The 66,459-nt window shown below is 46.2% G+C and overlaps 7 protein-coding genes and 1 non-coding gene across 13 annotated transcripts; 5 read left to right on the top strand and 3 right to left on the bottom strand.

Moving 5' to 3' along the window:
- The first annotated feature begins 13,823 nt into the window (after nt 1-13,823).
- On the top strand, nt 13,824-13,895 carry trnaq-uug (transfer RNA glutamine (anticodon UUG)). Its single transcript has one exon. It is a non-coding gene; the product is annotated as a tRNA-Gln (tRNA).
- A 2,575-nt stretch (nt 13,896-16,470) lies between these two features.
- mpg (N-methylpurine DNA glycosylase) lies at nt 16,471-23,167 on the top strand. Of its 4 annotated transcripts, none has more exons than XM_088936263.1 (4): nt 16,471-17,135; nt 17,471-17,735; nt 19,931-20,135; nt 22,483-23,167. In XM_088936263.1, exons 2-4 carry the CDS (start codon nt 17,484-17,486, stop codon nt 22,863-22,865), a joined length of 840 nt encoding a protein of 279 aa, XP_088792389.1. In that variant the 5' UTR covers nt 16,471-17,135; nt 17,471-17,483; the 3' UTR covers nt 22,866-23,167. The 4 variants fall into 4 exon arrangements, with proteins under 4 accessions (XP_088792389.1, XP_088792387.1, XP_088792388.1 ...); XM_088936261.1 differs by having other exon boundaries at nt 16,471-17,209; XM_088936262.1 differs by having other exon boundaries at nt 16,577-16,642.
- A 964-nt stretch (nt 23,168-24,131) lies between these two features.
- nprl3 (NPR3-like, GATOR1 complex subunit) lies at nt 24,132-43,495 on the bottom strand. Of its 3 annotated transcripts, XM_088936260.1 has the most exons (15): nt 42,934-43,468; nt 42,361-42,430; nt 39,915-39,953; nt 38,396-38,528; nt 37,416-37,490; nt 34,964-35,117; nt 34,666-34,747; nt 34,262-34,399; nt 33,477-33,633; nt 31,763-31,869; nt 29,564-29,693; nt 28,339-28,342; nt 27,608-27,853; nt 26,558-26,750; nt 24,139-25,826 (listed from the first exon to the last, which is right to left on the bottom strand). In XM_088936260.1, the coding sequence occupies exons 1-15, from the start codon at nt 43,082-43,084 to the stop codon at nt 25,661-25,663; spliced, it is 1,845 nt and encodes a 614-aa protein (XP_088792386.1). In that variant the 5' UTR covers nt 43,085-43,468; the 3' UTR covers nt 24,139-25,660. The 3 variants fall into 3 exon arrangements, with proteins under 3 accessions (XP_088792384.1, XP_088792385.1, XP_088792386.1); XM_088936258.1 differs by lacking the exon at nt 28,339-28,342 and having other exon boundaries at nt 24,132-25,826; nt 27,608-27,797; XM_088936259.1 differs by lacking the exons at nt 28,339-28,342; nt 39,915-39,953 and having other exon boundaries at nt 24,132-25,826; nt 27,608-27,797; nt 42,934-43,495.
- Nucleotides 43,496-45,517: 2,022 nt separating this feature from the next.
- Nucleotides 45,518-46,666, top strand: LOC148818342 (hemoglobin subunit alpha-like). The gene is made up of 3 exons (XM_088936257.1): nt 45,518-45,609; nt 45,942-46,146; nt 46,538-46,666. Exons 1-3 carry the CDS (start codon nt 45,518-45,520, stop codon nt 46,664-46,666), a joined length of 426 nt encoding a protein of 141 aa, XP_088792383.1.
- A 4,969-nt stretch (nt 46,667-51,635) lies between these two features.
- Nucleotides 51,636-52,570, top strand: LOC148818341 (hemoglobin embryonic subunit alpha-like). The gene is made up of 3 exons (XM_088936575.1): nt 51,636-51,730; nt 51,891-52,098; nt 52,442-52,570. Exons 1-3 carry the CDS (start codon nt 51,636-51,638, stop codon nt 52,568-52,570), a joined length of 432 nt encoding a protein of 143 aa, XP_088792701.1.
- Nucleotides 52,571-54,230: 1,660 nt separating this feature from the next.
- On the top strand, nt 54,231-56,234 carry hbae4 (hemoglobin alpha embryonic-4). Its single transcript, XM_088936256.1, has 3 exons — nt 54,231-54,449; nt 55,191-55,395; nt 56,009-56,234. The coding sequence occupies exons 1-3, from the start codon at nt 54,358-54,360 to the stop codon at nt 56,135-56,137; spliced, it is 426 nt and encodes a 141-aa protein (XP_088792382.1). The 5' UTR covers nt 54,231-54,357; the 3' UTR covers nt 56,138-56,234.
- A 4,089-nt stretch (nt 56,235-60,323) lies between these two features.
- LOC148818339 (hemoglobin cathodic subunit beta-like) lies at nt 60,324-61,306 on the bottom strand. Its single transcript, XM_088936255.1, has 3 exons — nt 61,170-61,306; nt 60,694-60,916; nt 60,324-60,600 (listed from the first exon to the last, which is right to left on the bottom strand). The coding sequence occupies exons 1-3, from the start codon at nt 61,259-61,261 to the stop codon at nt 60,472-60,474; spliced, it is 444 nt and encodes a 147-aa protein (XP_088792381.1). The 5' UTR covers nt 61,262-61,306; the 3' UTR covers nt 60,324-60,471.
- Nucleotides 61,307-63,870: 2,564 nt separating this feature from the next.
- On the bottom strand, nt 63,871-64,898 carry LOC148818338 (hemoglobin subunit alpha-2-like). Its single transcript, XM_088936254.1, has 3 exons — nt 64,688-64,898; nt 64,388-64,595; nt 63,871-64,100 (listed from the first exon to the last, which is right to left on the bottom strand). Exons 1-3 carry the CDS (start codon nt 64,780-64,782, stop codon nt 63,972-63,974), a joined length of 432 nt encoding a protein of 143 aa, XP_088792380.1. The 5' UTR covers nt 64,783-64,898; the 3' UTR covers nt 63,871-63,971.
- Between the last annotated feature and the right edge of the window lie 1,561 nt (nt 64,899-66,459).

Here is a 66,459-nt window from a genome sequence, read left to right as displayed (position 1 = left end):
ACACCAAAAGCACCTTTCCAAAACATGCCCCCGGGAACTGAAGACAGTGTTAAAGATGAGCACGGATAACAGTGGACAACATTAACTCCCTGACTCAGTCCGCGCACCACAAGGCTGGCAATAGGAGCAAAGAGTGTGTCTGGGTGTCTCCGTCCAGGCACACTGATTAGTACAGAAAGGTCAGCTGCCACCAGTGTGTGGCCTACAGGCCTGGCATTGTCTGAGTGTGCTGTCACAGAGCAAAAGAGGAAGTGAAGCACAATGGGAATCCATCACCAGATCATGCACAGGAAACAGGAAGTTATTTAAAAACGCAGGAAAAAGAAGGATTTAGTGACAAAACAGGAAGATAACCTAATGTATTTTATTATTAGAGTCCTCTACTAGTTTAAGCACAGGTATTGTTCTCTGCTGAGTGAGATACCTGCTTATTTATTGTAAAGTAATACTGCCACTTGCTTTCTAACCAAGGAGAATATTTAAAATATGCGGAAGGAATCCTAACAAAAATAAATATATAAGGAATAAAGTGTCTGAGGATAGAAGGCCTTTTTCTGAAAATAAAAGTCACATTTTTCTTAATTGTGCCTCATGAGCTTTAAATTTTCATGGCAGATCGGGTTCCTACTGTCCAATAGACAGAGCAAGAAATGAAGGTCTGGCTGCATCTCACACCCCAGACAAGACCCTGTCAGCCTCTATCCTGCCCCCATTCAATTTCACAGAGTGCTGCTCTCTCAGCTGTGGCTGCGCAGACATCCAGTGGGCAGGTCTGCCAGGACTGCCAGCTGCAGGCCCGGTGCAGTTCTGCAGCTGGCTGCCCAGCGCGCTGCAGGCAGGCACAGAGCCCCCTCCGGATTCTGCACAGCTCGAGCTTCTTGCACCCTGGGTGGCTGCCTTGCATTAACACCCTTCAGACAGAGCCCTACTGATGGAAAACTTGCTGAATCGGCGCGCCTCCAGCATTTCAAGAAGTGACTCTCGACCTTCCAGGCTCTCTCTCACACACACACAATGAGGAAAACATGAGAGCTGGCTAGCAGCCGCAGGGAAAGGCGAGGCGCCTGCACAAAGTAGCGGAAAGCTTGGAGCCAGCCAGCCCATCCAAACCCTTTCTTTACCTGTCTCTGGCTCAAGTCCTTCAGTTACTGCTTTCTTTTGCCCAGTCAGCCCCCTCAATTGTTAACCATTTTCTGAACTGCAGTAAAACTCCGGGGGCGGTGTTTCAGCTCAAGGGGTCTTGCCAGGGGACTAGTAACAGGCCAGCTGAGGGGAGAGACCTGCTCACTTCAGCAAGAGGCCAGCAACAGTGGCCTGGCAGACACCAGGGTGTGGAGCACAAACCCTAAACCACCAGCATCCTGCCTCATCGCCACCTCTGTCCCTGACGAGCTTAACCTGGCGGATTCTAAGCTCCTCTCCTTGTCTTCCAGATCTCATCACCTTCCACCTCACGTCGCTGTGCCGTTCAGTTGCCTTTTTAAAAATAACCCTTCCATGAGAGCCTCGTTTCCTGTCCTCCACGGCTCATGCATGCTACATACACGGTGCATCCCTACAGAGCAAACACCAACTGCAATCCAATTATGGGATACAGCTGGCTCTACTACTAGTGCAGTGATAACAATTATAATCTCTTTCTGCAGACCACTGCTATTATTGTGATGCAACGCAGCTACAAATTCCGGATGTGAAATACAGTCCCAAGCAGGACTAAGGGCACTGTGTATCAATCATCACCTCCGCCTGGCCTGATGCAGTTGATACGGTCAGGACTGTTAGCGCCACACATCCAGAGCTCCAGGAGGGCGCCTTTCATCTTGCAACTCATGCTAAGACGGCCTTGTAAGTGAGATCCCTGCTATTTCAGGCTCACTGGGCTCCGTATCGCACTTCAAAGAGACTCTGCGGGTCTCACCCACATGGACCAGAAAAGCTCTCTGGTGTGGAGGTGGGGGGGGACTGAGGGGTTTAAGCAGGGAGAGAGACTCCAGTTGCAGTCCAGGCAAAGCTGCTGCCCAAGACAAAGCCGAGACAAGTCACGGTGAGTTGCCACATGTATTCTGGCTGGGCTTGAGGGATCCCTGCCCCAAAGCCTCTCTCGTCTCCCATTACCGACAGCAATGCCCCCTACTACTGCCAACCCCCACTTCTGAGCTCAACTCACCCCCCTCTTCTCCACGAAACACATGTACCAGGGATTCCCGAGCACACACAAACAGGGCTCAGAACAGATACTTTTTGCAAAGACAGTGTAATCTATTTTTAATTTAAATAATTGCTGAGGGACAATGTTTCCTGCTTTAGTTACCCAGTTTTGTTCAGAACCCATATCTGAGTCGGAGGGCTTTGCTTTCCGAAGTTTGGTTAGCCAGCATCTGAGCCAGTGGTGCAAGAGTTCAAGGCCTGTCTTAGCCCTGCAAATGGGCTGAAATGCATCAGCATGCGTATGCTGCAAAGGAACAAGTCCCATTTTTATTCCATGCTGAAAAGAGAAGAGAAGAAACACTTTTGTGGAGTACCTGGACATTGGAGAATACAATAATTACCAAGTGGCCAGACGCAGTAAAAGTTGTGCAAAGTGGCTGCTGCACAGGAAAGACAGTCACAGTGCCAAGTCTGGGGACTTCAAGTGCGGCGCTGTGCCAAACAGGCCACCAGAAAAAATGTCACTTTCAACCACAGACCCTCATTAATTCTTTGTGCAAAACCAGCATTTCACAAACTCTGCATGTAATGGAAAGGCCAGTAATTGGATGCAAATGGTTTTCCAGCCTGCTAAACTGCAGGGTTTAACAGCTCCGAAAGGGAGCGGGGTTCTAAGCGAGTTCTAATGGCAAGGTCAAACCGATCTGTGCAGAAGACACAGGGTGAAAGGGTGACGGCAATGAGATCAGCAACGCTTCCGCTGACAGCTGCCCATACAAATAGAATTACCTCTCAGAAGATCCATGTGCATATCGGGCACAGATCCCAATGAAAACGATGTAAACCCTCAGGTCTCAGACTGCGGGGTTGATTGATCCCATGCTTGAGACTCCTTTACAATATCCTATTTGTCAGGATTATTATCACTTGCATGCACGGTTCTGCAGATGTGATGTCATGTTTACCATCTGCCTACATGACATCCGAGCCGCTGCTATGACATCACGAAGAGGAGCGATGCAAACACGAGAGCTTGGAATGCCCCCTTCAACCTGTCGTGGGCTTTTTTCTCTCCTTTTTTTAACCAGACATATCAGTTTACCTCTTAGCTGTTTCCCATGTGTCCCTCGCCTATTTCTGCCGCAATTACACATCGGGGCAGCATCCCCGAACAAGCTGCTGTCTCTGGACACCTTCCAGTTCTCTTGCATTCTGCACTTCCCACAGACGGCGCAGTGTGGCCCCTGGGGAGCCCGGAGCCCGGAGCCCGGAGAGAGAGATACGGAGCAGCAGGATCTCCAGCAGCCTCACATCTTCCACGCCAAGCACTGCTCTCCCCCACCCCTCCACCCCCTTCCTTAGAGCCACAAATTAAAGAGTGCAGAGAGATTTAGGGGCTGAGAGGAAGCTGAACATATGTACCGTGTCAGAAAGCGATACACAGACAGACCAGAATGGATCTGGCTGGAGTTGGGGTGGCCAGAGCAGGACCAAACAGGAGGAAAGAAAATACGCAGACGGTTCCCAGTTTTAAATCTGATTAACGGCGCAGTATCTGGCCTGCAGAAAACCGAAGAATAAAAACTGGGGTCAAATAATGTGTCATCCACCTGATCCCAGCTGGGCTAGAGGCTTTGTGCTTCCTGTTTTCTTCCACTGCATTGTGGGATGGAAAGGGCTCTTGCCTTAGCAGCCCTCATGAAAAGTGACAAGCAGATATGTAATAACCCTTCTTCAGGTGAGCCCTGCGGAAAGCAGAACCGTGCCTCTCTCCCCGGCGGGCAGTTAAAGTGTCAGTGCCTTGAGGCTGCACGTTAGAGGGCAGGATGCAGGGCAGGTAATTGATGTCTGCTCTGTTCCACTTCCCCTCCTTGGCTCTCAGCTGCCTGTGGCTCAGTAACACACTGTAACCACATTAAAGCCGCATCTCTCAGGACAGCCCAGCAGGAAGCTGGGTTGGCGGAGCATCAGACAGCCAGGTCAGCGAGCTGGGGGCTCAAGCCTGCCATGTGTCTTTATCGGGGTTCGTTTCTGTGGGGTAGCTGTTTTAGTCATCAGAGACGGGGGAGTGTCAGGCCGCTGGGGCGGTGAAGGCACAGCAAGGGGGTGTCGGGGCACGGTTAGGTGGGAACAGTTCTGGACCAGGCTGGAGAGGAACGGCGGTGTGCAGGTGGTGCTGGGAAAGCAGCAATGATTCTTTTGCTCAGGTCCTGTTCTCTCAGCTGCTGCTCTTCAACACAGGTCAAAGCGAAAGGTGAGGTTGCTCCTGGCGCCAAGCAGGAACACAGGATAAATTCAACGTTTCTTTGACATTCCCCCAGAGAATGAAGGGCAGAAGAATGAATGAAAACGCACTTAATACATTGTGTGGGACAGGCGAGAAGAAGGAAGAGGCAGCGAAGGACATCGTCATAGTTGAGCTTGAAATTCCCAGTGCATCCTGAATCCCACATGATAGTGACGCTCCACGCGGACAAGAAGATTAGTCTTATTTCCAAGCTTCCCCACGCCAGCTGCACCAAAGTCCACAAAAAGGCACAATGTCTCTAGGAAAATAATTCAGAAAGGTTTTCCACGCAAGATCAAACTTACTTTCAGACGAAAAGCACAGAATCAGCTCTGGCTCATGAATCACATCCATGACAATGCGCTGACATCCTACTAAAGAGCAATAGAAAATATGAAATATGAGACTGCAGCGTTCCTGAGAGATGGAGAGGAAAAGATCAGAAGATAAAATATATATGCATTAATATCTAAACTGCAGAATGCGCATTAAATCTAAAGACTTCATGAAGCCTGTCCAAAAAAATCATTGTTGTTTTATACCCAAAGACATCTGCTGAGGTTGATGGAAAGTCTGTCCGCTGTTCTTGTTTCCCAGGGCTTCCAGACCTAAAGAATGGCCACACTGAACTTTCAAGCAGCTGTGAGGTTGCAGATTATAAAGGTAAACAGAACCCCCTCCGTAAATGTGCACGCAATAATGAGGGTGAGGCAAAGGGACGACTTAACCTCATACCTGCATGAAATGTCTCCCGATCTTGGTATTCCTCCATTCCAGGTTATTCACCATGCTGTTAATTTTGAGTTTGATGGAAGAAGATTCATGCGAGATTAAAGGAGCCTCTGTTTCCTTTAACATCCACAAGGAGAACAGAAAATTAATGAAGAGGTTTCCTAAATACACAATATGTAGGCTTATATTGAGAATATTTAAACTCCACAGCCATAGTTGCCGAATGTGAGCATTTCTGTTCAAACACACACAGCTACAGCCTGACTAAACCAGTCACACCATGACATCTTTTCACTGGTGAAGGTGGGTTCGTCTACTTTAAAGGGTCCAGATCTCTCGGACTGAGGGAAGCATTTTGCTTTTTTTTCCGACACTGGCTTATCATGTACTACATTAATAGTTTGAGGTTTTTTTGTCCTGTACTCTCTCACAACCCCTCTCCCCAAGTGCAGGACTGTCCCAGAAAGGTCATCACTCTCCCACCGGCTGTGAGCTGCTCTGCTCTCAGTGCTGCTCCGAGCCGAGATTTGGAGTTAAAAGCAATAACAGGCTCTGTTTGGGGAAAGCATTTTGACTAGAAGCTTCAAAGCACTTCTCCAACTTTGAAAAACAAACACAAAACAAAACAAAGGAAAAAAGAGTCTGACTCAAGTTGGACAGTAAGGAAATGATAAAAGGTTTCACCTGAGGAAATTTGTAGACGATTTACTCATTTTTCTTACCATAGTAGCACCATAAATGCATGTGCTTTAAAGATATGGAGATGGAAAGCTTAAGGTTCAATGGGCAGGGCAAAAGCTGTATTGTTCAGAGATATATTTCATGCTGTTATCACTGCTCATCCAACCATTTTCCATTTTCAGAACAGTCCTGCTCAGGCACCCCTGCCCACACTCACACCCGAGACCACAAACTGCCACGCTGACTGGTGGCAGACAAGGTTTCTGTTTTGACTGCCAGGTGCGTTTGGTCGTTTTGCACTTTCTGAATCATTGCTTTTGTTAACGTATACAAATGGCACGCTTCTGCAGAAACATTCAGAACTGGCTGGACAGAATGTACAAAGGGACGAGTGGAATGTTTTGATATGTAAAGACGATAAAGTTAGGCACATAATTTACAGGGAACAGTGGAACTTTGCTGAGTCAGAGATCTCAATGAAATGACTGAGACATCCAGAATCACTGCTACTGGCAGAACTATCCAGTGAATGCACAGCATTAGCGTAGTGCTACAAGCAACTACTGTGCCATCATGCTGCCCTAACCCTATAACAGAAAACTAGATTTGCATTTTACGGCTTCCAACCGACATCCTGCTCCTTATCAGTTTACGATTTTACTATGAAATCAGCCTCTGCTGGTTTACTGATACTGTAGGTATCCAGTTTCTTAAAGGCAAAGCAAAAGCAGCTTTTTTTGGGGAAGTTCTGCTACTGGGAGGCTTTCTGGAAAAGCCTTGTGTTTCTCCCCCCAGACACTGACTTTCTGTTTCCATTTCTTGCAAATGATGGAAATTAGTTCCTGGTGTGGAGCTCCAGTTCTCTCTGAACAAGGGAACATTCCAAACGCTGTGCAAATCCCAAAGGGAAATGGTGGGAATCTGTTTCAACAAGAGGAGATGCGCTCGGGGATGAAATAATGGAGATAATGTTTAGGGACGTCAACCCAGATTTCAGATCATAAAACTGACATTCTCCTGATACCCTCTGTCCCCCGCACTCCACCCACACCATCCCAAGACTAACCAGTCCTCAGAGACGTCAGCACTGAGCAGGTTTTCCATGGCAGAACAGAAAAGTGGCAAACCTGAAGCTCTCACTCAAAGCTTTGTTTTTTTTGCGTTCGCTGTAATGGCAGAGAACTCGTACGAGGCCGTGACAGATCACACAAGCAAAGAATGTGGACAGCTGAGCTGCTGGAGTTATGAAGCAGGCAAGAATGAATCCCACGCCCCCACACACACACAAAACACTTCAGGACTGTGTCAGGAGCTCCACATGGATCTCCTACTCCTCGCTACTGCAAAGTGCTGCTCTCGTGCACTTCCAGGTGGGAGGAAAATAAGATACTGCTTTAAAAATAACTTAAAAAAACATGTATGAGGCCTTTCATCTTTGCATCCTTCTGCCGAGAAAACACATCTTCCTGAATTGAAACATTTCTTTTTCCTCTGCCCACTGTGCAGTGGGTGGCCACCCCCGTTCCAGAGGCTGCAGTCTTATATAGCCTCAGAAGTGAGTTAAAGCAGCGCTGAACTCCAGTTCCTCCTATTCCTGAAGCTGCGGGTCAGTGGGTTCAGCCTTTGAATGCCAGAAGTGCTCTGTGTGCACAGCGCCCCAGTCTGCAGGTCCAGAGGAATTTCTTACACACCCAGCGCCCACGTCTGTCTGACAATCCCACCCCAAATGTCAAGTGCAAAACAAAGGTCACCCCTCTGCAAACTGGGACCACAGGGCCACTGCAGAACCCCTCCTTCCTGCTTCGTTTTATGTCTCCGTAATGCTGTGCAGATGCTCTGCAGCATCAGGGGGCTCTTCTACAGTATTTAATTACAGTGCTCTTGATTAACAAGAACAATTGGTCTCTTTCTTGTGGCCTGTGCACCTCTGCTCCGCAAGACCAGCCACAAAAGGAGAGAAACTCATTGCACAAAGGGCAGTGTTTTGATGGCATGACGGTAACTTTAGTCTTGGTCTCGCAGTCTTCAGCTCTGTTGCCCGTCTCCTCCACCTGGCAGAGAAGCCCTGCTGTGGCCTCAGTCTGCCCGTTTCTTGTCCTTGTCTGTTTTGGCGCTGACTTGGGCAATAGTACTTGTTCCGAACTGGATGCTTTGAAAGAATTAAAATAATGAGTCTAAATGTCTTTTTAAAAAAAAAGAAAGAAAAAATGCAATGAAAGGATTAATTGTGTCCCGATTTAAAATCTGGGGCACTGCTGCCATACGTGCGCGCGCCACAGCAAGCCTGTCAGACTGCTGATTTCCTGACTCTGACAGTAAAGTGGGCCCTATTTTTACACCCACTTATCGCAAGTTCCTCTTCGTTCCAGGCTGGAGAGAAATGATAAGGCAGAGCAAAGTAGAACAAACTCGGTACGCACCTCAGTTAAAAATGCGACCTTCCTCAGGACTATTTCCTCCAGGCAAGTCAATTCTGAACGGTAATTGACTTATTTCTGTTCCGGCTAGCAGCTCCACACAAAAGCCAGTAGTAATCTGGCAGGCCTGCTTATATGCTGTACATACACTTGTAGAAATAAAACAAGCTCTAACAAGCCACACACCACAGCCACAAGTGGGTGTATTCCATAAACTACTTTACAGGAAGAAGATAAGTGAAATTGCATAATTTCCAAAAGGTGTACCTCAAAAATAACAGATGAGGATTAAAAAGATTTATCACCAAGAAAAATAACAATTGTGTTATTTTAAACTTTCTTCCTCGTTGGTTTCATGACAGAAATATCAACAGGGCCATTCTTAGGACGAAATTGGACTTTTACTGCTGCATGTGAGCAGAATGTCAGATGTCTGGTATGTCAATGTCCAGAGACGGGGGCAGACAGAGTGCATGTAAGAATCTGCAGTTCAGGTGTTTGAAGAGCCCCACAGTTTTATACTGATCCAGGGACTGATCTTTCCCACCCAGGCGTGGATTTGAATACAAACAGGCAGCGCACTAGGGAGAGAGAGGGAAGAATGAGTCTGCCTTCCTTGGCATAATTCAGGGTAATTCCCCACAAAAGGCCGAGCAGAGTGTAATGGGAGGAACACACCCACAGAGCACTTAATGTTTCCTGGATGGCCAAAAGAATTCCACATCATCCCGCAACAAAATCCCGTTGCCTTTCAACTGGACCCTAGAAAGCCTGACACCTCCACAGGCTGGCACTGACCGGGCTTGCTCTGCGCCACCACATTTCACAGACGTTTTGGACAAAACCTTTTCAAAAAGAAGGCTTGGTAGAGACAGCACAATGAAAGTCATGTTTCGTGACGTTAAACAGAGATAGTTCACTGCCCACTAACATCAGCACTGACAGCCGGTCAATCCTGTCAGGAAACTAGTACTGCAGTGGAGAAATTGCCAAGCCACAGTGTGAGGGGAAACATACTGGAATCCTTCAAAAATGTCCATCAGGAGCATGGAAAACGGTCAGATTCAGTGGGCTGAATGGAACTTTCTTGTCACAGATCTTCTTATGTTCTCAACAGAATGGAGAACAGAGGGGAAACACGGATATTTCAAAGAAGCACACAGTTCTGAGAGACCTGTCATACTGACAGACTCTTCCTCATGACAGAAGCATCATGGGAATTCATCAGTGGGATTAAACTTTCAAAGCAGATCACTGAAAAGAAACCAAAGTGGAAGACTTTGTGTATCACACTGCACAAGTGAAGCTAAACCCTATCAGCAGGATTGCTTGCTTGACAGCTTTTTTCTTCGCCTGCATTGAACAACAGCACAGACTCGGTTCTGTATCAGTCAGTCTCTATTTGAATTCCTATTCACACAAAAGTTCCTCTTGAGACTTTTCTTGAATTAAAAAGTGGCGAACAGCACACCAGACCCGTGACTGCCCAATACTGCTTTTCTGCCTTTGACAAACAGGGCCCTCGTCCGCCAGCACATTCAAGAATCCTTCATGGAAAAAGGCCGGGATGATTTTTTGTCCCAGCTAACAAACAAATAAACAGCAGGTCACAAGAGATCGCGCCACAACCTCCAGCTCAATGTGAGACTTTAATGATAGAATGGAGTCACACAGAGGAGCTGAGCACTGCTGTCCATCATCGGTAGAGCTCGGCTGCACAGAAGCTGGTCCTGCCTGGAATATTAAGTGCGCTCATGTCTGATCTGGATAGGAAAGCCTGTCCGATGTCTCCAAGGACAACTCCAGGAAACTGACACAGGTGGCGAGACAGTCCCTGTAAACTGTTGTTTGCTGCTTTTAGGGTCATGATGATTGACAATTATTCCAGTATACATGTTCATGCTCACTAATATAGACAACATGCAGTACGTAAGTCATTCTGTTACTTTTAATGTCCTTCCTGCAGCATCTATATTAATAGAATTAAATGTTTTTGAACACCAAATACTTTCCTTGAACCAGCATTTTTTTTTTTGCAGGACTCGAGGGAACTACTTAATTTTATGAAAAAACATCTGTGAGCGTTACTTAACACGAAACTGTGAGCCTCTCTGCATGCAGACTGACACCTCCCACAGTTCTGCAAACAGAGGAAGAAAAAATGAAAGGTAGTTTCAAAGCTACAAAAACTGAACGCAGGCCTTCCTGACACTATTGAGACTGTCATTTCATTTGGGCTGCACGTCTTCTCAATTACTGAAGGATCGGCAGTGCTCAGTTTCAGTATGGGCAAATATCATAATCATCTGTGCCTTTCACTGGAAGATACAGTAGTGAGTAGACCAGGCTTACTCAAATCACTATGGACTAATACAAGAATGAATGCCAGTGTATCTTCCCAAGTATATAGTACATTATATTTAAAAAATAATTAAGTATGTATAACATTTATCATGAATCCTTACTATGTACAGTACATCTTTAAGTATAATATGGGTAGTTTCATTATAAACTGTTGGGCAGTTAATGTAGTATATATCCTGGCTTGAAGATCTTTATGTTAACTTAAACATTGGCTGACCTCTATCGAGAAGGAAGCAGACCTATTCATTCAAAACCAGCACATAGCGCGCACACTCTGTGCACAACTATTAAATTAAATTACACATCTCATAGAGGACAATTGGGGTTTTTAAATAGCACACACATTCCGGCCAATACATCATTCTGCCTGTGACAGGGAAATAAAAAAACAGGAAGCAGTAACCCCAGATTGCACAGAAATCATTCTGTTTCTCTCCACATCACCAGCTCGAGTTTCCCAAGCGCAACCATGGCACCAGTATAACAAACACCATGCACTGACACAAATCAGCATTTGACAATGAAGCCTGAATGCCAGCTCTTTCCACAATAATTTAGATCGTTGCTGACTCCAAAAACTATAACACACCGCATTAAGATATCACTAGAGGAAAGGGCATGCTCAGTATCACTGCTCCTACACAACTTCAGTGAGATTACTGTTTGAGTTGTTGCAAAATATACACAGTATATAAATACTGCAATGTTTCTTTCTTGTAAAGCGCAACCGTGTTAATGGGACTTTGTAGCTCAGTACTTAAACTGGGCTGTTAATTTTTTTCCATTAAAGAAGGCAACAACCTAATCACCAAGTAGATGTTCTGACACGAATCTGCTGAACTTAACTGTTCCCTCTAAGAGGTTCATTAAAATCAGATTTTCCACAGGCCACAGAGCGTCCGGCGACGATGGGCGAGGGCGTGTTCTTGCAGCGCCAGTGGCTTGGAAGCACCTCGGACTGTTAAAGGTGTGGCGAGCGGCTCTCTGGGAGCATGCTCAGAAAGTGATATCCTTCCTGCCTGCTGCATGCCCCCCACATGACTCCAGTTACAAATACCTTCCCAGATGTCCGGGCCCTTCAAGCCATTCCCAGGCTATTTGTTAGGAAGTCTTGGAATGAGACAAAATGAATCTTAATGGAAGGAAGAGATTTAACAGCGATGTAATTTATGGGATGAAAGAAAAAAAAATAACCGTCCTGCTGAGACAAATAAATTGGAGCTGTACAGCTCCTTTCTGAATAAGCATGTGAAAAACTGAAAAAAAGAACATTGTTGAGCAATGCACAATGAGCAGGAAGCCAGTTTCTTTTCAGAACTGATGCTATTGTACACGGTCGTACAATGTAAGTACTTAGTACGCAAAATATTGTGACTTGAAGGCCAAGATGAGAAATTTAGCCTGAAGTCAGAAACAAAAAAGAGAAGTTCATGATTGAAGAAGTCCCCAAGGAACTGAAACCAGTAAATTCAAAACCGTTTCAGTGGATACTACAGGAATCTCTTTCATAGGAACATAGCTGGTCCACAATGATCTCATTAGACTGTCTACAGCACCGATAGAGTCACAAATGAACAGGCTTCAGCAAAGGCATGTCCTGTGGTCACAGTTAAACCTCCATCATCTGCCAACAGACATTATGCAGCACACAATCCCAAAGCCAACAGAAGTTTCAAACTTTGGCTATTTGTTTTCCGTGATCCACATGAGATGTACAGTAAAGTGCATTGTCACAGTCATTATTCCTCAGTCAGTGTGATAACCAATAATGATTTTTCAACTAGTTTCAGATCACTTCTTCCTACCATTTTTGTGTGTTGTTCAGAAAAGAAAATTGAAATTTTCATTCAATGGGGATTATGTTTGCAAATAACTGAAAAGACACAGAACTCATAATGATCATAAGCAGTTTTTTTTCATTTTAACTGTTATTATCAGATGAGACCAAGATGCAAACATTGAAAGAGAAGCAGAAAGCTATTTATCTTCCACGACAACATTTGACATTGCTTTATTCCACGTTAACCTGGATGCACAGAAATGACAAATAAAAACCAATTGGATGACAGTCAATATCCAAGCCTGGTTCAATTGGATTAACTCTGACAGAAATTTAATCAAGGCTCCTGCGTGTTATGTATGAAGCCTCCTCTTTCTTGCTTTATCTCTGCTGCATGACATAGTCCAAAGACATATGCCAATATGTTATTCTGCCAATATGAAAAGTGGATTATACAACGTTTTGAGAGAAACCAAGATGTACCAATCAAGCAAAATAAATATTGAACAGAACAACACAACAATAGGTTCTTAATAGGTCTTTTTGGGTTCCTTATTCTTGAAGGAACAACAGGGGCAGCCTGTAGTTGAATGTCTAATATTAAGTAGTTAATCAAGGCAGCCATCTGGCCTGCACTAGAATTCTGAGTCTTATACAGTATTACCTCTTCAAGCGCCTACACCACAACACTGTCTCTTCTACCTAGCACGCAGTACAATGAAGACATAAGTCTCTCGCCTGTATAATCAGCTCAATTCTTTAGCTGTTGATGAGGAAATAACTTCTTTATTTGTCTTTCTAGATTGTGAGTCATATTTGTTCATGGTGTTGTGTCCCCAATATGGCTCAGTCTAGGGGACGTAACATATTTTTGGGTATTTTGGGGTATGCTTCTCACTTCGGGTGCCAGAGGTCCCGGGTTCATATCCCGGACAAGCCCCCAAAATATGTTACATCCCCAAATGTGTTAGTCCCCATTTGCCCCTAAACTGAGCCATATTAGGGATGTAACAATGGGTTCAGGTTGTGTGAAATGCATTTTGTATTGTGTTATGTCTTTGAGCCGTCTGCAAAGCAAATTTTCCGAGTTTCTTGAAAAATCCTGACTCTGGGGATGATCTCCACTGTGCTACACGGACAGGCGCTATGTCTGATGCGCTCAGTCACCGCACGAACTTAGCATGTAACCCCCGGCAAACGCAAACGGGCGCAGTTTGTCACTGTAGCTTTTCCTGGCTCTTGTTTACTTCCATAATGTTGCACGCCAAAAACTTTTGAAGTGGCCCCAACCTTAAAACTCCCGGCACAGGTCTCATATTTATTTGTTTTTTTTTTCTAAGCAAAATAAAAAAATAAATTAATAAAACTGAGAAGTCCTAAGTAAATCAATAGCCCAATAAACCCATTGTTTATTGGTTCCGTGGTGTAATGGTTAGCACTCTGGACTTTGAATCCAGCGATCCGAGTTCAAATCTCGGTGGAACCTCAGCAGTGTATCTTTCTTCTGCAATTTCCCTCACGGGATCAATAAAGTATCTATCTATCTATACACAAGTCCGGTCAACTGTACTGTACTTTTTCACTAAGATCTTGTGGATAAAAATAAACGTATTTCTCGAGTGGCGTACACTTGACGTCTGCACAGTTCCTACGAGTCGCACGTCTCCAAACAAGTTCATTCTCCGCAGCGCATTTTACAGGGTGAAAACCGTTGACTTTCTTACCGACTGAGTAGGCAGTGCGTCCGCGTCTCTACAGAACAAATGTCCCTGAGCCTGTATTCCGCTCTTTGAGGCTGGTCGGAGTCTTTCAGGACAGGGCAGTTCGCCGGGAAGACTGAGACCGAACTGATCTCGCTCCCTCGGGATCGGGACAAGAACATTTCCGCCTGCTGCACGGTCAGGTCCATAATTACATCCAGCGGACATCCTGGCGTTGGAGCCTCAAGCCTTCGTCACCGCGGGGCAGCGGTACAGCGGGCTCAAAGGGTAACAACCGCTTAAGACACGGGCCTTGAATCACACAGAAAAGCAAAGTGTGTCGACAAACAGATTGTTGCAGTTAGACCTGAATACCTGAAACTGTTTTAAAGCTTTGTCGCGTCCTGATAAGCGCAGGCCAGTGACGAGCACAATCACTTCACAGACCTCACGGGAGGTGACTGTGATAAAAGCAACAAGTGAGCAAATGAACATGAGACAAGCTCAAGACTGAAAGCAGTTGGGCCATATTACAAGATCTACTCCAACCCGATTTTTGTCATGGACATAACCTTTTTTAAAGAAAAGGAGTGTGGTGCAATTATTCTCCTGTACATGATGTGTGAAGAATTACAAAAACTAGCTCCAAAGAATGCAGAATGGATTACAACGAATTCATGAATGGCCTAAGGACAGGAACTGCTTGGTGTTTAAACTGCCGCACATTAATTCAGTTCACAGAATGCTCGGGTCAAGTCAGGAAATACAATGAAAAGCACCTAAGCGCTCCTGTCCGGTGGGAATGGGCACGCAGTTTGACGATTTCCATATGGTAATGTTCTTATAGCTTTGTCTCCAGGCCCTGAAGACATCGCATACCCAACTCAAAGTGGGAATTAAAACGTTCCGATCCTAAATGAGGTTCAATAACCCCACCGGAAGGATTTGAAGACAATTATTAAAATATAGTAAGAGCGTGTATAACTATCTAATGTTTAATAGGTTTGCCTTCTGGTTAACAACAACAACAACAACAATAATAATAATAAGAAGAAGAAGAAGAAGAAGAATGGACTTTGCCAGTGAATTCTAACAGCCGCGGACATCAAAACATCAAAGCATTTTATCAAAAAGACATGAGGTCGTAGACGCGTTTTTCGAACTGTATATTACCATTTGATGGACAAATGCGTTCGCGCTGGAGAAGGAATCTATCGCTATGTTATTCTAGGTGTGAAGTATGTCCCGACAGCGGGCTGTTTTCTTCCTACGTGCGCGCGTAAGGTTGTCCCATCTGGCCGGTCCCTGTACACACACCGACGGCTCTATTCGTGAACGTGACGGATGCACCGGGGGGAAAAAACCGTTTCACGCCCACTTCTGTCTCGGCAATCTGACAGAAGCTTTCTGGGAAGAGGGAACAACGTTATTGATGACCCGTTCTCCGATCGATCACGCCCGCGTGTGTGTGTATGAAAGGCTCTCCTTTCTGGTGAAATGACATTTAAAAAAAATATATTAAAAAAAGGAAATTGCATTTTAAAAATAACGACCTTATGTAAGTAAATAATCGAGGGGTGAACATGCGAGAACCGAAACGATTTATAACGCAAGATATGTTGCAGTTTGAAGGCCGAGAAGTCCGTTGTCCTGGTTCAGTAAGGGCCCAGGGGATTGCGAGAAACATGCAGTTTTTCTGCGGATCTGTTCCGATGACGAAAGTGCGGCCCTGTCTGAATCCACAGGTCTGCCCGCTCAGTTCCTGAGGCTGTCCTGCAGAGCGTCTGCAGAGCCCGACCTCTGCCCTGCGGCGGCGCTTGGAGTGGCAGCTGTCTGTCCGGACGGCGGACAACATGGGTTTACAAATTCAAAGCGCACCAGGAAAAAGTATTTGCATTACAGCCGATTTAAAATATACCCTTTTCCCCGCTGTCGAACTAATGAAAATATAAGCAGAGAAAGACAGCGCTGGTTTTCCTGTCAGAAAAGGGCTTTGAGTGGAGTGTCCAGAAAAGCGCTATATTAGTGTAAGCAATTACACTAGAATCCCTATCTTTTAACCGACTTTAAGAATAACAACTTATTTTAACACTTATTTTGGCAACACTGATTTTACTCGTGTCAATTAAGCATCTTGCATTGAATTGAAGAAAAAAGGTCAAGTAAACCTGAAGTCTTTTGCTAATAGTAAATTAAACCTTAATCGCTTAATGAGCCCAGGAGCTGCGGGTCACGTGGATCACGAAACCTTCGACTGGATCAAAGTCTCGCAATGCCTCCGAGATTCCGCTGCCTATCATCTCCGTGCCGCTTATCTGATAAATCTGCGCTTGCAGTATTGCACGGGCAGCAGGAGGGACGTGCCGATGGCGAGCGGAGAACTGCACTGCAGCGTGCGTCTCCCCCATGCCGGCGGCTCAAGTTCAGAGGCTGCCTGTTCGGGGGCGGTAGCCCTTTAAGACAATCCCGCCATCCTCTGCGAGCCCCGGTGAGGAGAGCCGACAGGGAGAGCAGCTCGCTGCGTAAAGGCGAGGTTAGATAAAACACCGAGACGCCGCAGATTCAAAAGGGCCGGCCCGCATAAGTGTCAGAGCTAGCGGTGTGGAGACCTTCGTGCTTTACAGCCCGGCTGGTCAAAGCGTGCAGAGTCGCCGCGCTGCCGGAGCACGCCACGTACTTGGCAGTCTGTACCCCCCCTCGGTAGTGAGGGTGACTGTTTCGATAACGCTTGGCACGGGACCGTACCGAAATTGATTTTCAGACCCGTTCCTGGAAGTGATCACAAAACCCGCCACCACCGCCGCCCGGGAGGGTGTCGCCATGGCCTGGATGTGCTGCGGGGTCCACCGCGGCGTTTTAATTCATTCTGAAGCGACGCGTAAGCGCGCAGGGTGAAGCGGTGCAAATAACAGCCCCTCTCCAGACGCGAGGGAGGCCGATTGCCTGGAAGTGTAGAAGTCACGTCCCCCCGCCTCCCCCTGTGATACACTACGAGACGTACATTTAATCCCTGGAGAGTAAAAAGAGTGGGTTCAATCTGTCTCTCGGCGTTTAGTCACGGGAAGAAATTACTCAACGCAACAGTCGCGTATTCACGCATGTAGGTTTATAGTTTCGTTTCGTCTCGTAATGGCGTTACCCAAGTGCCAGTAATTCTAGGTTGGTAAAGGAATGCAGTACAATACCACCAGAAATGCAGTCGTTTGGGTAATTGGATGTTTTCCTCTTTCTGACTTTTATTAGCTTGGGGAGGAACATTATTCATTTACGCATCGTTTGCAGAATTCTCGGGGATAACGCATTAAGTTGAGCAGTTCATGATTCTTGTGTGTATATATATATACAGTATATGTTTTCTCAGTTCAACCTAAACGATGTCGAGCCGAAAGAGAAAGCTGACCTCGGCGGTAGCGGTGGCTGTTCACGGACAGGCGAGCCCCCCGCGTCTCCAGCCCGTGTCCTCGCCTGCCGGGGCTGCCCCTGCAGGGGGCGGTAGCGAGCACACACGCTCTCCCCTGAGCCTGGCCAGCCCGTATTTCCCAGGAAAGGAGAAAGGCTGTTGTAGGCTGGGAGAGGACTTCTTCAACCAGCCGTGCATCAGCCTAGCCAAAGCATTCCTGGGAAAGGTGAGTACTCCCTCAGTCAACAGTGATGTATCCGATTATGTTGAGACAGTTTGCAATAGCACATATATGGGGGTACCATCCATATGTAGGCGATTTCCTTATAAAAGGCAGGTAAAATAATGTGAAAGGCAATCAAAACCCTTTGGTGTACCATCAGTGTGTTTTGGGACTTTTTCTCTGTTATAGGCAGCGTTTTGACCTATCTCATTTTTAAAAAATATTGCCATCAGGTCTTGAAAGTGTATTACTCCACTCCACATGTCAGAACGTGTTCCCCAAGATCGCTGACCAAAGGACAATTAATCTCTGTAATTAACTTCAATAAACAACCATCGAGGGAATATTTTAATTGCCGGATTATGATGAGAGCCAGTTGTACACTGAGTTACCACGGAGACTTCTTAATATAATAATAATAATAATAATAATAATAATGACTTTTTTTAAAAAAAACGCAGCAGGGCTTTTGTATACATTAGTTTTCCTTTTGCTGTGTTTTGGTGATTAAACTGGGCTGCTCCACTGGAGTTGAGCATCACTGGGACAGGGACTGACCCCTTCACCAGGACTGGGGCTGCGAAACGGCCCAGGAAGTTGGCTTTGAATTTCCAGGGACTGTCATTCAGATTGGCCCAGTGCCGTTTGTCTAACACAGGGGTCCCAAACTACACCGCCTAAGGGAGGTCCCGATTGGATTGAGTGGTGCAGAGCCACCTTGTAGCAGTGGGCTTGAACGTGGGGGAGTTTCCATCTTCAAGGGCTGCTAATAGACAAATGCAGGCAGCCCCCACTGAATCAGGGATCACCTGCGTCTGGGCTCTGGGCTCGGCCCTTGGAGGCTGTGGCTTCAGTTCCCTCTGGGTTAGTTTGGTTCGGGCCCTGACGCTGTGCTCGTGAGAAAACACTTCACTCAGAATGCACCGGTAAAATGCCCAGCTGCAGAAACGGGTACTCACCAGGTCAGAGCTTGTTCTCGGCTGATTGGTTAAATAAGGGGCCGGTGGGACTGAGGTTCCCGGAGCTCGGCGACGCTCCAGAGTGCTTCAGGGCTGCAGGAAAGTGGAGCTGGCTCGTTTGCACAAGCGAGGAGTTAGAGAGACCTGGTGTCACAGGAGGCGCCTCAAACCTGTGACCCCTGGGCAGCTGGAGGGGTGATAAAGACCACTAATCTAGCCCTGTGGCTATCGGACATGAACAAAGCTTGGTTTATTATATTCCCCCTAAACAAGAAAAAAAAAGACACTGTGCTAAAACATTGTCGTTTTCCGCTGTTCGGAACGTTGGAGAGGCCAGGTCAAACTTCACAAGTCTTATCTGAGCACAATAAAAATTCCTGCGTTTTACCCTCATTCCCTGGAGTCCTTGGCTCAGGAAGGGTCCCTCGTTGGGAAAGCGGTCTGCTGTGTGTTTTCCTTCCAGTGGAAATGGGATCTGTGCTCAGTGGAGTGTAAAATGAGCCATGTGAAAGCAGTTATCTTGTGGGCCTGCTTCCCGGCCCCTGCGGAATAAGATAAAGCCGTTGCCTTCTCTTCAGTGTAGCCATGTGCTTGTCGGGAGGCGATGTGCCAACACACAGGGCAGCGTCGCCTGTGGTTTAGGAGCTGCTTCTCGGTTCGGGATTTCTGTTCTGTGTAGCTGAAGCATTTATCATCTATTGAGAGGCACTAACAGCCCCTCCCCTGAGTATTAGAAAGGGACATTTGTTGTGTTTTTTCATGCCTCGCAGAAGAAGTACTTATGACTCAATAAATATCTGCCTGACTGCGCAGATTTTTTTAATACCCAGATGTTTTGCATTTTCCTTAATTTTGTCTGTAAGAAATAGAAAATGGCCACTATGTGAGAATATAAGGTTTATGCTAAAATTGCTCAGGCATTGGTGTTGTACAGGTTATGTGGCTTAGATATGTATTAATGATATTCGTATTGCATACCTATTGCTGGATGAAGACTTCTGCAAAATACTATTCCTTGTAACAGCACGCATTTGACCTCCCCTTGAGGGTGATGGTGTAGTCTTTCAGTCGCACCACCACAGTATCATAGCGACTGGCGCCACCTGGTGGCCGGACGCAGACACAGCAGGGTGGGTACACACAGTACGGCTCTTTTTACACCAGACACATGAGCGTCCTGGGGTGCCTCTCCTCTCTCACAGAGCCCCGCGTGCGTGCGTGCGTGTGCGTGTGTTCCAGGTGCTGGCACGCAGGAGAGCAGACGGGACAGTCCTGAGGGGGAGGGTGGTGGAGACCGAGGCCTACCTGGGCGGGGAGGACCGGGCGTCCCACTCCGCGGGCGGGCGGCGCACCGAGAGGAACGCTGCCATGTTCATGAGGCCCGGGACCATCTACGTCTACCAGATCTATGGCATCTACCTGTGCATGAACGTCTCCAGCCAGGGTGAGCCGCGCGGCGCCGAGCACACCGCCACAACCTGCACAGCAGGCTGGGGGGGCCGCGCCCTCCACAGCAGGGCTCACACTCCGCTGCCCGGTACCCACGCTCTTCGGGGCACCAGCCTCTCTCGCACGACTCCGACTTCGGGGGCTGCAATGCATCTCCGGGATCTCTGGCTTCCGTTCTGGCTGTTCTTTAAACAGCCCCTTGATATCTAGGAGCCTTTGAAATGCTTTTACAGAGTCTTGAAAACGGACCGAAGTTGCCGGACCGTTAAGAGTCAATAAGCTGAAGAGGGAAGGGTCCAAAACCGGCTGTAACTAAATGAGTGTCCAGTGCATTCATAGCGTCAGAGTTATTTATCATTTAAAATGCATAGAACTCTTTAAACAAATTACATCAAATAGAAATACAGTAGATCTCTTTTGAACAACCTGGTTACTAAACACTGTACTGGCTTCTCCACAGTGGTTAAACAAGGAGGAATTTGAATTCCGTGGTTTACCAGGCTTAAGCCACTGGTACTGTTGCTATGTTAGAAAGCTTAAATATTAGTTTTGATGGTGTTTTCCTCTCCCACATTTTTCCATAAAACAGCTATTCAGCACCACAGTTTTCCTGTAAGTTTTCTGCGGCTGCGGGTCAAGTTCTGTATTACTCTACAAAGGAATTTTGGGAATGCTAAGAAAGGGAGGTACTTAACCACTACACAGTGGTTATTTCAGCGTAAACACAAAATAATATTGGACACTCCTTTGTTTCTTTCGACACACTTTAGGGCTATCATTCCATTAAGTGAGGAAATCAACATAAAAAATTCTAGACATTTTTATAGATTTGAAAATGAAAATTTATGCAAGTGCACAAATTAAATGCAGTACTCTAGTTTTTATGGGTAATCCAGATATTTTAAAAATCAGACGCAAAAATCAAAGAGTCGTACGTCTTCGTGGCAGAATTAAAACAATTCAAAATTAGTACTCGATGTGACTTTGATGAGCATTAACACAACCCTGGCATTGGAGACATACAGACCTGGTGGAGGAGGAGGAGGAGTAGCGGAGATAATACAGATCCTGCATAGACTAGTGAGGAAGACGAGGAGTGTTGCAGATCACACAGTTCCTAGATAGACTAGTGAGGATCATACAGCTGCTAGATAGGCTGGTAAAGCATTGTCTGCTGGACAGACCAATGAGGAAGAGCATTTTTGGGATGGTTGTTGCTGCTGGAAAACATGAACAAGAGGGTGACAGTGTGTGTGGGTGGGGCAGTGGGGGGTCAGTACAGTGACTGAGAAATGAGTTCATCAGGAAGGCAGGGCTTTGTCGTTATTTTTACAGAGCACTGCCTGAGGAAGTATGAGCTCACGCACTGCTCTCTCCAACATGAAATGCATTTCAAAGTGATGCATCATTCCCAGGAGAACTTCTCCCTGGGCTGTCCATTCCTGCAAAAAAATCTTATAATAATTATACTGGACAGGACGTTAATGGCAAAATTGGGAATTTCCTTGGCTGATATGAACACGAGAGGCCGCAGTGCAAAACATACCTCTGCGAGGTGGTGTTTAGGCCTTTTCTAAATAAAACCCCTTAAATTAAGTACAACCTTAAATTGCTGCACTCAAAATGGATCATTCTCCTCTGAAAACAAGTTTAATACACTCTTTATCCAGAGTATGGCTGGAGCTGAGAGTACAGCAATGGCTGCAGTACTTTAGAGGTTAAGCCACGCAGAGATGCTTCAGGAGAGAGCAGAAGAATCCCAGAACCACTCACCAGGGGAAGGGCAAACCTAGTGTTTACTGAGGCTAGCCAGCGACTGGCTCGAGCGCGGATAAACACACTGTTTCCATGTTCCAGGGCTTGGCGTGGCGATGAAGCCAGCGCATGGGGGAACTGTCTCATTTTCATGGAATTCCAACTTCCTGGCTTGGGCGTGGAACATGAATTATATCACGCCAGTGGGAATGAAACTAATCTCTGACAGCAACTGGACAGGCAGAAAACCCACTGCCGTTGCGCCAGATAAAATCAGCACGGCCAGAGCTATAATCAAACAAAGCCTCTGCTGAATGAATCTAGACTGTGCTCTTTTGTGTGGAATTAACTGCACGCATTTAAATGCACAGAGTACTTTTAATGACGTGTGCCTACCGGGATGCACAACAAAAGCTTCCTAAACCTGCTTATCACATACCTTCAGGACGATCTGGTGTTCATCTGTCCTTTCTGACTTCTGTCATTCTGATGCAGGATGTCAGAAACGCAGCCGAACTGGGGTGCGAGCGACTCGCGCGCTGTCCGTCGTTCCCCGTACCCTGAGCCGTCTCGTCTTCCCTGTGCAGGAGAGGGGGCGGCCGTGCTGCTGCGCTCGCTGGAGCCCCTGCAGGGCCAGGAGGTCATGAGGGAGCTGCGGGGGGCCCGGCGGAAACTGGGCTCGCGACCCCTGAAGGACAAGGAGCTCTGCAACGGCCCCTCCAAGCTCTGCCAGGCACTGGACGTCACCAGGGGGTTCGACCAGCGGGACTTGGCCCGCGACGGCGAGGTGTGGCTGGAGCAGGACCCCGAAACGCCGTCGCGGGCGCCCCAGGACATAGTGTGCGCCCCCCGCGTTGGCATCGACTCTGCCAGGGAGTGGGCCGCCACACCCCTGCGGTTCTACGTGCGGGGGAACCCATGTGTGAGCGTGCTGGACAGGGCAGCCGAAAAGCAGCCCGCCAATCCCTGACGGGCGCCCGCGGTGATCCCAGCAGGACGGCGGGGGGGGGGGGGGTTGCAGGCCTGGGCACAAGCACTCAAGAGCCAAGCAGCACTAAGGGAGAGCACGACATGTACTCCTAGAAACCCCCAATCAGTGCCAGGGGACTGCTCATTAATCCGAAATCTGTCCCGTCTAATTCCTGTCACTTCATGAGCTTTTTAATCGGCAGTCAGCTAATAAACTTTTCTACTTCCACGTTTTCCTATATTAACTACAAATCAAACACTTTCTTATTTCTTTCCAATAAACTCCCATTTCATCTACCTAAACCAGCCTGAATCATTTCTTCTTCATTACCGAGTGAGAGTACTTTCTTCTGTTGGGACATAAAGTACTGTATCCGAGTTTGGGGTGAACAGGTAACAGTTCCCACGCGCTCACTCTTTGCGGACGCCCTGGGAGACCAAAAATCTGCTCTTCTCTTGTTGAGAAACACTCTGAAGCGAACAAAGCAAGTGAGTCAACAGTTTATGTCTAGGGATGATAACTTCCTTAGCAAACAGATGTCATCCATTATGTCTGATAAAAAAAAAACACTGCATCTCTGTGTTTACTGTGAATGTCAAGAACCGTCTGTATCGCGTTACTGAATTCTGGTAAGTGCTGGTATTTTCTAGGGAGAACGCGAACTCGAATCGGGCTGGGGTGCGCCGAGAAGGATCGGCATTCTAGATCCGCAGAATCCTCAGTTCCACTTGGGAATTCCAGTCATCGGGGGTTTTTTCTGAGTCCCCCAAATAAAAACAGATGGGGGTGGTGGGGAGGCGTAGGGGGTAGAAATAAAAACGGAGCTCATTTTAATCTCGACAACTGCAGAACCGCTGAGCTGGCGGAATTTCGATAACTTGTTTCTCTTTTTCCTTTTTGTTTGGAGTGGGTGGGGGTAAAAAAAAAAAAGAACACTCTTTGGCCTGGGAGACGAGTGAGGAAAACAGCGAGAATCAGGAGCACCTGTTCCTCAGCATGCCCGATGATTTTTGCTCTTCACTTGCAGAACTACCCGATAATATGAAGAGTCAATACCCATTGTGCACAGTTCTCATTTTCCACCTCTTCTGTTTAAAATATGCATGAGCTCAGCCCCGTTCCCTGTACCTTAGCAACACAACAAACAACTGATTCATCATCAGAAGAAGCATTGCAATACACAATACTACACAATGTGTCAGAAACCCAGTGACACAGGCGTGGATATCGCATGCTGCATCTTCCGTAATTAATACCAAAGACAGAATAGTCATAGACTTGTTTTAATACTGTAAACAGCAGATGCATCATCCAGTGTTGCAACACAATTTGAAATTAAATTCCTGCTGTTTCTCAAAGAAGGCTGCTGAATCTCAGAATAACACTACCTACAGTACATCATCATTAATCAGAAGTCAATCAGCTGTTCCCAGCTCAGAGTGTAACAGGACACAGTTGATTTTCTAACGGTAACACACAAGTACCTGAAAACTCACATCCGCAAATCAATCTCTGCTCAAGTTTCATTATTTGTTCTGGATTTGGTTAATCTAGTTAAAGCTATTTTACGAGTTTCTGAAATCCATTCGATGAGACTTTGCATTATTTGTGTTGCAAAACAAATTTTTTTGTGCAGAAGCTTCTCGTGTGTTTGACATGCTTACTGAGTTATTCTTATTCTTTGTCCACGCTCACTGTTCACACATTGGGACTTCTGTGGGACATCTGAAGCACTTCATAGCACGATTCTTAAATCACACTTGCATATATTCACCCTAAAGGGCTGCTGAGCACTATATTGCAAAACTTCATACATCAACAGTATTAACGAAGGCATTATTACAGAGGGCATTACAGTGTCTTTGATCTTCTTGGGTGAAAAATGAATAATCTCACCACAGAGAAAGCGGGTGGAGGGCAGTGTTGTGCACAATGTCCTAAAGGTGACATGGTTAAGTGAAGTAAGGATCTGGTGTCTTTCAGACGCGCCAGCAATGCTGGTTTTCTGTACAGATCAAAAGTCCCTAAAATCATCACCTCATACAGAGTTAATGTTAAGAATGGTAGCTGTTGATTGCAGTAGGGGGTTGGGTTAATGCAGATAATCTGTAATGTGAATTTCATCGAGAAGATTTTGTAGCAATCAGGTTCAATCCTGACATATATTAACTAAGTTAAGCAGCAGTTTAGTTACTGTATTCACAGCAGTGCAGAACATATAAATCGATGTCCTTCATTTTAATTTCCACAGTTAGGCGGTCTTTTTTTAAGATCAGTAAGTGCCAGCTGTGGTCTGTCAAGAGTCTATGATGATTGTCCATGAACAGGCTCCTCCTTTGTGAAGACAGCAAGGCCATGTGGCCTTGTGACGTATCACTTTCTAGATGTTGGCGAGACGAGGACAAGCCTGCAGGATCTCCTCTTCAGTTTCACCTTTGTGGATGGAACAGCAAGCCCAGCGCAACTCCATCTCACTTTGGTGCTAGCTGATGGCTGTAACTGTGAGGCTGCCTGTCTGGTAGACATCTCTGTCATCTAGGTTCAGTAGCGTTGGTTAACATTCGTTGACCTGAGAAATCTCAGCAGGACACAATTTCCACATCCCTCCAGGAAAGCAGGGGGTAGGACTGCCTCTCCCCTACACATGTCAGCAATGTCCCCCGTGTCATCACTCTTCCAGCCACAGCGCCACTAGCAGGCTCCAGCAGTGGAAGCCAGTGGTGAGCAAAGGGCAGGGATGTGAGCAGGCTGCTGGCATGACATTCGGGGCGCCGGCTGGCAGAGTCGTGGCCACCTCAGTCCAGGGGTGACTGGAATAGGGAGATGATTGGGTCCTCGTGGTTGGTGACCACCAGCACGCTGCGGAACTTGTCAAAGAGTGTCTTGAGCTGGGAGCGCCGCATGTTCTCGTTGTACATGATCTCCTCCAGGTGGTGCCGCCCTCGGAAGTAATGCAGCAGCCTGGGGGGTTGGGGGGACGACATCACAAAATTCATACCGACGCCGTTCCTCAAACCCAGAACCTCCAACCCCCTGACACAAGCTCACCGGCCCCACGGGCGAAACTCCTTCACCAAGATTTCGATTTCACCCGCTCAACTCTACACCCCCCCAAAAATCTCTGAGGTTTCTCTTGGATATGCGCTTAACATAATAAGATCAGGGTGAAGGAACTAGAGGAGGCTGTCACTTTAACCAGAAGAGTTAAAGAGCAGTACACACCTTCACCGCTAGTCCTGGAAAAAAACCTGGTGCACATTTGGCGCTGGCACAGGGTGTAGTGAACATGCACTCACTGTACAATTTTCCTACAGGCTGCCTATAGCACCCATATGAAATTCCACAGCTGCATACCACTAAAGTAGACGTTTTCAGTTTTCCTACAAAAGGGTTTACGGTTAAGAAACACCAGCAGAGGCTTTGACCACTTTCACTCCAGCAACCCATGAGCCTTGCTCTCCCAACGTCCTGAACCCCAAGAACGTGCCCTTGGAGTGAGGAAGCAAAAACCAAGTGACTAAAAAACCGCAGGGAAGCAGCGTCAACCTCTCCAACGCTGGAGGTTCGCTGAGCGACCTGCACCCCGAGCAGGTGGCTGCGGTGTTAGGAGAGCAGCGAGTGCACCAGGCGGGTTATCTCTGTAGCAGCCTGTGCGGTCAGAGGGGTTGGGGTCGGGGTCGGGAGCGGCGCACCTGGCGAACATGCGCAGGTCCTCCGGGTTCTGAGCGGCCGGGATGCTGAGGATGACCTGCCGCTCGTGCTCCGTCAGGCTGGCCAGCAGCGTCTCCGTCATCCTCTTGTTGAGGGGCGAGTCCCCCCCCGGGGCCAGCTCGGCGCTGGAGTTGTCCATGCTGGGGCTCGTCAGGGTCATGTCGTCGCTGCTGGCTGGCGGGGTCGGGGGGGGGAAGCAAGCGACAGTCAGCTCTGAGAAACCACAGACCTACACTGGGGCGTCCAGAAAGGCCACGTTAAACTACCGCTGCCTGAAGCACGAATGCCAGGATGTCACCTAACCAAAAAAAAGAAAATGGGCGCAGACACCCACCTCCACACTTGGCTGAGCAGAACAACCGTATCCCCAGAGTCCCAGAGACGAGCAAGGAGACCGCCAGGGGTGGGAGTTCACAGCAGGTGCCAAATCATTTTGTTTCCTCTTCTGTGATCGAGGACTCATTTTTATGTCCGACAGCAAGTTTCCCTTGAATCCCGTATCTCCTGCCAGCTGAGCTATGTTTTTCCACATTTTCCTATTACACTAAATCAACCACCACCTATTACCTCAACAACGCCACTGTCCGGAAAAGCTTAGCTCACAGACCAACTGGCCTCTGCTCGTTTGTAACCATTCCTATATTCATCTTAAGGATGTCCGTAACCCAGAACTCAGACACCTTGAAAGCCAGCGGTGTTTGGCACCTCGAGGCCTGGTGTTTCACTGCGCTCTCCCCAACCAGATCGCACAGGAACAGGAAACACGTTTCCTTTCAGCTCTCCGCGCTCCAGAGCTGCACTTGCTCCTGAAAGAGACCCCGCGAGGGGAGAGGTGGAAACCTTGCAGCACATGAAGTGCCTACAGCCCTCCCCTGCTGAGGCACGACGGAGGAGGCAGTGTCCCTGCAGTGGAAAAGCATTCAGCTTCGTTTATTTCGGGGGGGGGGCACGCGTTTTCACCAGAGCATCGGAGCTCTGAAAAGCCCTTGTGGGGCGTCGGCAGCGACAGCAGCAGCAGCAATGTGACGTACTTGGGGAGCCGAAGCTCAGGGCGCTGGGGGTGCTGAGACTGCGCCCCCCCACGCGGGCCGCCAGGGGCAGCTCCTCGTCCCGCGGCCGCTGCTCCTCCTCGCTGGGGGGCACCAGCAGGCAGACGTAGGTGTGCAGCTGGATCAGGAGGCGATGCTGCAGCATCCAGATCACCATCTGGATCAGGTTAGCCTGCCGCCGGGGGGGGACACAGCACAGGAGAGTCAGTGTGCGAAGAGCGGCAAGGACTTGACCTTTAACCTTAATGTGCGCAAACGCCGTACGGCTTCAACCCGTGCCCATCCAGGCGGCCAGGCATGGCTCGCATCTCTCACAGATCTCTTCTGATGTGGGCTTGTCGTGGGCCGATTCAAGTATTCGAGATCGTCAAGAGGAAACTATGTGGAAATGCATTTACGACTAAGACCAGGAGGTATCTTGAAGCAAAAGGGTTTTGCGCGGCTGAAATGAGCTACCCAGCCATGCTGTCAAAGCCAATCCCCTGGCTTCTTTCAAGAAATGGCGATGTGAGATTCTCAGATCAATTACCTGGCCTCATCAGTAATTCTGACTCATGGGAATTAAGCCCTGCAAAGCTGGACACTAAATCCTAATCTGTTAGGGGAGTTATATTCTTTATCATACTGCGCTGCTGACTCATAAAAACTTATTACAATCCACCCCAGCAGACCTAGTCTCGATACAGCACTGCAGATAAATCACCTCTATGCACTGAACTTTAGCCAAGCAAAAATATAATAGAAAATAAGATAGCAAGGGTCTCATAACTCTTTCTTCTCTTCTTATACAGATGGTGGAGTAGCTCTAAAAATACTTCTCCGTTCTGCTTTTATTTAGATCAGAGACAGGACTCTTCCAGAAGGCCCACTGGGAGCTGAACACCTCTCAGATCCTTCCCTTCTGCTGGGTATCTACGGGAGGAGCAACTACTGTGTGCCCTTCCGACCCTGAGCCCAAGAGCTACACCACCATTCTACCATGTCTTGCGATTTTAGTTCGTTGGTGTGGCCTTACCACCCTTCTGAGGGTCAGATGCAGGAAATGCGAGGAAAGGAAGTAAGTGAAGTATGAGATCAGAACCCCCTTTGAGCTCTCGGCAACACACAGCTGCAGTATCGATAAACGCTTCCCGCTCGTCTCTAACCACTTGCCAGGCCTGTGGTGTACTTGTACAGAAACCTCAAGAGCTGCCGAGTCAACGAAGCTGGGGCGAGACACATGGCGGGCAAGCCAAGGCCACTCGCCATCAGAGAGCCAGAATGAAAAAGACACCCCCCTCTGGCCTTGGTCCGACAAGCGCAGATCCACTTATTAGCTTTGGAAGGCTCTGCTACTCTCACTTCATCTGCTCTTTAATATACAGGCTGGCGCGGGCGGTTTTAGTTCACCAGATTTTGTCAGAAAAACAAACCAGTTGATGAAATGTTTTCTGATTCACTATTTTTTTAAAAGGCAGCCACTGGCTTCAAGACACATAAAAATGATGTCATTTAGTGCAAACGCTGGATTTTAAGGTGCTTTGTGAGCGGTACTTCAGTACAGGTTTCGCATTTGTTTCCCTTCTGTCCTACTGTACATGTTCAAGGTGGGTCCGAGCGGTGTTGGCGCAGCTGGAATGCCTGTTTCTCAGCACGCCTCTGCAGAGAGGATCTGCAATACTCAGATGGACACAGAACAACACGCAGAGAACAAACACAACGTATCCTGTGTCTCCTAAGGATGCAAAAATACCTACCACAGACACTGGAAGAAACCTGCAAGCAAGAAGATGTTTTGTTTCAAAGCCGTTTTCTAACGCTATCCAGAAGTGCAAACAATAATCAGGCCTCTTTCACGCCAACTCTTACGGAGCTCGGAAGTTTTCCACTTTCAGATTATTATGACATTAGGATAATTAAAGATCTGGCTTTGCTTTTCCGGTGGGTGCATATCCTGACCTCCTCCACTGGAGGGTCCAGAGGGTTCCGGAACTCCGACAGGGACACGGGCAGGGAAAACTTGGCCAGCATGGAGGGCAGGTCGTGGCCCGGAAACTGCTGTGCGAAATGTTCAGCCAACGGGGAGTAGCTAGGAGAGGAAACACAGGGAGCGTTACTGCCGTCTGTCTGTCCGGCAGCCCTCTGACACAACACCAGACATGCCACTCACCCGACTGTTTAACACTGACTTGACACTGCAACCTCACTTCACTGCAGTTCAGCCAGTACCTTTAGGGGAGACTCCTGGGAAAGCTGAGGCTGCTGCTGGAAGAGGTGTTAGTGGGGCCAATAGGGGGCGCTCACTGCCTGTGTGGGTCCTAATGCCCCATTATAGTGACGGGGACACTATACCGTTCACTGGCTACATCTTCCACTGGCCTTTACCAATCCTGGCCTCCTAATAACCTCCAACTGGCTTCATCACTCTGCTCTCCTCCGCACTGAGAGCTGGTGTGTGGGGAGAGGACTGGCACATCATCCAGGTGGGGCTGCACACTGGTGGTGGTGGAGGGGATCCCCATGACCCGTGAAGCGCTTTGAGTGGAGTGTCCAGAAAAGCGCTATATATAAGTGTAAGGATTATTTATATTTATTTATTACTTCGGCATAACTCAACAATACGAAAGAGAAAAAAGTTATTATTTTAATGGGGGGGGTCAGAAAGACGAGGAAACGTACTGAATAAAAACTGATCCGAGACACGAGGAGAAACCCTGACTGACTGGTGCCAGCAGGGGCCCCTGCATGCCTGTAAGCGGCTGTGGGCGGAGCGGGCGGGAGGGGGGCCAGGCCAGTGGCGACAGGGCGAGCACGCTGCCCCGCCCCCTCCCCTCCGCCTGCCCTGTCCTGCGATTGGACAGCCAAGCCACAGGAGGCCAGCGCGGGACACAACCAGGCCGGCGCAGCAGCTGCCAGCGCGCTCCTCTGGCGCTTCGTCCTGCTGTTTGTCTTGAATTAGTTACAGTCGGGACCCGACTCCCTGCTTCCGAGGGGAGCTTTTCTCCTTTCTGCCTCTGTGCACGAACCTCAGTGCTTCTTCCCTGTGCCTCCCCCACCATGGGCGCTCAAATCAATGCGCCTTCTAACTAATTCCCTCTTACTGCGGGGTACCAGCCATCCCCAACAACTGTTTTGTTGCTTTGTTTTTTCTAAGATAATTAAAAAGGCCAAACACGCAAACAGAGACAATAAGGAAAAGACTTAGAAAGAAGGGGAAAACACTGTCAGTGAATAATCAGCAATAGCTAAGAAGATTCTAACACAGCCCCTGTCACATCCTCCAATCCATCCTGCCAGAGGAAAAAAAAATCAGGTCTCCTTCCCTGCTGTAACAGAACTGACTCAAGAACAGTACTTTACCTCTGTTTGCCATTAAATTCAGCCGGGGGAGAGAAGCTCCGCTGCCCGAGGCAGCTGGAAAACCTCTGGCTTTGTGCTCTGTCTCGGAGGGGGGAGTGTGTTCACAGCTGATCCTGCCCGAGCTAATAAAAGGTCTGGCTGAGCAAGGAATTCATTATCTCCCTGGAGGGATGTGCGGTTCACTTTGATGCTTCAGCTCCAATACAATACCTTGGCCACATTTACCCAGTCCGCAAAAAAGCCTGTCTTGGTGCAGGAACACGCAGTTATAGAAAGCCATGGGGGCCTGACTCTGCAATCTGATTTGGTTCATCTGCAGAAGACTGTTATTTTATTCCCCTACGGCTCAGAGTGCAAATCGAGAGCGTGCCAGTAAATGAGCAAGGGAAGTTGGGCTGGAGAACCTCCTGACAGCTGGACAACATCTCTCCCGCTGTGATGAAAGAAACCTACAGTGTTACTGTACACTGTAGAGGCTTGCTAATAAAGGCTTAATAAGTTTGCACACATGCTTAACTGCGTACGTCTATGTAAAACCCTAATTATTTCGGCAGCAAAGCTTTTCTAACAATGAAACAGACGGCACAAAGCTGTCCTTTGCATATGTGCACTTAGGCCCCACCCTGAGCACAGGGTGCAAACAGTAAACCATGCCACAGGACAGCCCAGGCATGGGACTGAGACATGCATCTTTCAGCACACCGGAGATGTCCACCGGGTGAGAACCACAAGGGCATTTGGCAGGGAAAGGAAAAGTGAATCTTTTTTTTTCGTTTGTTTGACGCAAACAAGACTTACAGACAAATGTTGGCATGAGGGGAGAGCATGTATACGTTGTTCTCGCACAGGGGGTAGATGATGATGGCCTTGCCCCAGTACACCAGGTGTGCTGCAAGCTGAAACACCTGCAAGAGAGCAGAGAGGAGGACACTGCAAATGTGTCACAAGACACGTCCCGCTGGACTCCGTTATTTCCACTGCAGTGGAGGACGCCTTTTCAATGCCAGAACTCGCCAGTCCCACATGTGGGGTGACCAAAAAGGTTTGAAAAGAACCCCAATCCCCCAGGCCCTCTCCCTTGAGCCGATCGTCCCACCCCCCAGTCGGGACTCAAATCTGAAACAGGCTTCACTTTGTTAAGCTTAGTTTCTATAGAACAGCCCCCTTTCCTGCTCCAGGACACTCTGTGGTGGCTGGTGTGTATCCTGTTGGTCCCAGATGTTGGCGTGAATAATGCACGTTTTTCTGTTTTTCCTGTATGACACAGATTCTTATTTCAAAAAGAGAAGAACTTTTGTTGTGATTGGTTAAGAGGAGGGAGAGAAGAAGAGAAAGCTGGACAAAGAGTTGCTTTTAAAAATAAATCCCCACAAGCTAAGTTCCACAGATGACAGTGAAGTGTCTGAACCCAGTGCAAAAACAACTGCCCTACTCCCCAAGAGAAAAGGGATTTCTAGTTCAATGTGCTGTATATCTGCACCCCTGATGTTTAAATGCTAGGAATACCAATTTGTAACACATGCAGGAAGATAACGTTATTGTTTGCACTATTCCAATTAGTTTTCCTGTGTCATATATAAATTAGTTAAAAGGAAAATTAAACCAAAATGATACAGTAGAATATTTTAAGTGCAGTACTTAGTTTCTCCACGAGGCGTCAGTATCACCCAACCTAAACCAGCCTTACTACAGAAGTGATAATCACCACTAAAATCCAGTTTACAAGTGGAGTCTTATTCGGTACACATATCAAAACATCTACAATTTTTTAAAATGATTATAAAAGCAAAGGTGCTCTACTACAATTCAAAAATTGGCAAGTCTGGAGATTTAGGCCCCAGGATAAACTATGAAGTTTAATTAAAGCTTAAAACTATGTCTGCAGAGTTGAAAAAAGAAGGCAAGATCTAAAAAACGCCACGTGCACTCTCTCCAGAAAGCCACACGGAACTGCAGTTAAAGTATCTCTGCAAGTGTAACTGCTGTGAACAGGTCTCTCCCTTTTCACCGTCCAGAATGAGCAGCGAGTTTCACTCGGCCCACAGGAAACTACGCAGAGAACAGGAAGCACGTCTTTACCCCGAGGGTGGCGGGAGTCTGGAACAAGCCACCCAGCTGTGCTGCTGAAGCCGAGACCCGTGATTATTTACGTACATGTCTGGTTGGGATCCTTCTATCGATCCGCTTCGGTATTATTCACCAATGAAAGGGCTGGAAGGGTGGAATGGTCTCTCCTGTGTGCATCTGTGCTTTTGTTCCGTTCATTTGACAGCCCTCTCAGAAGTGGTGCCCTTAGGGACGCAGGGTTTCCTGCACAGATCAGCTCCCCCTTCTCGAGCCTCTGGGAAGAGCAGGGAAGGGACCACAGCAGCGCTGTGTGTGCGTGCGTGTGTGCGTGCGTGCGTGCGTGTGGTGTGCGTGCGTGTGGTGTGCGTGCGTGTGGTGTGCGTGCGTGTGGTGTGCGTGCGTGCGTGCGTGTGGTGTGCGTGTGTGTGCGTCCGTGCACGTGTACCTGCAGCAGAGCCAGGTCCGCGTCCTGAGCCAGCTGCTGCAGGTTCTTGACCGCGGAGCAGGTCTTGATGACGCGCACCAGGGCGGGGGAGCAGTCCAGGGGCAGCTGGCTCAGCAGGGCCCTCTCGCTGTCCAGCAGCAGCAGCGCATGGTAGGGGCTGCAGGGACACACAGGGTCACCTGCAGCTCGCACTCCCAACGGACACTGAACTCTCAAATAAGTCACGTAGGAACAGATATATGTACTGGGGGAGGACTGTGGCCCTGCAAGGCTTAAAAGAGCCTGATCTTTCCACTTCCCTGGAGGCCTTGGTGAAGAGCTAGTAACTAGGTGACAAACAACAGCAGACCTGTAGCCAGGGATGAGAGCTGTGCTACACTAAGTCAATTTCTGGGCCGCTGGGTCTCTTTTTAAAGTGCTATTCATTTTGTTCTTAAGCACTTTGGTGTTCTTCATTTTTTTTACGCTCTGGATTCATTTAATATAGAATCTGTAATGATAAAGTGTGCAAACGGGAGAGCCTCCTTGTAACGTTACAGACCTGTGCTCAATGAAGCTACAGTGACAAAGAATAATGTACTATAATTTGTTTGCTTATGATTGAGAAGGGGTTCCAAACAGTGCGAAAAAAAAGTAGGTCTTCTGACCACTAGGGGGCAGTCAAACCTCATCAGTTGCCAGCGCAAGTTTATCTACTGTAAACCTAAAGGCTAAAGGCTGACTGTTGAAGGACAGCGAAGACAGCACTGAAACTAAAAGGGAGGGTAAAGTTTCCACAGGCTCACCGAATAGCCTTCAGACTTCGCTCCAGGGCCTCGGGAGGGATGTGGTTGCCCCCCACTCTGTGGATCTTGTGAGGCAGGCAGAAACTCACCTCCAGCCAGTTGTTGATGTGCAGTCGAACTGCTCCGGTGGTACAGAGACTGCAAGACACCAGCAAACACCTTGCATTCGTTTCCGATACACCTGCAGCTGCTTGCCAGTGTAATAAACAGTCTTAGAAATAATCTTTCGCATGAGTCTAGTATGTTTCACACACACGTTAACAACACTACACACGCCTCCCGTCTTTTATGGGCAAGGTCACCAAAAGTGTAATGAATTATAAAGCAGGTTTGTGTGTGAGCTGGATGTGTTACTTCAACTGGTACCAATTTCACCCTTTAAACCAGTTGAAAAGGCTACCCACCTGTCATAAGCCTCCTTTAAGTCTTGGGCCAGTTTGCATTTGGGCAGTATCTGCCAGAAGGGGGACTGCAGGCCTCCGTCCGCTACACACAAGGGAATACATGAAGGGAGAATGCGGGTGAAGAGGAAGACGAGGCGGTGGCCATACAGTGAAAGGGCACGGACAGACAGCACTCCCTTCCCTCCTCTCGGCTCTCGAACAGGCTGAAGCGCGAGAGAATCAGAAACCCAGCCGGGCTGAAAGAAACATCCCCTCCCACTGCGAGTTCCGCGCGGGGCGAAGCACGGGGCGCACTCACTCTCCGCCATGGCGGTGGCCTCGTCCTGCAGGGCCAGCATCAGCTTGGCCTCCCGCGTGAGGTACTGGCAGCGCCGCTCCTCGTGCTGCAGGGCGATGGCCACGCGGCGCGACAGGTTGTGCATGCAGCTGATCACCGAGGGGTCGGCGTTGGCCTGCGGGGAGACAGCGGGGGCTCAGCGCTCCACCTTTCCCCCGAACTTCGCGACGTGCAGCTCGGCGCATTCACTGCATGTTAACCACCATCCCCAAAACCAAGACCACAGCTATGCTGACATTCGTCTCTGGCAGGGCTAACCGTGGTGCAAGACCACTGTGGAAGCCAGACTCCGCTTTTTAAATGGTAACGCAGAACGTACAGTGCTCAGCGTGTGCTGCTTTAAAGTTACATTACTACAGTGAAGGATAGTTTTCCCGAGACTCCAAAACTCAAATTACAAGGAAGAGAACCTGCACCTAACTCACTGCAATTGGAGACTTTCTTATTCATTGCCTACAGAGTCAACTGAATTCCAGCTCCTATTTCCTTCAGCTGACTGGAGGACCAGTTCAGGAGACAAGTGCAGAAAGCTGTACAACCTCTGATCTAAAGAAAAACTTAAATGGCAAGACGTTATACAGAATTCCACGTCAGTTTTAAGTACAAACAGAAAGCTCCAATTTAAGAAAAGAATTAAACACTTTGCACGTAACATATACTTATGACTACTTTGGTGAGTATTTGCACAAACATAGCAAAAATATAAGGGGCTTGTATAGCAGAATCCAAATTAAATATGGATTCCCTTGTAAAGTGGAATCGAAATGTTATTAAAAACTAGAGATCAGTTTGCAGAATTTACAATAACACAAATTTCTAGATGCCTGTGTTCATTTTTAAACAGCATTGCCTTTATGAAATAATTGCACAGAATTAAGGTCATGTCATGCTGGGCAGCTTATGGGCGGTAGTGAACTCCTGTTTTTTTGCTGACTACACCTTGTGAAGATAAACCTAACAGACACTGAGGCAGATAGGCAACCATGTCTTATAAACTGTGACTCAGTACTTTGTGAAAATGAGTCCTTTTGCTGAGTCACTTAAAAAGACATCATAGCCTAGGGCAGGGCAGGCTGCAGAGGCTGATTACCATGATGTGCAGCCTGCGCCCCTGCCCAGCCCAGTGCATGCACAGGAGAGATGACCTGTCCCATTGCTTATCACAGCAGGCTGGAGCTGCCCCCTCCCTGTTCCATGTACTGACCCTGCACGCTGACGACCTGGCGGGGGGGGGGCACCTAGTCTCTCGCTGTCTGCTAAAAGTCCCCTTTCATAAAAGTCATTTCTTTCATTCCCAATGCAAAAAACCCCCCAAAAAACTCAATGATCTTAAGCATAAATCTATAAAAACAAGCACCTGCAAATATAATTCCTTCAGTTGCTTTTCATTTTGCTGTTAGAAAGGACAGGTGCATTTGGTTTTATAATAGCATGCTTGCTTAGGTCAGGTGTCAAGTCCTTTATTTCCTTGACTTGCCATTTATACTGGTCCAGTCATCCAGCAATCAGAATGCCAGCAAGTGTCGTCTGTGTCGAAGAGGCCCAACATTAAATGTGTTATAGACAGCTGACATCTTCATGCAACAGCCGTCATACAGAAAAACAATTTTAAAATACGGCTGTATTATTAAAATACCCAGTTCTTTTAAATAACAATAAAAAAACCCTCTTACATCTGAACTGCATTAAGAGGAAGCAAAAGAAAGGAAACATGAAACACTGAGAAAAGACAAACATTCAAACACCTTTCTAAAATAAAAGCACACAAATCGTACAAATGAAATACCACGAAAAACAGTCTGTGCAGCAATGTGCAAGTGTCTTTAAACACGTGGGCCGCTCATTCTTTAGGGCAACCTGTCATACAGCGTGTTCCAGGCTGGGCTCACTTCCTGGTGCACTCGGGCTCCCACTTCGGGTGCTCATTTCCGAACCGCTCCAGCTCCAGTTCCCTGCCCAGCACAAGCTCGGCTGGAAAAGGACTCGACAAAGTACGGAGCTGGAGTCGGAACAGAGAAAGGACGTCTTAGGGCACCGTACTATAAAAACTGCAACTGTCAACGGGACAGGAGCTCGTCCCCCGGGATGTATAGATGGGCAGAGCGATGGCACTGTGGCTAAGGACCTGCGCCTGTGGCTGTGGCTGGAAGGTTTGCCGGTTCAAATCCCGCGGCCGGAAGAGGAATCCTACTCCGTTGGGCCCCTGAGCAAGGCCCTTAACCCAAGCTGCTCCAGGGGCGCCATATAAATGTCTGACCCTGCGCTCTGACCCCCAGCTTCTCTCCCTGTCTTTGTGTCTCATGGAGAGCAAGCTGGGGTCTGCGAAAAGACAAATTCCTAATGCAAGAAATTGTATATGGCCAATAAAGTGATCTTATCCAATCTTAGATAGAGAATTAAACGCATTTCCTACCCGCAGAGCAAAGACGACATTGAAGAGAATCATAGTGGGAATCTCCCTCTTGGGCGAAGGGTCCGTTTTCGACACCTGGACAGAGAAGAAAACACACGGGCTGATCTGCAGAGTCACAATACAAACATGGGGAAACGTACACGGCTAGCATTTTAACCACTGTTAAATGCTAAAAGCGGCTCTTTAGAACACAGTCCAATACTTTACACAAAAACAAGTGAATGTTATTTTGGGGCACATCATGTTCAAGCTGTGGACTATATAGTGACAATGGGCAGCAGGATAATTTAAATTAATTAATAATATTAATTAATATAATATATTATATTAATTAAAAACAAACATGATTGTATTAATCAATAATATTCAATAACTGCCTAAAATAAGAGTAATCTAAATGTTCCTCTGGAAGGGGGGAAAAAATCCAAAGAAAAATAAAAACTAAACTTGAAGCACAAAGCCACACACTGCGGTCATCAGGTATGTGAAAAACAAGGTGCTACAGCATCCAGAAGCAAGTAATTACAGACTTGCAGTTCTGTTCGGTATCTATCCAGCCTCTGTAGATTGATTCACCTTGGGAATGTGGTTTCAAGGAAGACTGTAGAAAACAGCAGTCCTGTGGGTGCACGGCTAATAATACCGCCGCAGGAAAAAACGCAGAGATCTGTCTCTGCCCACCGCACAGACTGCCTGGTGTGTGCTTGGAGAGGGAACAATAATCTTACAGTTTACCATTGACTGAGAAGACAAAACAAACGCCACCACTAAGTGGAGCTACAGACCTTCGCACAGAAAAGAGCAACGGACCCCACAATACAAAGGATGCTGGGGGTACTGAAGTGCAGGCTATGGCAACTGTCCCGGTTATTATGCAATTTAAAGTTTTCGGATAAAAATCACATTCATGTGTGAGCGACAAGCGACAAGGCACTGAGCAGCAGTGCTGACACTAGAGCCCTGGAGAGAGGGAGCCTCACCTGGAGAGTGTGGGTGTGCTGGAGGAGAGTGGGGTGCCCCACAAAGCGCACGTTGTCAATTTTCAGCTCAAACTTCTTCCCGCACATGTCGGACTTGGTGGCCAGGATTGTGGCCAGGATGATGTCGGAAAACCTTTCGGGGGAAAACAGGATGAGGCAGGGAAGCGAAGCGAGCCGTGAGGCTATCAATCCAGGGAAAGGGAGGAGGGAAGGAGGGAAGGAGGGGGGGGTGGGAGAGGGGGATTAAGGGGGGAAACATTTTATTCTGGACCTTCAAATTAAGCACTTCGTCTCCGTTTTGCAGAAAGGTTAGAACTGAATTGCATTCCGATCATTTTCATACGCCAGGCGTTGGAATGGATGTGTTCTCGAGGAGAAGATGGTGTCAGAGGCAGGTGTGCCGAAGAAGGAAAGCGTCAGGCACGTGTCTGTTTGGATAGCGCATGCTGCAGACTTCAATTAGAAACACAATTACACAGGGAATCAGCACACCCGTGATCAACAGTGTGAGAAGCCATTGGCCTGCTTACACCTTCACCGCGATTTTGAAAGCATTTTTCTTCTGTGGGGGGGAAAAAAAGAACGAGGAAAGAAAAGTGTCTGTATGCAGGAGCACCGACAAAACAGAAGAACAAAGTCAACATCTGTAACGTGCAGTGCAGTCCAGATCACCGTCCTCGGTGGCTATCCCGGTACAGACAGCTGTTTCACAGACAGACGTTATCGTCCCACTGCAGGACTTCATCAACTGGCTCAAGTGACTGATTAGCAATTTCTCATTTACACTGACGAATCAGAACTAGTCAGGAAGCTGGGCACCAACAGCAGAACTGATGGCGTGTTGTGACTGACAAAGTAAATTATTACAATTTACTGCCAATATGCGATTAAACACGCAGCTGTGCTTTTAAAACACTCAATAACGTAAAGCTACAGTGTTAAAGTATATGCCATGTGTAATAATGTAAAGTTTAAAGTCAAGTTACTTGAGTAAATAGTGAAAACCACTGCTCAGCAACATGTGTTTTTGCTTTGCAGCATTATCACACTGAAGTGCGGTACTTTCTGTGTTCTGTGGGGTTGGAGAGGGGAGCTGTATCAGCCTGCGTTGGCTGCAAAGGAACATGTAGAGGTTAGCTCAGCGCTGAAAAGTTTCCACAGCCTAAACGCTTGCTCTCCCTACTTTTCAGAGCTGAATTAGCCATTACTTGTTCTTCTGTGTTCTGTATTTGACATCAGACGTCTCCTCCTCGGTGGCAAAACACTTACAGTATGTCTGCTCAACCCTCTCACCTGCAACTGCATAGAGACACAGAGCAACGGCATTATCACCACTGACACTGACACCTGCTATGATCAAATCCAATAATTTCACACCAGCAAATCAGATCGAGCATATTTCTACCTATAGTACACTGTCAATGGATGTATATGCATACAGACACAACAGTTAGGGAAAGTAAAGGGTTACAGGGGTGTTCTAGACAGAAGAGAGTGGTTTAGAAGTATTAAGTCTTACCCTGCTACCAACTGTTCATCAGTTAGTGGAGTTTGCTCTCTGAAATGGGAATAGGCATAAAAACCAAAAAGCAAGAGGCAAACAAAAAAGAAAGAAAATGCAGCAAACAATCTAAACACAGTGAACGACAGGATAATAAAAAAACAAAATCAGCATTACAGTGACATAAGAATGACTTAAAAGCAACCAGAGCACGGAGACAGCTCCTTTTAAAAACATATAAAAAAACCATACTGCATCGATGACAACTGTAAAGACTCGTGGCACATGAAGGGCTGGCGAACTGCTAATGGTGTAAAATCTGTCCGTCCTGTAATTTCAGCTGGCTGTTAACAGCTCAAACACTGGAAACAGGCAGGTGTGGAGGTTACCAAGGCGACGGGTGCCGAGCAGACTGCTGGGAAGGCCAGAGGAACTCAGCCCACCAGAGTCACGTGTCAAGGAAGCTGCCAGAACAGGCTGTACAGACAGGCAGCAGGGCTGAGCCTCTACCCTCACAGGATAAGTGAAGTGGAATCTCCACAGAAGCCAGTCTTCAACATTTCCAAGGGGGATATTCACAGAATGTTTGAGGACTCCTTTGTTTAAGCACACACTTCTCTATGGAAGTGTAACTGCTATTTTCCGAGGGGACGGGAGCTAAATTAGAGTCTGTCAATCTTTATTGTGTGCACCAAATCAAACGACGGACTGTTTTCTCCCCTCCGAGGACATATTAATAAAACAAACGGGACAGATAATACAAATAGTAACTGGGAAAAAAAGGAATGGTGTGCAAAATGGCAGTTTTTAAGTCACTCTTAAATAAAAACACAAAAATTAAACACCAAAACCAGACAAACATCTCTCATTGCAATATAAGCAGAAAGCTTAAAAGGTAAATATATGTATTGCTTGGATATACATATATTTGGTGTACTTCATGGTAAATGTTTTAACCGCTGAGCACTGAAAAAAGTTTAAAAAAAGAAAGTGTATGATGGAATCAATATATATTTGAATTGAAACAACAGCTACTCAATCTAAAAGATGTGCCGAAGTTTGGCCAAACATCAATATACCAGCTTCATACAGTAGTTCATAACCTTGTCAGGGTGTTATAATGTAATTTTATCGAAATGCTGCCTTTCAGCCCAGACTAAACTGGGCTCTTGTGACAGCTGTGACAGTATTCCTGAACTGAGAGTATTGCTGGGCAGGAGCAGCCTGCGTTGGCACACAAAGACACACGCAGCGCAGCACAGACACAGGCCAGACCGTCCATTCCAGGCTCTAAAACCGTCACCTGCATCTACTCCCAGCTCAGAGCAGCTTGGGACACAAAAATAAACCACCATAAAAAAAAGTGTTTTTTTATCCACTATAAAGCAATGGGTTTGAAATTCAAGACTGGAGCCCAGCTTATGGTTTAGATTTCATCTATCCATCCTTCCATCTTCTGTTTTACCAGTAGAGGGTGGCGGAGCAGCCACAGCCTATCCCAACAAGCACCAGGCCCAAGGCTGTGCACACCGCAGGCTGAGATTTAACACCGAGCAGAAAACAGAGGTATCACGAGACTCCTCAAGAGAGGCACCGTGAAGCAGCTCAGTTCTTGCAACAGGCACCAGACCACTAACCTTCAACTAGAAAAACTTGAGATTCAATATCTTGTGGTGCCTCGGTGCAATAAAAAAAAAGAACTTTGCACTACTCATTTTTTTAGTATGTATGGCTTCAGAGAAAAAAAAAACTCCCCGCAAAAAAATGCTCAGAGGCCTTGTCAAAAAAGAAGGCAGCCTTGCAAATCTCACGCATACCTGTTTCATGCAGGAGAACCAGCAGTTACAACAGGGTGGAGCCATGCTCTTCCTGTGGGCATTCTGCCCAACTTGTTCATAGGTTATGAATTTGGCAGCTCATTCGCAATATTAGGAACATTAGAGGCTAAATTAAATTTTAATATTGCGTTTACTGTATGAAAGGAAATTACACAGTGAAACATCTGGAAGTGCAGTGAATAGATCCCCATTTGATCAATGTGATAGGTAACAAAACTACTGCTGTCCTGCTGAGTGAGGCTGTCATTGGGCTGAAGCCACTGCAATCATTTTTTTTTTCTAGAATGGATGTGTTAATGTTCTATTAAAAGCATATGTTTTAGGGGTTTTTTTGACAACTCTGAAAGCCAGAATGAAATATACACAGCAACTCTTCAGCCAAATCTGTGACAACTGGAGTATGATCAAGTTCATTACAGCCCTAATGAGGATATTCAGTACATTCTGATACTGTATGTTACCTGTTCTGTATCTCATGTAATCTATCTTTTTCTCAATTGTATTTTGGAATTTCAGTGACTGTTTGGCCACTGTTTAACAAATAAATAAAGCTGCGTGTGTTTATTCAGAAATGAATCATGTCTGACATCATTGTGACACTCATGAACAGTGCTTGCTTGCAGTACCTTGAATCTCCATCCTGGTCTTCAGGGAGGTCAGCCACAGTGTTCAGAGCATATGGGTTTCGCTGCTTATCTTAAAGGGATCAAGATAAGACAGTGTTAAAACTGAATAATTCCAATAACTCCCAACTGTAAAATGTCTTGGAGGGTTATGCAGTAGATGTAGTGGGGTCTGCTGCCTCTCAGCTCCTGCAGTCCAGGGCCCAGAGACATGTCCCCGTGCGTGCCAGGTGAGGGGTAGGTGTCCAAGCAGGGTGCTTCTGGGATAGACTCCAGATTGCTGTGACTCTTGCCAGCACAAAGCAGCTCTCCGACGATGTACTGTAACTAGCTTGGCAGTTCAAACACAAAACAAGCGTTTGTGTCTTCTGGATTGAATGCATTCTTAGCAACATGGATCACTTATCAGACTGCTACTCTGCTTCACTGTGACTTTAGCCACCAACATTACTTTCATTGCTGTCCCTTCACTGCTGTTCATAATAGCTGTGCTCACAAGGTATCTTGATCAACACCTTCTGGAGCATGACTGTGATCATTATATTGCAGGGCAGTTGCCAGCAAAAGCTCACTTACTTGTTTGAGAAGATCTGCTCTCCGCGGCTTTTTGAAAGGGGTATCGGAACAGGAGTTTATTGCCCCGACTGCCAGAGCTCACCAGTATGACACTGATGGGGCTGGTCTTCTCGCTGCTTTTGGCCAGGGTCGTTTCCGACTGCGTGTACATGCTGTAACCTTCTTCAATTCGTTAATCCGCCGACGCAGTTTAAAGAAAGGAAATCTCGTATAAAAACCTGTCGTTCCTCCCACAAGCAGGGACCGCTTGTGACCATTTCCTCCGGCTTTCGTTTTCACTGGACTAAATATCTGCTGCACATTATCAACGCTAAAAAATAAGAAAGCGAGGAAAATAAACACAAACACTGAGAGTGCAAATCAAATTCTCGTGGATTAAAATGTTCTGTACTTATCATTTTACTCGTCATCATCCGTCTATTAAATAAAGGGTCTAACTACAGTTCCGATTGTTTTAGTTACGTACATACATAATTTATTTACAATTTACACCTTACAAAAAGCCTGGCAGCCTCCACTTATTTTGTGTAACATTGATAAGGAACCGACTGTATACAAAGCTCCTGCGTATACATGGTTCCGTTTGAAAATGTTTTAAAATAAAGGAACCTACGAACCTAAGAAAATTTATACATGACGGTTCTGTCGATCTGTATTTTCCTCCGAGCACCATTAACTATTTAAATGGATGCCAGGGAATTGCTTGTATAAAACACGTTTCTAAAAGTATCTTCTTATTTTCAGTTTCAAACGCAATTCCTCTCAAATTCAACGGTTTCCAAGTGACCTTGTTTGACTTTGTATCCTGAAGCAGCCAGTTTAGGGTTTCCACCTGGCAATATCATTTCCCGGACACATTCAACACAAAAGATGTTTTGAAAATTGCCCCGAAAGTGAGTTAATATGGAAATTGAAATCGTATTTTTAATACATTCATATTGTTGCTTATTTGCCATGCGAGAGTTGACATGAGTCTTACGTGATTTTTTAAAGAATATAAAAAAACATCTTTACTATTGTTTTAGTTTCCAAAGAAAAATGACCAGGCACATTTGACACCTATAGGAATGCCCTTCACTTATATGCTAAAGGATATAAATCTTTATCGTCTTGATCAGAGAAAACTATCAGGGGATCAGATTAATATATTTCCAATCTCGATGGAATGGACAAAGGACATAGGTTGACACTAAGCCAAAGTACATTGGAAACTGAGAATAGGAAGCACTTCTTTACACAAAGGGTTGTAGGAGGCAGGAACGGCTGGCACCTTGTTGAAGTCAATACTCTGGTTTTCTCAAGAAATGACTAGAGGGCATTTTCAGATCAATCATCTTCTAGCAATCGAATTAGACTGTGATGAATGGCTTGTTGTCATTTGTAGCCTTTCTTTAGGTCTTGTGCTTTGTGCAATTGGCCAGGTGAATGTAGTTCTTACAATGACAAATACCCCTTGCAGGTTTGTTGTAAAAAGATACATATTGTCCGTTATAGATTTAGGAATTAAATAGCAGAAAGTGATCCATTTCATCCTTAATCTAATCCTAAATCCAGTGTGATTACACCAGATCCTATACAAATCTGCAAAACTGTGGGCACTTCAATAGTCTTCTGAGACCCTTTTCTTGTGAATTCAGTATATAGTGTTAGACAGCCTTTAATTATTTCACGTAGTGTCAAGGAGTCAAGGATTTAAACAAATACAAAAGAAACCTTTAGAATAGGTCTAGAGAGCCCACTGTTATATAAAAGTTTATTCTTTTTAAGCCTAAATATCTCTACCTACCTCATGAAGAATTTAATGCCTGAAGTTGTTGCTTACATAAAAAATATTATATTAGCTCTTTATGAATGGCACTTCATAAACTTTAACTGTCTTCAAATCCTTTTAGCTCCTCAGACTGACCTCCTTTATTCTAGCCTGGGGGTCGACTTAGTATAAATTTCCCTGTAGTTGTGATCATAGAGTTTGTCATGAATTAACGGCATAATATTAACACTTCAAGTTTATTAACTTCACTTCAAGAATATTAACATATTGAAGTTCCATATGGTTTATAGGTTATTTTATTTTTAACGAATATATCGAATAATGCTGCAAGTAATCGACCTTCAGAAAAATCAGATATGTGTCTTACTAAAAACATTATTAGGTTAATTGACTTCTCAAGATAAAACAATACCCCGTAGACCCTTGACCAAAACTGGGAATCGAGGTTCAAAATGTAAGAGATCGTAAATATTACTTATATTCCAAACGAGAACAACAATGCTTCGGCCACTAAATAAGTACGTTATGCTTTTCTTACAAGAGGCAATTTTAACACGACTTAATAGTTGGCGGTTACGGGACGCTGTAATCTTCAGCCGGGCAGGGGGACAGCGTCCGAATCCGAGCGGTCAGATAAGACAGGCAAATGAGCTACCGGGCGCCAGTCCCCTGACCAATAAGGTTGGCTTCTTCCCAAGCGCTGGTCCACTCTGGCTTCTATAAAAACAGCGGCGCTCACAGGGCTAAAGCATCGCAGATCCCAGCGCAGTCCAGCTGTCCGAACGCAGAAACACGCCTGCTCCCAGCTCCAAGATGACCACCGCCAGCGAGAAAGCCCTCGTCTCTTCCATCTGGAAGAAGGCCGCAGACTTTACAGAGGAGTGGGGCGAAGACGCATTGCTAAGGTATCAATCCCTTTGTTGCTAGTTTTTTTTATGTTACATGTAAAAGCAAAACCTTTTGAAAGCGCCAAGTGCGTTTTGAAGTGTTCTTCCCGACATGGATTAAATTTTAACTCACGTTAAACAAGATGCATCAATCAGTACATTTATGATGTACAGCTACGTTTTCTCCTGTGAAAATAAAGACTCCAGCTTTTTCCACAGTGATGTTTTATTGCATTGCAAGAAACCTACTTCAGGATTGTAATGAACCCTGACCTAAAGTTAGTAGGCACCTCAGCGCTGTCAAAGTTCAGTCTGAGCGAGCGGTGTTTCCTATTGTTCCTCCATTGCAGGCTGCTGACGGTCTTCCCTCAGACCAAGACCTACTTCACCAACGTGGACATCACCCCTGGCTCGGCCAAGCTGCGCACGCACGGAGGCAAGGTGATGACGGCCCTGGCCCAGGCCGCGGTCGACATCGACAACATGCCCGCCGTGCTCAGCAGCCTCAGCGACCTGCACGCCTACATCCTCCGGGTCGACCCCGTCAACTTCAAGGTAAGCGCGCCGAGGCGACGGGTCCGAACGACCCTGGGCCCGTCCCGCGGTCGTCTGTCTGCCATCCGGCCGGTGGTGCCAACGCAGCCCCCTTGGACCTCGAATAAATCCATTTGCCTTTTTTGCTTCGAGTCGACTCAGGTGTGAAATCGCTGAGCTGCTGAGCTTTCGGAAATGGCCAATTCCAGCGTCTTTTTATTGTATCTGGCCATTGCAAGTCTTGGTGTGCATAGCTCTTTACTGATTTATTATTTTATTAAATCTAAAAGCTCCTGGCAAACGGCCAGCTCTTAAAAAACCGTCGCTGAGGCCCACAGGGGTGGTATCTTCTTCTCAGCAGCGGTCCCGGAGGTGATGCAACATGGCTCATTGTCATCCTTTGCCCCCGCAGCTGCTGGCCCACTGCATCCTGGTCGTCCTCGCCAACCGCCTGCCCGCCGAGTTCACCCCGGAGGCGCACGTGGCCTGCGACAAGTTCCTGGTCCGCGTGGCCGAGGTGCTCTCCCAGAAGTACCGGTGAGCCGCGAGCCACCTGGAGCTCTGAGGGTGCCTGGGGGGACCCCCCCTTCCGAGCCAGCAGGACGGCGAAGCCCGGACTTGGAATGGTTGATGCCGCTGTTTGATCCTCTTGTACTGTGTCATCATGCACAAAAAAAACACCCTTTTTTAAGAATGTATAACTGTTTTCAGGCACGCTGAAACCTAATCTTGGAGCTTTACAATAAAAACATTTTTTTTAAATAATATATACGGTGTACTCGTATTTCTTGTGACCTCTGTGCTCAATATGGAGCGCCCAGTGGGATGATTTCACGGGTTCAACATGTCACACATCTGTACAATAAGCAGACACTGCCGGAATTTAATAAAAGCCTCTATTGGCTTGAAGACGATTGAAAATAATAGTCTTTCCAAATAAAGGTTTTGTGTAACAATATTAATATTCGAATAAAAGTACTTTTAAGACAATGTAAGGTAAATGTCACCTGGGTCACCTTTGTGAGCTCCCTCTACGAATTGATTTAATAAATACAAGAGTATTTATGTGCACATTGTCTTCTTTATGAATTGTACTTATATGCTCTTATCAGAAAAGTGCAAAATGTTTCCTTAACTGAAACTGCTCTTGCATTCTCACAGGGGATAAAACAGGCTAAAAGCACCGATCTGTAAAAATAAAACCGGGATCAGCACGCAACAAGCTTACAATAAACGCCTGTGGGACACTTACACTGCGCGAAACGGGAAACACACGTACCATTAAGGAATGAAGGACATTCATTAAAAAAACCCTGATAGTTCGCTTTGCTGGGATCTCGTTGAAAACATAGACTGAAGAGTCTAAATGAACTGACGTATATTCGTAGGCATTGAGTTGCAATGCTGAAGAAATAGTTCAGTTATCCTTTTTAAATGTGGTATGGTCAGTACATGCGCTGCCTCCTCAGGACAGCCCCTTAATATGAAATGAACATGATCCGGGTCGACAAAAAATGCGAGTGAAATAATTAAAAACATTAAGGGAACAGAGAAGAATAGACTAAATTCTCATTCAGCTGAATTGTCTATTTGCAAATTTGCATTGTAATACGATGGCCGTGTAATGTCGTTTGTACTTCAAATGGTTTTATATGTTCTCGAAAATAAAACAAAATAGTCCCAAAATAACGGAAAATGTGTTTTACAAGGTTTAGGGCTGTGCTCAAAAGACCTTTCCTGGAGCGCTAAGGCTCTATAGGAAGAGTTCATAAAGCTGCAGACCCATAAAAGAATCTAAGCTTAATCCATATTGCTTTCTGGTTTAGCATCCACAAGACGGATGGAGCGCTGGTCAGCTTCTGTGTGTTCTCAGTGATCTCAGCCGCTAAAAACACAGACAGCAGATTACGTGAACAATGTTGAATGAACACCAGCCCTTAGACACAACAGGGTTAATATCAACGACGTTTCCACATTTCGTTCGACTCCTTACTGTTTAGTTAGACAGTGCGCTAATAAGGGTTACTGAAGTGCGTTCTTCACATCTCGCATTTGCATTTCAGGGATATACGTCTTTTACAGCAGTAACGTTACTTTCAGCAAAATAAATTGCTGCACCTCTTAAGACATTACAGGATAGGTTTGCGTCGCATTTATCTTTAACTCGTTTAAAGATGAGGACTTGAAAACTTTTTCTACATAGCCCGTTCCCTCTCTGAAACATTTGCGTTCTACTTTCGGATAAACGTCTCTGCTGGAATGGTCTTGGTTCTCGTGTTTTCTTAGCGGAAATTCCCTCGTGGGTGCCTTTCCTCTGCTTCTGAAGGCTTTCTTCAGAAGTTCTTGCGTGACTTCGTTTCTCTTAAATAATTAAATGCATGTCACACACACCCACACGATACCGGTTTTTCTTACTGTTTTACTGTACGGTTTTGTTTTGTTTTGTTTTTCGCACAGCAAAAACGAAATTAATTATAGTCAATAAGCAATATGATTAAAATCAATTCAACATTCCAAGATTCGAAGTACGGTGAAAGTGACCACAGAACTGTGAATTTGTTGTGAAATATTGTTGTTCCTTTATATTGTGACGCTTTATCTTTTTTATTATTATTATTATTATTATTATTATTATTATTATTGTATTGTATGTATTGTTGTATCATTGTATCATTTCGTTACGCTGTTATTATTATTATTATTATTGTATTGTATGTGTTGTATTGTATTATTGCATAATTTCGTTACACTGTGGCTGTGTTGACTGTTAAACTGCTGTTGCACTGCAATTTCCCTCACGGGATCAATAAAGTATCTATTATTATTATTATTATTATTATTATTATTATTATTATTATTATTATGGCAGTATAAATAATTGCAACACATGAGCAATCGGTATTGGGTACACTTAGAAGATGTGCTGTACTCTAGAGTACCATCCCTGGTCCTGGAAGTAAGCAGAGAGTCCACTTCAACACATTCTCCAAATTACTCATTAAATATATTGATTGATTGAAGGGCAGAAATCTTTTGTTCACGTTTTACGGGTGACCTGTCTACCCTCCAAGGTAAGAGCACTTACTGCACCAGTGGTTTACCTGTGTCGTTGAAATAGCGGCGCGCATTTCTCGCATTAAATGAAGGCAACAAGAGCCGTTTATGTATTTCCACACCCAGCGAGAATGCAAGTTTAAGCGCAATTTTAAATGTGTAAAAATACGTCTATGAATGTAGAACTGTTGGATGGAGTGCGCTTGGAAGTAAACTACAGATAAGAAGCAAATTTGTCTTTCTAATCTTGAGCACATAGCAGTTTCTGTGGCCGGGCCTGGCCGCGCAGCGCAGTCAAGCCTAGATAAGATGACCTCGATTCCACCGAAGATCCCACTTCCAAGATGTGCCTTCGCCCCTCTGTTTTCTGAGATAATTAGCTTGTCAGTTTTTGGCGTAAACAATTTTACTTCTTTTTTTTGTTGTTCATTCTTGTTTGATTTGTTTTAATGACAGTTCGACGAGAGACGCGAGGTTGGATAAAGTTGTTAAGAGATTCCAATACTGTTAATAAATTCTCATTCGACCATAAAAAACAGATTCAATACCTTTGGCAGTTTCGTTATTTTTTGTAGATATTTTACGTGTTCGCGGTTCATGAGTAGCTTTTTCCTTTTTTTTGTCAGATGTACAAAACACGCCTGAGATATCAAAATAATTTAATTACAAGATCATGGTATACCAGACCGACAGATTTCTTACGCAATGGGGACAAAATAGTTTAAACGGAAAAGCATTTTCAAACTGTTCACGTCAGGATAAGAAATCAATGTGGCCTTCCCTAATTTCCCACTAAATTGCGCGGTATCCAAAGCAGGTTCCTGAACTCTCTTTCAAAGTTAGTTCACACAAAAATAATTTGTTGCTTATTTTTCTTTAGCTTTAATATGACCTTTCACGGAGTTATGTTTCTACGTTACACCCGTGTTGTGTGCGTGATACCACTCTGAAGGACATTTTACGCAATTCCAAAATATTCCCAGTACGTCGTATATTCGTAGGCAACGATTTAGCAACTGTTTTATGCTGGAAAAGGTCTTGTACTCATTCCATCGTTCAGGGGAAAAAAATCGAACGAATAAATATTATAAATAGCTGTGTTCCGCCCTTTAGACAAAATGAAACTTTTTAATTACTTTTATACTTTTATACTGTAACGGTATTTTTATGCTTGTTTTTTTATTGATCAATATATGTCTGTGCAAGATCTTAGCAAAGTATGACGTTATTAATTCAATTCAATTCAAGGTGCTTTATTAGCATGACCGATGGGTGATACAATCAGTGTTGCCAAAGCAAATACAAATAATGAAATTCACATGAAACAAAACAAAAAATAAAAGTAAAATACAATCTACAGACATATCACAGACATTTACGACATTACTAACTGATTGAACGAACTAACATTCTCGAGTGACTTTCTTGGTAATCTTAGCGACTGCGAGGAGATTACACTTGTCACCAAGCCAAGTTTGCAAGACATGACGCGGCAGTTGGCACGAATTCATTAATCAGTGATTTGTCATTGAGAGATTCCTCTCCGTGCTCTGAGCTCCGCCTGAGAAACTACGTCCTTTCCAATATTTAACAACATTAAGCTTCGCGATTAAAAAGCGTGCTGGTCTCCCGTGTGCTGTGTCACCGAGCAGGGCTCTTAAACCGAGTTCTTTTTCACAAGGAGCTCGCTGACTTTATTTTTAACGCAAACACAAAATCCGTTTGGTCTGGGTCAATTTTCAGCTGGCTGAAGCTGAGTTCACCGAGGATTCAACTATAAAAACCCTTTTAATAAAGTCCAAAGTCTGAACCGTTCAAATGCACCGGTAATAAGGTGTATATGTATATATATTTTTTTTTCCATCGAGGACTCTCTCGGGGCATGTTTTTACATTAGTGTCTGTGTTGAGTTTCAAGGTGTTGACTGTATTTCTGGCATTGTCATCTTGACAATATTACTTCAGACGCTTAAATTGTAGTTGAAAACCTACGAAGAGACTTTATTCAGTCTATAAAAAAGAGTAAGGGTAAGTACAAGAAAGTCCAAAATAATAAACGTAGCATAATTATATAATAATAATAATAATAATAATAATAATAATAATTCTTCCCCTTCTTTGGCTAAGCGATAGATACTTACATTTACCCCACTATTAAAAGTGTTTAGAGTAATATTATGGAGGTTAAAGGGTTTATAAAATATAACTTTAAAATATTCACTTAATCGATGTACTGTTTTACATAACGGGGATGCGGGGCGCTCGAGAGAGCGAAAGGGGAGATCTGACCCTCCCGATCTCAGGGGCGGGGCCTGTTGGCTCGACCAATGGGGAGCGGCCGTCTGTCTCGCCTCGGGGCCAGCGCTCTCTTTAAAGAGGGCCCCGAGCCGCTGTCAGGACATGGGCATTCCTGCTTCATCCTGAGCAACTCAGAAAGCAACAGCCACCGCAACCGCCATGTCTCTCTCCACTGCCGATAAGGACAACATCGCCAAGACCTGGGCAAAGGTCTCCCCCAAGGCCGCCCAGATCGGCGCCGAAGCCTTCGGCAGGTGAGGGGCCGGCACTTCAGCTCTTCCTGTGGCTCATTACCACAGTCAGCTTCTGTATCCTGGAGGCAGCTGTGACACCTCCTCCAGCGATACGTTTGTTGGCATTGTCTGCTGCAGCGTTTCCACAAATGTCTGTTGTGCTTTTTCCCCCCCCCTGCAGGCTGCTGATCGTCTTCCCTCAGACCAAAATCTACTTCACCCACTTCGCTGACCTGAGCCCCAGCTCTGCCCAGGTCAAGGCCCATGGAGCCAAGATCATGGGGGCGGTCGCACAGGCCATTAACAACCTCGACAACCTGAGCGGTGCCCTGAGCAAGCTGAGCGAGCTTCACGCCTACAACCTGCGGGTGGATCCAGTCAACTTCAAGGTGACTGCGGCTCCGTCGCCCTGCCACCCCCCTGGGCCGGGCTGCCGTGCCCAGCTCCCAGTCTCACAGGCTTAGTGCACACGGGGCAGTGGATAAATATCCCTGCGCCTGAATTAGAGTGTAATACGCTTGCAGACAGTTTTACAGATTTAAATCTAGAAACAATTTCCTGCCTATTCTTCTCCTCTTGCCCTGTTTATTGAAGATGGAGCCTGGTTTCGATGGCACAGGCCTACGGTGACATTTATCTGAATAGCTCTAGTGTTAAGTCTCTCTCAGTCTGTGTACTACTGTACTCGTATTGATTGTCCGGTGATGTTAACCTGTTGCTTTCGGTTCTCAGCTCCTGGGCCACACCCTGCTGGTGTCTCTCTCTGCTGCTCTGGGCGCTGACTTCACACCGGAGGCCCACATCGCCTGGGACAAGTTCCTGGCCAACATCGCCCTGGTCCTGGCTGAGAAATACCGCTAAGGGCCTTGAAGCGGCACAGGAGGGGGGAGAGCCAGCTAACCAACGCTGACCGCACGCACAATCTGCCCCCTGTGTTTTGCAATTTGTTTAAAGAGAAAATGTGACCGTGTTCCCCCCTGAATATTTTGCCAATAAACCAAATTTCAATACATTCACTTTGTTGTGTCTTTTCAATCCTTGCACCCTTTGCATGCCCGCCTGATCTGTTTATGATCAGACCACGGTGTGGGGGAGGTGGGTACCTGCTGGCTGGTGCCTACTGTGCCATTCGGCCACCTGGGAGGTGCAGCAGGTACCATCCGGCCCGCTCCAATCATACCACCTCACACTGACAGCGGCCCATTCAGTGGTCTGACTCCAAACCCGTCGGCCGGTGTGCCACCGGGAAAATAACAAAAGACAGACATGACCTGCACCTTGAAGTCCAGGTATTAAAAAATAAATCTTGTTTCAATTATTTGTGGGTGCCTTTCAATACTCATTTTTTATTGTGCAAGAATATACAGAAAAACAGATGGGTTCTTGAAATATTCTCTAGACCGTAGGGCATATCAATACTAAAGCATGCCAATCACATGTTGCTTAATTCTGTACACTGAAGAGGTAAGATTCCGCTGTCCGTTGAGTTCTGGGTATGCACTTGAGCCTGATCGCGAGTTGCAGAACTTGCCAGCAGTATTTATTGCAGGTCTCGTGGTTCAAGCATGGTGATATTGAGTTCAGGTTTCTTCTTAGATTGCAAAACTACCCTATAATATTTCAAGCAAATATGATCATTTAACAGAAGAACAGTCCAAAGGGCTTTGAACACAGCAGGCCTTTGCTGTCATTTGTAACTTTTATTTCATTTAACATTGATGAGCACACTGTGAATACAAACCCATTTTGAATAATATCTGATGGGCATTCTGTTCCATTTAGCGAAATAACGAACTTGAGGGAACGTTTTACTGAATGTAATCTGCGGTTCTGCTCTTTTTGCTTCACATTATCAATCTTTTGGGTTCTCTTTATTTCTTAAAAAACATGAAGCAATGTGCAGTTTCTTTACTATGGCAAGCTAATCGCTGACACCACCATGGAATGGCTGTACAAAACGGAAACTCATCTCCTTATTATACTCTAAGGCTCAGGGGGGAAAAAAGCATTTTTTACATGTGGTGTCGGTACAAAGGCGAATTACAGAAGACGCATCGTGAGTCATACCCATCATTTAACCGAAGGGCTCTGCTTGAAGTTCTTTTTAAATGATAAAGGATCCAAGTTACTTTCACGAACACACCATCGCCACCTCAGGGACAACGACACTCAAGACCTGAGAGCTTGGTGAAGGTTTGGTTGAACCCGTTTGGTCAATGGGCAGCCTCCTGGCCTGAGGACGAGGAGACTCGATCCCCCTTCAGACTGAGTGACCCAAGGGGCAGCTGACAGGTGGAGATGGGTTCTTAGAGGGCTGCCTGTGACGTATGCGAAGTGAGTCGTTCGTGTTCGACGCCCATTCATTTTAGTAATGATCAGGATTAGGGCCAGCGGTGTGAAATGGGCATGTCGTTGCGATCTCTCCGTCCGGAACCTCATTTAATCACCTCCACACAATGAGAAGACGACAACGAGATCGTGGCCGGCCACGCTGACATCACGCTGTGTAGCGGGCCCCGGAGAGAGAGCCCAGCTGGCTGCTGGAGAGACAGGCAGAGGCAGGGAGTTCCGCGTCCTCGCCTCTTATCGCAGAAGGCAGCGCGCTCGGCAGCGCCGCAGTTTGGCGAGGGACCCTCACTGGTGCAGCCATGCTGAGCCAAGAGGAGAAAGACCTCCTGGTCAGCATCTGGGAAAGCATCGCACCTGACGCCGAAGAAATTGGCGCCGAGGCTCTGCTAAGGTAAACCGGGAGTGTGTAGGGATTTGCAATAGTAACAGTAGCACTATCCTTGCTGTGGTGCACCTTCGCTCCACCGTCAGGAAAAAAGGGCATTTCTGATCAACAGAAAAACTCTAAATGTCCTCGTAGTCCATGCACTGACGTAAATACTTAGACGCATTTCAATAGAGAAAGTTATCATTATGTTACATGTTTTGTTGTGTTAGCTGTAGAGGGCTTCTATTCAACAGCTAACAGGCTGTATTGGTGTGCGATGTTTCATACGGGTAGGTCTATTTCAAGTTAAAAGAAAAAAGAGATAGAGAAAAAAAAGGCGCAGTAGTCGAGTCTGCCGTGTGGAAAACGATAAACAGACGCATCATCACTTTTTTCTTTTAAGAAGCGATGGTTAACACCCCCAGACAAATTCCGGATGTATCCCCAAAATGGGGAAAACCAGGATATTCTGTACAGTGTACTATATTCCGTCTCATATTGATTCTATGTAGAAACGTCTTCGAGTTGAGCTATAGATACCGTTTGCCTTAAAATCGCGCAGCCGAGGCGCAAGAGCCTAGCAATGGGACAGCATTTTCTTTTCACCCACGTCTCCCCAGCCCGAACTACACTTACCCCCCCCCCCCCCCCAAAAAAAAGGAAATTGCTCTTTTTAAATGCACCGCGAAACGTTTTCTCCACCGCGACAATGTACGGTAACAGGAACTGCAATAACACGGTTTCCCCTGTTGCGTTCTCCGGTAGGATGTTCACGTGCTTTCCTAAAACCAAGACGTACTTTGCCCACCTAGACATCAGCCCGGGATCCGCCCACCTGCGGACCCACGGCAAAAAGATCATCATGGCGGTCGGGGACGGAGTGAAGAACCTCAGTACCCTGGCCACCACGCTGGCACCTCTAAGCCTGCTACACGCCTACCAGCTGATGATACATCCCAGCAACTTCAAGGTGTGTGTGTGTGTGTGCCTCCTTTCTGCCACCGTCTGCAGAGATGAAATATCTCAGGCGCTGGGAAAATCAATCGATCGATTGATTTTCGATTCTGTTCGAACTTCATCGGGCTCAACATTCGAAAATTCTAAAACCAATTCTCGCCAAATATGAAGGACATGATCTCAAAGCGGTGCGATCTCCAATTATTTAAAAACCTGTATGTATATATATTCCTCCTGTCAGGTGTGTGTGGTACAAGGGATCAATGCACCACAGCTGCTCTGTGTGTAATCACCGGGTCAGACCTTAACCCTTAAACTCTTAGCTGGAAAATGAGCACATCGACAACCAACTGTCTGGTTACTGTGATCCAAAATCCTTCAGCATCAAGAGCACTCCATTGCCAACCCTGTTAACCGGCATGTGATTTTGTATTATTTTGATTGTCTTGTTAAATTTTCTAAGCTCCTTATCTAACAAAGTGTCAAGGCGAAGTCAGCGCCTGTCCTTCTTGAAATATATTCCTCTTCACAGCGCCACGGTTTTCTTCGGTATAGCACCTAGTGAAGTATCTAAGTATAACGTTATTGAAAGCGGCTTGACCCGTGTGACCCGTGGTGTGTTGCAGCTCCTGTCTCACTGCATCCTGGTGACGCTGTCGTGCCGCAGACCGCAGGAGTTCACACCCGTCGCGCACGGGGCCTGGGACAAGCTGCTGTCGGCCGTGTCCGCCGTGCTGGCTGAGAAATACCGATAACCAGCTCGGTCCGGAGGGTTCTGATTCGCCGAGGTGTTGCAGGACTGTTGTGTTGTTTTTGTTGTTGTTTTTCCCAAATAAAAATGCAATTACGGCTCTGCTTCTGTTGCTCTGTCTGGAAACACAAGCTGCAGGCACTCGCTCTTGAAGGTCAACAGTCTTGAACAAAAAGGGGAGTAACAGAAAAGTGACTTTTAAAGTCGATTTAAAGTAAGCTTGCCACCTGCAGTTGGCAGTTTCCCATAATGCCCTTTGACAGTCAATGTTGACTTCTTTTTCAACCTCCTAAAGGTCTTGGTGGAACAGATCATAATAATTCATGTAGGTAGCTGCGTCAGCATGCGTAGGCTGCAAAGGAACAAGTAATAGGTTTATTCCATGCTGAAAAAAAGAAGAAAGAGAACACAACGTTTCGGCGGTGGAGCCTTCATCAGGTGTGACGCTGAAGAACACCTGAACACCTGAAGAAGGCTCCACGGCCGAAACGTTGTGTTCTCTTTCTTCTTTTTTTCAGCATGGAATAAACCTGTTACTTGTTCCAGATAATAATAATAATAATAATTGCTTCCACTTATATAGTGCTTTTCTGGATACTCCACTCAAAGCGCTTTACAGGTAATGGGGATCCCCTCCACCACCACCAGTTTGCAGCCCCACCTGGATGATGCAATGACAGCCATAGTGCACCAGTACTCTCCCCACACACCAGCTCTCAGTGGGGAGGAGAGCAGAGTAATATAGCCAATTCATAGAAGGGGATTATTTGGAGGCCATGATTGGTAAGGGCCAATGGGAAAGGTGGCCAGGACGCCGGGGTTACACCCCTACTCTTTTCGAGAAACGCCCTGGGATTTTTAATGTTTACAGTATAGTGTCCCCATCACTATACTGGGGCATTAGGACCCACATGGACCACAGGGTGAGCACCCCCTGCTGGCCCCCACTAACACCTCTTCCAGCAGCAGCCTTAGTTTTTCCCCAGGAGGTCTCCCATCCAGGTACTGACCAGGCTCCCACCTGCTGAGCTCCAGGGGGTTGCCAGTGGTGAGTTGCAGAGTGATATGGCTGCTGGCTATGCTGATATGGCAGATGACATTGTGATTCCTAATTTCTTGGATCCCACTAGTTTACGTTCCCTTGAAGAGATAATTAGGATTAAAACCATATTCCATGATTCTGCGGAGCAGGGGTCCCCAGCTCTGGGCGTGGACGAAAGCAATATACTTTCTTAAGGCCAGCCTAAACGAGCTGTTTCTATCGTGACCACCTCCACGTTCATCAAGGGCAGAAGTATATCAATTCCCTTTCTTTCTGCAATTGATCTCTGAGTTACCTAATGTTGCAAATCGCACGGTGATTTGTTCACGCTTCATTTAGACTCTTTGAGAGCTGACGATTGATTCCTTTTAAGAACCTGCTGAACTGGAGCTCTCAGGGCAGGTTGAAGGTTCCTGCTGAAGTCTGTGTCGTACCAGCTGAGATGTGTGACCAGTTCAAATTAAACTTCTTCCTCACTTGGCAGGTTGTGTGTTTATGCCGGATTTATTTCTGATCTTTTTCCCCTCCGGGAAAAGTATATGAATCAGTGCGTGTGACTTTCCCCCTTCCCAGATACTGAGCTACTGCTGAACGTAGTATAAAGGGAGAATTCTTCTGCTCGCTCTTAGGCGAATAGCGTCTATCCCCCTCTACAGGATGAAAGATGCTACTGCAGACCTTTATTTCAGAACTTCAACCAGCGAACCGGTTCCCCTGCAGCTGCGCCGCCATCGCTCTGAAAAGCACAATACTGTATTTACAATAATGTATTTACTGTAATGCAATTCGTAAAGAAGACACCCGTAATGCTCGTTTTCCCCTCAGCACAATGACTTTTAACGTTTATTTTAAGTTAAAACAATTTTATTTTGCGTGAGTGACGTTCTGTGCCGAAAAAAAATCATAGAAGACGTACTTGTGCTACATCATACACCAAAAAAAAAACCCAACAGTTTCTCCTTTCCGCTTGGAAATGATTTAAGTAGGAGTTAACACTCGAACCCAGTCCTAATGTTATCTCAGCGAATACACAATCATAGTCTGACATTAAAAAAACAACAGCATTGCATTTGCTTAGAATGTACCATGGCACGATCCCAATCCGCAAAGAGTTTAATAGTAATCGGCTAATATTCCTCTTTTCTCAAAAAGAAATAAAATACATATGAAACCTAAAAGGCAGAAAGACTCGTCACGCTGTGCGAAAGCGCACAGGCGTCCTCTGTGACTACTCGTCCGGTCATATCGACGCCTCTTGCCAAACCTTCTAGACTCCGTCCTGTAGATGGCGCTAGAGACCACAAAACGAGTCCGGTGGCTGGCAATGCTTCAGTGGCACCTGAATTCAATTATGGTTTGCGTTTCCTCGCACAAAGAGTCAATTTATCCCTTTGAGACGTGAAGATGGGTTAAAGGTGCAGGTGTATTTAAAAGAAAACACACGTAAAGTTGTACTTTGAATGAAACGCCAACCCCTCGTTAGGCCTTGTATGTCAACTTGCTGCCTTAACACACCGTGCCAGACACACCGACAGCTGAGAGGAGATGACAACGCTCGAGCAAACCTTTTTGTGCACGACGAAAAGAAGCCAAAGGCTAACCTTGACGTTGTTGTTATGGTGAGAAAGGCAGTTGCGTTTATGCACAGAACTGTGAAGCACCAAAAGCTTCCGAATAAAATAAAAACGTCTTATTATGCCGCCAAGTCAATAACAGTTTACAACACTAATACCTTTATAGAAATATGATCTAAAGTAATCATCTAGAAGCTGTTTTAAGTGTTGTTATACTTTTAATAAAATATAAAAAATAAAAAAGGCCTTTTTAATAGCGCCTTTTATTTTGATCCCGCAGCACTTTAGATCTGAAAGCCTGCCTCTGAATTGTAATCCCTACCTGTATATTCTACAACAATACCGGAATTTCACTGAACACGGCCGGACCGGTACGTGAGGGAAGATAACGGCTGATTCTTGATGAGGGGGGCTTTGTGCTGTGTTAATTGTGCTTCTGTAATACAGCGCCTCCTACTCTATCTGACAGAATGACGTGCGGAATGTCATTGAGCAAACATACTTGCAGTTTTCAAGTCAATATAAAAATATATAGTGCTGCTCTGGAATCCGTGACAGACAAGAGCAAATATAAAACCGAGGACAGGAGACAGGTCTTTACCTGCAGGGTGGTGGGAGTGGGGAACAAGCTGCCCAGCCGGCCGATACCCTGGCGATTTTCAAGTAACGGCCTGACGCGCTTCTCGGTTCAGTTAGCGCCTGACTGCCAGACGGGTTGGACTTGGCGAGTGGCCCCCCCCCCCGGCCTCTCTGCCCGCTCTTACCTTCTTTCTGTCCTGTGACAAAGGGCTTATTTTCCACCTGATGCTTCTCCCCCAGCGGAAGCCAGGAGTTCCTACGGCTGCCGATGGCGATGATGACAACGAATTCCAAACATCAAGGGGACAGTGAGAACTGCGTGGATTATTGTGTAGCTGCCGGGTATGCCAACGAGCACACAAAGCATTCTGATCACCACTTAGTTCAATACAGCCAGAGAAACCGTGCATAAACCAAGCCTTCTGCTAACACTACCGTCCCAACTTGAATTTCGCAAAAATTTTCGTAACTTGAAGTTGCACATTTTTGGAACTTAATCTGCCATTAAACATACTGCGCTATCTGGGGAAAATGTATGTTGAGCACAAACAAAAAAAAAAGGACCAAAAATAAGGCTATCTTCCTCTTGTGCAGGTGGTTCTAGAGAAGTCCAACAGCCCAACCCCAGCTTGCTTAGCGCTACCAGGTGTGTTCAGGGTGCTCTGGGCTCGGCGCTGCCGAGAGCACGCACTGTTGAATTGCGCCTTGTGTGCTTTGGCTCATGACCAGGGTCCTGAAACAGGTCCCAGGATCCTTCACTCAAATGGAAATACCTCTCATATCAATTTTTGATTAATTTACTTGCGGCTTAGCACTCGTATGTCGCAGTGTTTTGCACTCTTTTCATATTGAGCAATTCAAGTTTGCCAGAAAACATGGATTATAACCGTAATCCTCTTCAATAATCTTTTGTATCCTCCCTACTCAGTATACCTCTGTGTATCTCTTACTGTAGACAACCGGGGGGGATGGAACACAAAAACGCGTCGTAGAGCTTTTGATATTTTATTTGGTTTATTAAATCGTACAAGCTGGTGTTCGGCTCCACAGGTGACCCACAGCGGGTTTAAACTTTGGACACGGCTCGGCCGTGCGGCTATGGTTCCGGCGAGAGTCTGGACCCTCGCGGTATCGTCTGTGGCTCTAGTGGTACTGCTTGCGCAGGGCGGCGATGACCACGTCCAGGAACTTCTGGAAGGCGGCGTTGAGCTCGACGGTGAAGCCGGTGCCGAACTGAGCAGCCAGGACAATGGTGATGCAGTCGCCCAGCAGCTGCGAGAGAAACCGACAGGAGAGAAGTTAATGGAGCCGAAAATACTTGTTAATACACAAGTCCCGGGAGAGGCGCCAGCCGTCCCGACTCACCCTGAAGTTGTCGGGGTCCACATGCAGTTTGGTGGAGTGCAGCTCGCTCAGGCTGGCGTAGTTCGCGGTGATGTGCTCCGGGTCTTGCACCGCCTTGTCCAGCGCACCCAGCACGACTTTGCCGTGATGCGCCACCTTGGCGTTACCGAGGATGGCGGCGGCATTGGTGAGGTTCCCAAAGGCGCCGAAGTAGCGCTGAGTCCAGGGGTACACGATCAGCAGCCTGATGAAAACATCAGTAAACCAATAGGAAATGAAGACGGCCATTTTCAAATATGGAAAGAGACTTACACCTTTATTACACCCCGGTTAGGCAAAAGGAAACGTACAAGACCACTTGCACGTGCACAAGTAATTACCAAGCGTACAGTGTTTATGTCCGTTCCTTTAATTACTTAATTTCCGCGCAAGGCCGTGTATTTAGCGAACACTCTTTTAACTGCATGCACGTAGCAAAGGACATCATGGCGGTTTACCTGGCCAGAGCCTGAGGTCCGACTGTGTCGACGTTAACTTTCCCCCAGACGGCCTTGATGGCTTTTGCTTCGGCATCTGTGAAGTGAACCATGCTGGCGGCGTTTTTGGGGGGGGTCTCCGGGCTTCTAGCGACAGATTATCCAGACAGAATCCCGTGCTGGCAGGCGGCACGCGCCGCACCTTTATGGGCACCGAGCGGCCCCGCCCACAGACATGCCGGGCTGTGATTGGACGACGGGCGCCTCACAGGAGGCTCCGTGCCAGAGCCCGGCACAATCTCACAGACCAGAGGTGCGCTGGCAAACACACCTACAGTTACAGCATTACCCCCCCCCCCGCTAAAGAATATAATTACATTCAACGAAAGGAAAAAACCCTTGATGTTTGTATTAGCCTTCGATAAAAAAAAAGCGATTGGACCCACCGAGTTCATGACCACATCGTCATGCTGTGATTCTTTAAATTAAAAAAAAAATGCACATATCCGGCTGTGCAAGAGGCTTTGACATTTCACATCTTTCCACTATTGTGAACTCCAAGTTTTACCTTCTATACAGAAATGTTATGGTCATCTTCCTATGAGGTTTCTGCTATTTTGTTTTAAGATAACAGGTAACTCTCATAGATCCATATTTTATAGTATCAAAATAAGCCCTGTAGCATTTGTAGAGAGAAACTATGTTAATGACGAGGAACACCTGAGTCAGTTATGGATTTTATTGGCAACTATGACGGCATATTGACGAATATTCTGATCGATGTGATATAAAATTATTAAATGACGACCGCAGGCTGGTTTCACCCAAGTTAAGCTGTCTTAAAAACGGTATAAGTTGTTATAGTAGTTTTCATCAGAAAGCAAATATTCGTGCGACATCGATAGGGTTTTCTTGTTCGATTCTCCTCGCCTGCAGCCTTCGTGCGAGTAGCGCACTGCGCGCAACGATGTGTATTATTGACTTGCTTTTCTGGCGCCTCTAGGGCACGTCTTTCCTGGGAAGACGCAAAGGGGTTAGGTTAAATTAAGCTGGGTGGGTGAGATTTTATTTTCTTTAACATTATTTAAAAGAAATAAAATACACCGGTTGACACAAGGTCACTATAAGTCGCGATGGCAGATGAATGCGGAAACGCCTAGTATTCCAGATAGTTCATTAATCTCTAGTGTGTTTGACGGGCGTACTTAGTGGAATCGTGCCAGAGACTATCTACACACCCCGCTCAGCTCCACCCGATAATTCTGTCCGTTTCTTTGAAAAAACATATATTTTTTTGTTTTTTATCACCACGCGCAATGGATGAGTTTAGAAGTTGCCCCTGTTTGTTTTCTGTTCAAATTCTAGAGGAAACGGGAAAAACGGCGTGCTTTTATTACGCATTGTTAGATTGATTTCTTTAATAATTATTATTAATTAATAATTAACCCCTATTAATAATTTAGATTTTATCACTACTCACACACAAGAACAGCTTTGCAAAGCATAGCCCAGCTAAAGCATAGGTTGCATCAATACATTGATATGTGTATATCATTCTATTGGGCGTCTGCATAGAGCTATCAGAAACCATTGAGCTCTGAAAAACAGAAAAGACGAGACGTTACGCAAAGGGTTGTGGGAGTCGTGGACAAGCTGCACAGCCACGTGTTTGAGGCTAATGCGTCGGGTTTCGGGCTCTTTCAAATCAAATGAAAGGATGAGATCCTTACATTTATGTTCTTAAAAGGTCTGAGAACTGCCGAGAACTGTTTTATCTTACTTATATCTGTCAGTTTTTATTTATTTTATTTTATTTATTTTTATTTTGCTCTGGAGAAGAATTACCTCGGGAGGTTCAAAGTGTCAAAAATACATAATCGATTTTCACTTGTTTCTGGATTCAAATAAAAAGTGATGTACAGTATGTATGTTGCACAAAAATGGTATAATGCTATCCTCTCTCGGTTATTTTATCTCTTAGTTCTTTAGTTCTGTAAATTCTAGATATGAATATTCCTTGCTGTTTTAATCATGCTAGGATATATTTATTTTGTATTTTCTCATGCATTCAGCTATTAAATATAAATACGTCTCGCATACATGTAATGGTTTACACCGTAGAAGAGTTACTGCTATGCCTTTGGATGTTCAAACTATTTTTGTGCATTCGGCGTTTGGTGGAATTCGTGGCGTGTAATTAATTCCATTAGATATTTTATCTCTTTTAGTTATTTTCCGTGCAAAATGTCTGGCAGCCATTCATTGGTACACATTGGTGGGGATATCATTTGACAACCGGATATAACGTTTATTGCTTCTTTTAATACTCATATGATATTTTTAGTGTTTGCTCAAGTAGTGAACCATTGTATCCAATACTATTTTGCACAAAGGTAATGTCTTATACCGTAGAGAGCGGATTAAAGAGAGACAGACCATTGCGGTTATAACCCGGGACTGTGATTAGCCTGCAAGACGAATTCAGTCTTTGTCCTTGTCTTTGTCATGTTGTTTTCAGTCTTTGCCTAACGATCATCTTTATTTTCACCACTTAAGTTGGGACTTTTGCTGACAGTTTCCTGAGAATGAAAACCTTAATACCAGTGCAAAGGCTCCCAACGGAATATACACGTTATAAAACTACCTACATATCAGTTGCAGAAAAGTGTTATAAAACTGGGATTTGGTGAGAACCAGGCAAAAAAAACACGTTTGCGGAAACTTCATTCACTGCATTGTCTTTATTACTGTTAAGATAACATCTGACTGACAACGTTTGACAGATCCGCAGAATTCTGCCCGATGCTCCTCCGTGTCTGCGCCTTAGCGGTACTTCTCCGCCAGAGCCAGAGACAGAGCGGCCAGGAACTTGTCGAAGGAGACGTGAATCTCGGGGGTGAAGTCCGTTGGGAAGTACATGGCCAGAGCCACCAGGATGTTGTGGGACAGAATCTGGACAAAACATTGAGACACACATTTCAGACACGCGGCACACGGGCTTCTCTACGCAGACCGCACAGCATGGACACTTTGGACACTAAAGCATTTAAGACAGGCGCACAGCAGGTACAGTTAAAACGCGTCCTGCACAGGTGACCTTTACAATTTCAGAAGTATCTGGACACAAGACACACAGAAGTTCTAGTATATAAAATCAGAAAGCCGTCAGACTCACACTTCTTGAGTGTCCGCTCCGTACCGAGCTACAGAAACGGACCCGGCGCTGAGGGGTCACCTACCTTGAAGTTGGCAGGGTCCACACGCAGCTTGTAAGCGTGCAGCTCGCTGAGGGAGCTCAGAAAGCCTTTGAGGTCGCCGAGATGGCCGACAGCATCGCCGACGGCGGTCATGATGACCTTTCCGTGTGTGCGCACCTGAGCGGACCCGGCGCTCAGGTCACTCCAGTGGGCGAAGTAGGTCTTGGTCTGGGGGTAGACGATGAGCATCCTGGGGAAGAACAGGAGATACACGGTCAGATGCAGTCTACAAAAAGAAAACATTGAAGTGTGTACTTTATCAAAGACAGGAATGAACCTTACCTGGACAGAGCCTCGTTGCCGATGTCCTCCAGCCTGCCAGAGGCTTTGGACCACATGGACTGGACATGCTGCTTGTCTTTTTCGGAGAGACTCATGGCTGCGGCTGCTTCGTCTTTTCCACCTGTATCTAAATACGCGGACCGGAACCTGCTGGCCAGGGACCTGCCAGGAGCTCCTTATATTGCGCCAGCAGCGCCGACTCAACCCCTCTGAGCTAATTTCATTGGCTGCTTGAAGCCTGCCTTGGGCAGGACGCAGGAAAAACCATGACATAGCGAAATCCGCCAGCTTTTGGGTGATTCCGCCGCCCGCACCAGCACCCCTCGTCCCCTCCACACAAAGAGCACACACAATGGATGGGGATAGTGTATATATATTTCACAAATTGCACACATTTGTTTCTATTTCACCAAAGCATCAAAGGGTCAAAGGTAAAATGGAATTACAGGGCTTCTAATTTACATAATAATTAATATAATTGATGCATGTTCATGGAGGAGGGGGGTGCGGACCTGGAGTTTAACCATGAGTAAAACTCCTGTTACGCCCCCAAGCTCTGGAACTCTCTGCCCAAGGATATCAGAGAATCACCTTCTCTAAGCTCCTTCAAATCCAGACTCAAAACCCTCTTCTTTAGAAGAGCCTTTACTGAACTGGCTCCCTTCTTCACCCCTCTGCTTTTCCTATTACCACCACCCACGGTCTCCTCTGTATATTGTAATTGTGTTTTATCTTGTTTATTCTTTTTATTTACTGTTGTTGTCATTCTGTAAAGCGCTTTGAGAAGCCACCTTTAAAGGCGCTATATAAAATAAAGTTTATTATGATTAAGAAGCTTCGAAATTCAGGGCTTCTTATAATAATCCGTACATCTACATGTCTTACCTTACAGATCACATCACATACCGCATTTAATTCTGAGGCGTTTACGCGCTGTAAAGGAAGTTCTCGTTCCTTTCATTGTCCACCTAAAGGCGAGAAAGGTACAGTACCCCCCGTGAAGCAGGCGGCTGTGGATGACACTGACATGTAAGAGGTTTTCGCGCTCTGTCAACTGCCGCTCTCATTGTAAAATAAAATAAAAAATCATGCCTTTTTTACACAATCCTGTTAACTATTTTTGCAAGGGTTTTGTATTGCATCGGGGCTACGCTACGCTAATGATACACAGCCCGGTGGAGGGAGGTTTTAGTTGAAATGTCGCCTATTGCTTCAGAAAGCTTCGTTTCAAACAGCGCGTCTTCCGTAAAGATGGTGCCCTACTCTGATTCTGGACAACACCTTTGACACTGGGATTTTTTTTTCCCAGCTGACCTCTCAGCGCGATTTCTGGACGTCCGGCCCTGCCTTGCCGGGAAGGGTTCCGGCTTTATCCAGCGTGATCAGATCGAGCTTGGAAAGGGGGTCGCTATCCTGGGGCGAAGGGACGGCAGACCTCGGTATCGGCTATCGATAGCTATCTGTATCGATATCGATAGCTGTATCGATATCGATAGCTATCACGGTGCCTATGTCTGTAGCTATCGGTACAGACATAGGCACCGTGTTCCTGGAGGGCCCGAGTCCCTTTGGAAGTCCTGTGCTCTTGCGGGTCTCTTTTCAGCAGCGTGGAAGACAACTGTGGCAAGTCCACGCGCGCCGCTCCCACGGACAGAAGGGCCGCTTTAGGGCTGAGATCGGGGTTCATTCATGTCTGAAAAGCAGAGAGAAGAAAAACAGCGCAGCGCTTCGACTGCTGAGCCTCTTAAACTGCTTGTGCGGTGCGTCCTGCT

Source organism: Atractosteus spatula, chromosome 18, assembly GCF_055471065.1.
Source record: "Atractosteus spatula isolate fAtrSpa1 chromosome 18, fAtrSpa1.hap1, whole genome shotgun sequence".
In the NCBI taxonomy this organism is placed as follows: Eukaryota; Metazoa; Chordata; class Actinopteri; order Semionotiformes; family Lepisosteidae; genus Atractosteus; species Atractosteus spatula.
This window is presented reverse-complemented; position numbering and strand designations above follow the sequence as displayed.

What these genes read in the sequence shown, in the direction of transcription:
- mpg (XM_088936263.1), top strand. Translation starts at nt 17,484, where the DNA reads ATGTCGAGCCGAAAGAGAAAGCTGACCTCGGCGGTAGCGGTGGCTGTT. An exon ending in CCAAAGCATTCCTGGGAAAG is followed by an intron (nt 17,736 to 19,930) that starts GTGAGTACTCCC and finishes CGTGTGTTCCAG; the next exon opens with GTGCTGGCACGCAGGAGAGC. An exon ending in CATGAACGTCTCCAGCCAGG is followed by an intron (nt 20,136 to 22,482) that starts GTGAGCCGCGCG and finishes TTCCCTGTGCAG; the next exon opens with GAGAGGGGGCGGCCGTGCTG.
- nprl3 (XM_088936260.1), bottom strand. Translation starts at nt 43,084, where the DNA reads ATGTACACGCAGTCGGAAACGACCCTGGCCAAAAGCAGCGAGAAGACC. An exon ending in GACCAGGATGGAGATTCAAG is followed by an intron (nt 39,954 to 42,360) that starts GTACTGCAAGCA and finishes TTCCCATTTCAG; the next exon opens with AGAGCAAACTCCACTAACTG. An exon ending in CGGACCTGGCTCTGCTGCAG is followed by an intron (nt 31,870 to 33,476) that starts GTACACGTGCAC and finishes GCTCTCTTGCAG; the next exon opens with GTGTTTCAGCTTGCAGCACA.
- LOC148818342 (XM_088936257.1), top strand. Translation starts at nt 45,518, where the DNA reads ATGACCACCGCCAGCGAGAAAGCCCTCGTCTCTTCCATCTGGAAGAAG. An exon ending in GGCGAAGACGCATTGCTAAG is followed by an intron (nt 45,610 to 45,941) that starts GTATCAATCCCT and finishes CCTCCATTGCAG; the next exon opens with GCTGCTGACGGTCTTCCCTC. An exon ending in TCGACCCCGTCAACTTCAAG is followed by an intron (nt 46,147 to 46,537) that starts GTAAGCGCGCCG and finishes TTGCCCCCGCAG; the next exon opens with CTGCTGGCCCACTGCATCCT.
- LOC148818341 (XM_088936575.1), top strand. Translation starts at nt 51,636, where the DNA reads ATGTCTCTCTCCACTGCCGATAAGGACAACATCGCCAAGACCTGGGCA. An exon ending in GGCGCCGAAGCCTTCGGCAG is followed by an intron (nt 51,731 to 51,890) that starts GTGAGGGGCCGG and finishes CCCCCCCTGCAG; the next exon opens with GCTGCTGATCGTCTTCCCTC. An exon ending in TGGATCCAGTCAACTTCAAG is followed by an intron (nt 52,099 to 52,441) that starts GTGACTGCGGCT and finishes TTCGGTTCTCAG; the next exon opens with CTCCTGGGCCACACCCTGCT.
- hbae4 (XM_088936256.1), top strand. Translation starts at nt 54,358, where the DNA reads ATGCTGAGCCAAGAGGAGAAAGACCTCCTGGTCAGCATCTGGGAAAGC. An exon ending in GGCGCCGAGGCTCTGCTAAG is followed by an intron (nt 54,450 to 55,190) that starts GTAAACCGGGAG and finishes GTTCTCCGGTAG; the next exon opens with GATGTTCACGTGCTTTCCTA. An exon ending in TACATCCCAGCAACTTCAAG is followed by an intron (nt 55,396 to 56,008) that starts GTGTGTGTGTGT and finishes GGTGTGTTGCAG; the next exon opens with CTCCTGTCTCACTGCATCCT.
- LOC148818339 (XM_088936255.1), bottom strand. Translation starts at nt 61,261, where the DNA reads ATGGTTCACTTCACAGATGCCGAAGCAAAAGCCATCAAGGCCGTCTGG. An exon ending in GGACCTCAGGCTCTGGCCAG is followed by an intron (nt 60,917 to 61,169) that starts GTAAACCGCCAT and finishes TGTTTTCATCAG; the next exon opens with GCTGCTGATCGTGTACCCCT. An exon ending in TGGACCCCGACAACTTCAGG is followed by an intron (nt 60,601 to 60,693) that starts GTGAGTCGGGAC and finishes TTTCTCTCGCAG; the next exon opens with CTGCTGGGCGACTGCATCAC.
- LOC148818338 (XM_088936254.1), bottom strand. Translation starts at nt 64,782, where the DNA reads ATGAGTCTCTCCGAAAAAGACAAGCAGCATGTCCAGTCCATGTGGTCC. An exon ending in GGCAACGAGGCTCTGTCCAG is followed by an intron (nt 64,596 to 64,687) that starts GTAAGGTTCATT and finishes GTTCTTCCCCAG; the next exon opens with GATGCTCATCGTCTACCCCC. An exon ending in TGGACCCTGCCAACTTCAAG is followed by an intron (nt 64,101 to 64,387) that starts GTAGGTGACCCC and finishes TGTTTTGTCCAG; the next exon opens with ATTCTGTCCCACAACATCCT.